This window comes from Adiantum capillus-veneris, chromosome 17, assembly GCF_014529385.1.
Source record: "Adiantum capillus-veneris isolate H3 chromosome 17, ASM1452938v2, whole genome shotgun sequence".
Classification (NCBI taxonomy): domain Eukaryota; kingdom Viridiplantae; phylum Streptophyta; class Polypodiopsida; order Polypodiales; family Pteridaceae; genus Adiantum; species Adiantum capillus-veneris.
Window position 1 is genome coordinate 125,263,730 of NC_140947.1, and position 72,089 is coordinate 125,335,818.

Consider the following 72,089-nt stretch of genomic DNA (forward strand, 5'->3'; position numbering starts at 1 on the left):
TATGACCACCTGAATACTTCTGACCTTCGTGTATGTGTAAACATACAAGTTTTTTTGGTCTATCAATTCTCTGATGCAGGGCTCCCCACATATGTAATAGAGTGTTTGTTCTCCATTATTGAACTTATGAAGCCCCACATATGTATTGTCTGTGTTAAGGTTCTCTGTCTCAATGGTGCGTCTGAGTATATCGTTTTGTTTCTCCATTTTGGGTGGTGCATCGACTAGCTCATTATCTACCTTGTCCTTGGTGCCGGTAATTCCCCATTTATCCACAATAAAAGGGTTATGAACCACCAAGTACATTACTCCCTCTGGGTTGGAATATCTATCCCCGTCATAATCAACATTTACAAGGTCTCTAAACTCGCTCGGCTTATTTTCCAACTTAACACAGTAGCGGTCCATTCCATCCTTATAGATTTTGGCCTTAAGCACATTTTCAAATTGAAAATTCAAATACAACAATTTTACATCAGATGCAGGCTGAGAAGGACCTGCACCCATTGAAGTTGTTCCCTTAGGGTTTGACTTGTTAGAATCTTCATTGATGAGGCTGTATGATCTCTCAAACGAATTGTCAAAGAAACTCTCCTCTAAAATGGGTTCCAAAGGCGACAACGGTCTTTGGTTCACACTTTATTTCGTCGAGTGGTTACTCCCTTGATCAAAGATGCTGGGGTTCCTATTCTAGTCAATCTTCTTGATCGCAAATTCATCAATACAAAATCCAAACCGAGTTACCTCATTAAATAGTTTGAATCTACCGTTTGATCTTGCTTGTTGGGTGGTATCTTCTAGTACCTTCAACTTGTCAAGAATTTGCTTGATAGCTGTGAGCTTACAACCGTTCTTGTTAGTTCTTTCTTTTATTCGAGAAAACTTAGCTGGGGTTTTTCAGTAGCACACAATTCACATCCTCAACAATTTGGGTCCAATTTCAATTTTGAAAGAAGCTCTTTGTATCGTAAGTTTCTCTCTTTGTTCTGACTCAGAGGTACATGGATCGCAATCCATGTTGAGAAGCCAATTGAACTTTTGTTGCTATCATCAGATTTAACATGATCAAGAGATCTTATGGTACCAAAACTTTTAGAAATGAACCCCTGGACTGGAGGCTAAGTTGATTTTGTCACTTTGCCTGAGCTTCTGTCAGTTCTGAGTTGTTGGGATAGTTTCTTGCACCCAAATTCAACTCTAGAAGGAAGACTCTCTGTGATGCCCTCTAGCTATGGTACTAGTCTGGTATTAAATCGTGTCAGGAGAACATGGATCAGGATCCATGTTCCTTTGTATCAAAATACACTGAATTTCGTCCCATAGCTAATCCTTGGCCTAGTGTTGCTGGCTATATGGTTTTTGATTGTTTTAAAGCTTTTTAGGATAGACAAAAGTCAGTTTTAGGGTTTATTTCAGTGGTTTCCGGCTTGATCTGATTTTTGCCCCCTTTTGCCCTTCTTTTTAAATTTTCTGATAAGGGTCCTTTGGGAGAAAGTGTTTCAACTCTTATCACTTTCCAGCTTGCCTATTATCAGCTCAAAATTCCAAAAAGATACATGGATCGCGATCCATGTTTGGCAAGATTTTGGACTGACACTTTGTGAGCTGATCACACAAGGTATGATGATGATATTCCCCAAGTCTTTCTGGATTTGATCAGTTTTTTCCAAGTGGAAAGTAGGATTTTGTGTCTGTTTTGCGGTTTTTTGCAAACTCCTTTTCTGGTATTTTGACCAGATTTTTTCACTTTTTGTCTATGGCTCCTTTTGGAAAAGTTGTTCAGGTACTAGTAATCAGGAGTACACTGATCAAATCTTACTGTTAGATGTCTACTTGGAACATGGATCGCGATCCATGTTGGGAAGCATCTGTACATGAAATTTGGCTCTATTGATTCCGTGCTTCTAGTTGATCCCAATTCTCATTCTTTTTTGAATTTGGACAAGTAAAAGTTCAAATTTTCCTTGTTTTTACCTTTTCTTAAGGTTTTGCTCTGCTCACTCCGATCTTTTGATTCTTTTAATATTTTAGCACTTTATTTCTGACCAAACTCAAGGTTCTGATGCCTGAGAACCTCTTCTAACCAAAGGAAATAGTTTAAGCATTTTGCCAAAAAGGTACATGGATCACGATCCATGTTGGACTAGCAATTTGAATGTTTTTAGCAGAGTCTTTTTCAGCAAGTGTTTTTATCCCCTTCTTGAAAGTTTTGCTGGGTTTAGTCCAGTTTTGAAGCTCTGACCATCACTTATTCAACTTTTTAGAGTTATGGTCTTCAACACCAAAATAAGGTTTTTGACAGTTGTTCCCTCGATCCTTTTGGCCCCAAATGATGGTGTAATTTGTTTCCTAACCTACTCCTATAAACTGAAATTAATTTGCAAACATAACTGAACTTAACAGTACGAAAATAACAACAAAGTGTGTGGTGGAATAGCCCTTTCCAAGCATGTGAAAAATCAAAGAACGAAATACTATCTTGTACTTCACTCACAACTTTCTTTGCTCTTAAGGAATAGCACTCACTAGTCACGGACTCCAGTCTCTACCAAGCACTAAACCTACGTCTAGCTGCTTCACTGTCAATGTGTAAGCGGAACGGGTATCGAAATCTTGAAGGAAGATTTTTGTTTTTTTGTACACTAAGTCGCTCACCACCTGAGGATCGGTTTCCTCGGTAGCGGCGCCAATGTTAGCGGGTCGCCGTGATGGATGTCTGTAGCATAGCTCTTTTGTACTAACATAATGTCAATATGCAAGGAAGCAAGTCGGGATGGGGCACAGAGACTTAATGAGAGTGTCAATCTCACCAAAGTGAACTCAGAGGCTACTCGTTCTACGACAAAAGCAAATCAACCACTTCCTAGTCAGACAATCAGTATGCGTCCAATATCACCACTCTAGGTCATCACGCCTTTTCGGCATCCAAACAAATTCAGAAGGCCATGAAACTTGAGGAGAGGTATCACAACACTTAAGGGATCAATCCTACCAAGTTATGTCCCCATCTGGTAAGGTACATAAATCACAATCCATCACAAAAAATGTGCAACACTTGGGTGAAGGTGGTCACATCCGCATGGTTTGGGGTGAAGTATCGTGGTGGTCTCTTTGATAAAAAGTGGAAGTGTTGATGGTATATATGAGATAGTTCTTCCAATTGCCTTTGGATGAGGTCCGCAAGAGTTGCATTAGCACTCTCCTTGGTGAATGTGCCTGTCGTCTTTCTATCTCGGGACCGCATTGTCATCCTTTCAGTCGGCAGCTTCAGTGCCTCAACAAAGGCTCTTTTGTGATCATTAATTCAAATTTATTCCCTTGTTGGTCGGTGATTTGGGCTGACCCATCTTCTTTGATTGTAGACAATAGTTTGTATGATTTTTGGAAATCTACCCCGCATGGTTCCTGGTCATAGAAGTCTCTGAGGACCAGCCTTCTGCTAGCTTCTTTTGTGTTTGGCTTGGCAGCTACATCATATATTTCCTTTGGTCGCATTTACAATTCCACTTGGTGTCCTTCTTTGCTCTTGAACCTGCCTATGAGAACTCTAGTGTTGTTTTCTTCAAGGTGTTCTCTTGATAAGTATGTTGCATTGGCCATCTTCACTAAACTTGGGTCTAACTGGTAGGGTGATAGCTCTTGCAATTTGTCCTTTTGGGACACCCTTTTCTTGGCCTTCTTGGAAGCTTTCATTGCTCTTGCTAGGGGAATACAGTGCCAAAGTTTGAAAATTTTGCAAATTCTGCTCTTAAATGCCCTTGAGTCTGAATTGCTGACAAGTTGGGTCCAATTTGATTCAAATCAATTTTGGAGCATGCATAGATGCATAAAAACATGTAAAGATCAAAATCATAGAGTTCAGGCAAAATTTTGCAACAAAAGTAAATAATCATGATTATTTACAACTGGGGATATTTTCCAACTTTTTGCATTTTTGACATCATAGGCTTGAAACATATAGCATTTAGGTGCTCTAAGTGAAATGTGGACTCAATTGAGTGCATTGGGTGGAAATGATGCTAGATTTAGGCTTTCAATCTCCAAAATTGTAGATATAAAGGGATTTTGAGTGTTTAAGATCCAAATTTGCTCAAATCACCATGGTTAGTGGACTTGGGACATCATGTGCTTTGGTCCCATAAGGTCAAAGTTGAAAATTTTCCCCATTTTGGCAAGAAAGTAAATAATCGCAATTATTAACTTTTTCATCAAAATGTTCATTTTTGTTGCAACTTGGTTCTAGGCATGATGTAGATTCTAAGTATGAGATATGGGGTGATTTGGATCAAAAAATGTGACAGATAACTCAAAAGTTGGATTGGAAAGACTTCTTGCGTTTTTTGACAATTTTCAAGTTTTCCTTGATCCTTTTGGTTTATACTTGAAATGTGGCATGTAATAAATGCGTACAAGTGATAGGTGAAGTGAAGGTATCATTTTAAAGCCAAAAAACCACAAAATAAATAATCGTGATTATTTATAGCAGTCAATTGTTTTTTCTAAACTTGACAATTTTTGATGTAGACATGTTCAATACATCTAAAACAAGTCCTAAAATTAATTTGGTAAAGTTTTGTTGTGTCGGCATCACTTCATGCTTTGTCGACTCTGAAATCACCAATTTTTGTGACTTGATGGCTTGTGGAGCTGGTCAGTTACTTTTGAGGCTATGGACTTGTGCACTACATAGTCCTGATGCTACCCATTCAGTTTTGGCCCATTTGGAGTCAATTTGACTTCGTATGTCAAATTTGACACTTTGTAGCCTTTCTGTTGTTGGAGACATTGCCTTGATTGTTTTCATGAAACCATCCATGTACAATGTGTATAGACCTTGTCATAATAATCAATATCTAATTCTCCTAAATTATTTTATCATGTTAGATTGATCATTTAATATGGGGAAGTGCCAGGGGAGAAAAAGCTATAATATTGGTTAAGCTAGCAGACCGGCCATAGTAGGGATCCAAAAGAGGGAAAATAGGGATCCAAAGGGGGGGGGGCATCTATAAAAGAGCCATGACCAACAATGAGCGCAAAAGACCCTAAGGTTCAGCCCATTAAGACTTCCAAAATGCTAAGGTTCCAAAATTCAAAGGTTGTGTCCAAACGTCAAACATTGGGGGAATTTGATGCTTTTTGTGTGTCCCAAAAGTCTTCAGCAATCCCTACATAGGAGGGGGTGAGCCTTGCAAGTAGGGGATGAGAGACATACTCACACACAAAAACACAATCTCCCTTTACACAAAGGGAATGAGGGACACATGTCAGCTCCCTAGCCCAGATGCCCACAAGGTGTACCCAATTCCTACTAGATCTTGGAGGTGGACCAATGAGAATTAGGCTATATTAAATCTAGTTTAATTAATTTAAAAACACTTAATAAAAGAACCAATAAGAATTAAGCTCTCTACAAGACTGTTGGACAGCCTCCCAAGGGGACCAATGAGCATTCAACAACCCAATGGCTTGCCTGATTCCTATTGGCCAGGAGGCAAAGGGGTCCAATGAGAGTTTAGTTGAAGAAAATAATTACCTAAAGCTCTCACAAAATGGGAAAAGGGAACACATGTCACAAGGCTATCACTTATGCTGCTTAATTACCATTGGCTAAGCCTTGGGAGGTCCAATAGGATGCTAGCAAGAGAAAACAGCAACAAGGGTCGAACAAGAGAGAGAGGGGGCTGGTTTTCTCAAGACATTTATCACCTACACACTCACACTAGCTCATGTGTGAAGAAAAGAAGACTCTCTCCTTCTCAAGCTTTAATGGAAAGCTTACCACCTACTCCAAGCTTGTGAGAAGGGAGTCCTACACCAACAACTCTTGGCTTTGTGATGCAAATCCAACCAAGAGGAAAGCTTCAATGCATGCTCATCTCCTCTACCATTCTAATTACCAAGCTAAGCTATGCTAATATGAGTGATTATGTGAGGAAATGTACATCTTTCTCGTAAGAATACTCCTTCTTCCTCTCAAGCTACTCTCATACCCCACTAGCTCTCACCATCTTTGAAGGTGTGTGAGGTCTTGGGTCTGAGACCGTGAGGGAATTTATGTTGTGTTTGATAAGTTTTTTTATTAGTGCATGAAGTTTATATCCTCATTGCACTAGCTAGTATTGAAGGAGCACAAGAAATTGTATTGTAAAATGTCTCTCCTGATGGGAGAAACCAGAATACAAAGCCTTTTGTAGGGGGGACCGGCTCCATGCAAATCTGGTCCTCAAATGTTGTCAATTGCTTAATTTTTCTCTCTTTTGAAGTATTGTTCATGCTATCTAGCTAGGTGTTCTGCTTTTTGTTGCTCTCTCTACCCAAGCACTCTTGTTAATCTCATTAGGAATCTATTCTGATGAAATGCTCACTATGTTCATGATACTTTCCCCTACACACAAGCTACTAGGCCATTAAATGTTACATAGGTATCAGAGCACAAGGTTTCTCTTTTCTTGCTCAAGAAGGGAGGTCCTCAAGCTAGCTATAAATGGTTGGTACTATTAATTGGATGTGAGTAAGTAGAATAGGGATTTTTCAGCCTTGCAGTGCGCCTGCCTTTGTGCAGTTAACGGGTCATCACCGTCGAGAGCTATGGTATTAATAGTGGATTCCTACAAGGCTTGCCTACGGCTTAACCACTATTGAGGTATTAGAAGCTTGACAGGAGCCGGTGCTGTTTTGGTGTTGAACGACCCTCTATTCTGTCCTTGCAATTAATGGTATTCGAGCTATGGGTACAGTAGCTTGAGTGCTTTTTCTAAAGGGGTAAAGAGGAGTAGCAACTAGGGCTTGAAGTGCTAAAGTGTCTTTTAAAAATATAGCCTTGCATTTTAGAGTCTATCATGATGAACAACTATACTCATCAAGTTGACCCTCGTAAGACAACGATTGACGCTTTGAAGAAATCGCCTTTATAAGCTCAAGAAAAAAATAAAGCGACCTTGTAGAAAATTTTAGGTGACTCTTCCACAATTTTTCTATAGATAATTGAAAGTTTCATGTGCAAAAAAATTGACTTTGGAGTATATAAAATAATGGAAAGTTCCATGTGTTTGATATGGTTATTTCAAGCATATCGTCGTATACATAGAAGAATATGTTTCTGATGTGTTTGTGAGTTTTAGAAAGTGATACATTGCTTGCCCTTTCCATTGAGCACTCAAGGTAGCAAGTAGAAGGGTTTTGCTATGCAACAATTATTGGATCATTTCAAATATTCAAAACTGCATAAGAGAAAACTTTCAAATTTTCATTCTTGAGACATAAGCATTCAAAACCTCAAATAATATCAAACTTTTCATGTAGATCAACTAAATGTATCAAAGTACGTGGTACATACACAATTGGGGTGCCTAAAACCTTGGTTTCAATGTTATTATGGAGAACTCAAGATTTTCAACAGTTTTTGCACGATAAAAAATTCAAGATAGAGTTCAAGCAATGAGATTTAATTGAGTTAGGGAGCCCAAAAAATATGTAGTTTCTTGGTTTAAACATATAAAGTCATTTGTAGTTGTCAAATTGCACTTGAATAGTACCAATTTCATGAGGGGACCTTTGGAAGACCCAAATTATGCTCTTATTCAGCACGTGCTCAAGTATGAAATTATGTCCATAGCTTGCATGTGGCTTGAAAAATTATCTTTGAAGTGCATTCCATTGTTTTGTAACACTAAGTGCTAACACTTGGCTTTCATAAACATAAAAAAGGCCATCTCTACAAAAAGATATAATATTTTTATGATTTTTTTGGCAAAATAGCTTGAATATTTACTAAAATTTATGATTTAGAACTTACCATAATTCTCTCCATACAGATTTTACTTTGATATGGAGAAAAATCGAGTGTTTTCTTCCCCTCATAACCAATCTATGGTAGAAGCAAGGTGTAAAAAAATTCTTTCTAGCTTGACAAATAAATTGCCAAAACTTCGTATAAAAACAGGACACTTTAGTGTCTCAGGACACTAAAGTGTCCAATTACAAAACTAGTGTTAACTATCTTGTTTCTAGGCTTCAACAAGACATGGGAAATCCATCCCTCCAAAGTGAAGTGCAACGGTAGCTTCGTGCTCACAGGATTCTCCAAGCTCCCCACCATGATGAGAGAACACCTAGGAAGCCTCCTTGTGAGACTTCCAAAAGAGGTCTCTCTCTGATTCGGGAAGAAGAAGAGGATCCCTATGAAGGGCTCAGAAATTTTCTCCTTGAGGACGCATCTCCTTCTCAAAGGACAACTCAAGAGCCTCCCCTGAAGGAACGAGAAAGAAGTGAGTCTCCTGCCACCTCGGTGGAGATGGCTCCATGAAGACGGCGGGCTAAATGCTCTCCGTCACCTCCAAAACGGAGAAGACCATCGCATACTTCTCCACACCATACTTTAAAGACGGATGACAAAAGGCAAGAGAAGAAAAAGGCGAGAAAGAGGACACCCTCTTCTCCATCTTCTTCATCCTCTTCCTCTTATGAAAGTGATGTTCAAGACACCGAAGATCAAGGCAAGAAAGAGGTCACCCTCTTCTCCATCTTCCTCAAATTCTTCATCTTCTGAAGAAAGTGATGGTGAAACCTTTGAAACATAAAAAAGAAGAGGCCATAGGAAATCCTATGCCACATTGAAGAGGTCATCCACGCTCAAGAAGTTCAAAGAGGGAGGGAAGAGCATCTCTTTCCTTACCTACGATGGCACTTTTGGTGCTAAAGACAAAGTCTTGGTCTTAATCCAACAATTCGATGTGGCGTTTGGAGATGAGGGCTTCACGGAGTCCTCTAAGCTACACCATGTAGCTATGCACTTTCAAAAGTCTGCCAAGCAATGGTGGTCTAGCCTATGGGCCAACGGTGAAGCTCCACGAACATGGAAAGCTTTAAGAGCTTCCATTATGAAGTAGTTTTTGACCACTGATTCCAAAGACAAAGTACTCACCGAATGGAGAAGCTTGAAGCTCTCTCCCTATGAATCCATCCACGAATATGTAGACAAATTTTGGGACGTACAATTCAAAGAAATTGTCTTTAAAAAGTTGGATTTTGGAGAGCAAAAGTAGAAATTTTGTGCGGGCTTTACCAAAGAAATGGTGGAGTATGTCAAATCTTAAAGGCCACGCACCATATCGGCGGTAATACATCATACTATGGTGCCCTCTCGAATCAATTCCCAAACAGGGGCTAAGAGGAATTCTAAGCCCCCTGAAAACAAGGGTTCCAATGAGCCTCAGGGGAAGGACAATGTCCAAAAGTCTCCTAAGCGCAACTCCAACAAAGCTAAAGAGAAGGGAGTTTATAAAGGCAAAAATAAACTCTCTCTTGAAGATCTTGAGCGTTATCGCAAGGATAACCGGTGTTTCAAGTGCGGCAAACAAGGGCATGCATTCCGCGCTTGTCCCCAAAAGAACAACCGCCATGATCCTCCTAGATCTACCTTGGTCTAAATCCAAGAGGAGGAAACTCACCACAAAGGAGCTCCTCTATGCCATGCTTGGGGAAAGGTAAGAGAAGATGATGCTTTTATTCTCTTTGACCCCGGTTCTACTCATAACTTTATATCTATAGAGTTGCCCACCAAGCTAGGCATACAAACCTACGAGATGGGAGATGTCCTACCCGCAGACGTTGCTTTCAAGGGGCAAGAAGATCCAGTCACTCCCTTAATTGGGAAATTGAGGCTGCATGTACAAAGCTTTGTGGACAAAGAGGACTTCTTTATCTCTCCTCTCAAGCATGAGGATGTAATCCTAGGGGCACCATGGTTTGATCGCATGGTTGCCAATCTTAAATTCCCTAAAAGGAGAATCTCCTTTAAGTCCAAGGAAAAAGATATGTATATAGATGCTAAGGAAATGGGTAACACTACACCCAGTGTACATACAAAAGCTTTCAACAAGTCAATAAAGAGCTCTATTTCTGTGTACATGATTTTTGTTAAAGATTCTCAAAATGAACCTAATGTTTTAGCAAAAGAAAATATACACAATCAAAAGGAATTAGAGTTATCCAATTTTCTCAAGGGGTTTCAAGATGTCTTTATTGATGACATCCCTTGTGAGCTACCTCCTAAACGAGGTAATGATGACCATGCAATTGAACTTCTTCCAGGAAGTTCACCGCCTAACAAACCTCCTTATAGAGTTTCTCAAGCTCAACAAAAGGAGATTATGCGGCAAGTGCATGAGTTAGTTGAGAAGGGCATGGTTAGGCCTAGCTCATCTCCATTTTGTTCTCCTGTGCTACTAGTGCAAAAGAAAGATGGCACATATCATATGTGTGTCGACTATAGGGCACTAAATAGGATCACTATCAAAAATAGGTCTCCCTTTCCAAGGGTAGAAGACCTATTTGATAAGCTACAAGGGTCCACCTACTTCAGTAGGATTGACCTAAAAAGTGGCTATCATCAAATAAGGATAGTTGATCAAGACCTTATAAAGACCGCATTTTGCACTACGTTTGGTCTTTACGAATACATTGTCATGCCTTTTGGCTTGACCAATGCACCAGCCACATTCAACCGCTTGATGGAGAAGCTATTCAAGCCTCACCAAACCTTTACTGGAGTGTTCTTTGATGATATCATCATCTACTCTAATTCATTAGACAAACACAAGCAACACCTCCAGGTAATATTTCAAGTTCTAAGAGAGAATAAACTTTATGTTAGTCGAAAGAAAAGTGAAATTTTCTTACAAGAGATTCAGTATTTAGGTCACATTATCTCTCAAGATGGCATCCAAATGGATCCATCAAAGTTAGAGGTAATAAAAGGATGGCCTAAACCAAGGAATCTTCATGAACTAAGAAGCTTTATAGGTATGTGCGCATAATATAGACGCTTCATAGAAAAGTTTTCACTAATAGCAGGACCATTACATGATCTAACAAAAAAAAATGTTAGCTACACATGGTCTGCCAAGGAGAACAATGCTTTTGAAAAGCTTAAAGAAAAGCTTATCTCTCAACCTGTGCTTACACTGCCGGATCTCTCAAAGCCATTTGAGGTCCAATGTGATGCTTGGAGCTGTTTTGCTTCAAGAAGGGCATGCCATAGGCTATGAAAGTTGAAGGCTCGACCCCGTTGAGCAAGCTCTAGGCCTATATGAAAAGGAATTCCTTGCAGTTCTACATTCCTTAGACTCATGGAAGCACTATTTATTGGGGACACCTTTCATTCTGCGAACGGATCACCAAAGTCTTAAGTACTTCATGACGCAGACCAAGCTCTCCAACAAATAAATGAGGTGGGCAAATTTCCTTTCGCAATTTCATTTTCATATTGCTCACATTACTGGCAAGCATAATCAAATAGCCGATGCACTCTCAAGACGGCCGAGAGTGAATGCGGTTTCCATAGCAACTCACAATGATCTATCTTCTATGATAGATGAGTATGCTAATGATCCGGATTTTAGAGATGTGATTTCAGCCCTTGCACTAGGGAAGAAAGAGGAACCATTTACTTTACAAGATGGTCATCTTCACTATGGCAATAGACTATGTGTTACTAGCTCACTACATGAGAAAGTAATGTATGAATCTCATGCTCCTTCTTATGCAGGGCAAAGAGGGATTCAGTCTACCCTAAAGGGGATTGAAACATATTTCTATTGGCCTACCATGAAAGAAAACATACAAGAGTATGTTTCTAAATGTGTGGTATGCAAAAAGACGAAGTTTGATAGAGGGAAGCAACTTGGATTGCTTCAACCTTTGCCAATCCCTAATACAGCATGGGAGAGCATATCCATGGATTTTATCTTTGGATTGCCTAAGTCTATCCATGGGAATATGGGAATATGGACGATAGTAGATAGGTTCAGTAGACAAGCTCATTTTATACCTGTCAAAAAAACTATCAAAACCCACCAAATGGCAACCCTCTTCATTTCACAAATCTTCAAGTACCATGGCTTGCCAATGTCCATAGTGTCCGATAGAGATCCTAGAATGACCAGTAATTTTTGGAAGGGTCTCTTTGAGAATTTAGGAACAAGGTTAAACTTATCTGCGGGCTATCACCTGCAAACAGATGGCCAAAGTGAAATAGCTAACATAACAATTCTCGATCTACTAAAATCCTATGTAACGGAAGTAGATCAAAGATCCCAACAGGAGAAGTACTTACCCTTAGTGGAGTATGCCTACAATAACAGTCTACATACTTCCACGGGAAAATCACCTTTTGAGGTAATTGAGGGAAGATAAAAAAGTCACTTGCTACTTAAGGTACACGAAAATATCTTCGTTGCAGATGACTATAGCCGAGACCTACAAGAATCTCTCTAAAATATTAAGGATGCTATCTCTATCTCACAACAACGGCAAAAGGCTTCTGACAAGCAGAGAATAGCCCCAGCGTTTTATGAAAATGATTGGGTCTTACTCAAATTTCCCAAGGCTCGATTAAGGCACCTGACGGGCAAGAATCCTACGGGACACCAAAAGTACTATGCTAAGTCAGCAAAAAGGTACTATGGTCCCTTCTAGATTCTTTGGCCAATCAATGAGATGGCCTATCAACTCAAGTTGCCCAACCATTGGCTCATAAACAATGCTTTCCATGTGAGCCTACTAAAGCCTTACAAAGGAGAGCCACCTAAAGAACCAACTATTGAAGACCCACCGGAGATCGAGGACCAAGAAGAGGTGTTGTAGCCCAAGTCCATTCTCCGACATGAAGACAAGGTACTAAGAGGCGGTAAGACTATCCGACGATATCTTATTTATAAGTTTAAGAATTATCCTTTTGAAGATGCTAGATGGATGCAAGGCATACAATTAAAGGATAACCTAAACCTTTTCACAATGCTTACAATGCTTCCCAAGAGTAAGCAAATGTACAAATGTTAAAAATGAACAAAATTTTTGTCTTACAAGACACTTTTTTTCTTTATTGTGCACCAACATGAAGTAATATGCATGCTTAGATCAAGTTTGCACAGACAACGTCTCCCGAACACCAAGTAGAGCTTGTCACTATACTATGGAAGATGATAGGACTAATGTGCAGACATGCTTGCAACAGCCTCAGGCTCTCAAGCGCCAAATGGACTAGTCATCCATTGTGGAATGATGTCGCAGGGTAACATAGGGATCCTCTACCCGTTAAGAAAAGGACTAATGAATATGATTTATCTTATCTAACTTATAGTTGAGGACGACTATGATTTCAAGAGAGAGAAGTAATGTCATAATAATCAATATTTAATTCTCCTAAATGATTTTCTCATGTTAAACTGATCATTTAATATGCGGAAGTGCCAGGGGAGAAAAAGCTAGAATATTGGTTAAGCTAGGAAACCGGCCACAGTACGAATCCAAAGTAGGTAAAATAGGGATCCAAAGGGGGGGCCACTGTAAAAGATCCATGTGCAACAATGGGCTTAAAAGACCCTAAGTTTCAGCCCATTAATACTTCCAAAATGCTAAGGCTCCAAAATTCAAAGCTTGTGTCCAAAGGTTAAATATTGGGGGAATTGGATGCTTTGTGTGTGCCGTGCAAGTAGGGATGAGAGAGAAACTCACACAAACACACAAGATCCCTTTACACAAAGGGAATGAGGGCACATGTCAGCTCCCTAGCGGGCCAGATGCCCACAAGGTGTACCCAATTCCTACTAGATCTTGGAGGTGGACCAATGAGAATTAGGCTAGAGTAAATCTAGTTTAATTAATTTAAAAACACTTAATAAAAGAACCAATAAGAATTAAGCTCTCTACAAGACTGTTGGACAGCCTCCCAAGGGGACCAATGAGCATTCAACAACCCAATGGCTTGCCTGATTCCTATTGGCCAGGAGGCAAAGGGGTCCAATGAGAGTTTAGTTGAAGAAAATAATTACCTAAAGCTCTCACAAAATGGGAAAAGGGAACACATGTCACAAGGCTATCACTTATGCTGCTTAATTACCATTGGCTAAGCCTTGGGAGGTCCAATAGGATGCTAGCAAGAGCAAACAACAACACGGGTCGACCAAGAGAGAGAGGGGGCTGATTTTTTCAAGACATTTATCACCTACACACTCACACTAGCTTATGTGTGAAGAGAAGAAGACTCTCTCCTTCTCAAGATTTAATGGAAAGCTTACCACCTACTCCAAGCTTGTGGGAAGGGAGTCCTACACCAACAACTCTTGGCTTTGTGATGCAAATCCAACCAAGAGGCAAGCTTCAATGCATGCTCATCTCCTCTACCATGCTAATTACTAAGCTAAGCTATGCTAATATGAGTGATTATGTGAGGAAATGTACATCTTTCTCGTAAGAATACTCCTTCTTCCTCTCAAGCTACTCTCATACCCCGCTAGCTCTCACCATTTTCGAAGGTGTGTGAGGTCTTGGGTCTCAGACCATGAGGGAATTGATGTTGTGTTTGATAAGTTTTTTGCTTAGTGCATGAAGTTTATATCTTCATTGCACTAGCTAGTATTGAAGGAACACAAGAAATTGTATTGTAAAATGTCTCTCCTGATGGGAGAAACCAGAATACAAAGCCTTTTGTAGGGGGGACCGGCTCCATGCAAATCTAGTCCTCAAATGTTGTCAATTGCTTAATTTTTCTCTCTTTTGAAGTATTGTTCATGCTATCTAAGTAGGTGTTATGCTTTTTGTTTCTCTCTCCACCCAAGGACTCTTGTAATCTGATTAGGAATCTATTCTAATGAAATGCTCACTATGTTCATGATATTTTCCGCTACATGCAAGTTACTAAGCCATTAAATGTTACAGACCTAGTCTATAAGTTGTCTATGGAGTCAGAGTCCAATTCTAGCATCTTGCAAAAACCTCAATTTTCTACTTGGGACCCCCCTCGACCCCTCCCAAATGGTCATATGTTGATATAAAAGTGTTTTATTACATTTGAGCATGCTAGAATTCAAGTCTCGTCCAATTTGGTTGAGCTGACATGCTGCTATGGTCAGTTTTAGGTCGTAGGACTTCGTACACTACTGGGTTTCTAGGGATTTTTCCTAAGCCTAGACTTGCTACCCGGCCATATAGAATTGATCGTTAGTAAGCTTAGAAAATACCCCACGTGTCTCATGTGAGATGGTGCTGTAAAAGGGTGACCGTGGACTCCAAAAATTGTGTGCGAAGAAGGTCAAGAGCTCTCTCTTCAAGGGCGACTAGTGGAAATGAGGTGATTTTGAACTACCTTGGATATCTATACTCGGACTTCCCAAACTATTTTTTCCCAAATTTCCCTTTTAGTCCTACAAGGCCGTGAAATCTATGCTAGACTAAAAAAAAATTTCAATCGCATTTCGATAGCTCATTCTACAAGAATTTGCGAAAGTAGGTCTTGGTAGCTTAATTTAGGCTTCCCGCTTCCATTTGTCGATTTGATTGAATATTTTTTGTGCTTGTCCACCTTGTCCTTTTGATCATCAATATATCTTCAGTTTTTGCATCTACGCTCATTTGCTATTTATTATTAATTTTTGACATGTTTATTAAAAAAATTAAAGAAAAAAACAAAATGCGCTAAAAAAGCAAGGTGAAAATCCAATAATTAAGAAAATCCATTGAAAAAAACAGCTTTATTTTTTTTTGGTGGATTTCTCCATTTTCAAGTCCCAATATGAAGAAAAATGATGAAAAATAACCAAAAAAGACCAATTTTTGATGACTTTCTGATAGTATATACACTATTTACACTCATCGGATATCAGCTAAATTTTCCCTGTTTGATAATTTTGTAAGGGCATTACTAGGTAATTTTTCAAAAAATTACACGTTAACATCAAACTTTTTCCTCCCTCTTCAAACATTTCCCTTAATTACTTAGTTCCCTTCCACCCCTCCTAGATGGCGTACTCCGGGATGATTGTGTGCATGGGTTAAACAATCTTGTCTATGAATAGCCTTGGTTGGGTCTATCATGCTTTGAAGATCAATGCATTTCAAACCATTATACTATGCAAGAGTTGGGACTTGAGTAATTAACACGAGGGTTTCTGATGTCAAGGTTCTCTTTTGCTGTCTCCCAAAGACAAACTCTTATAGCTTGTGTGCTCTTTGCTTGATGGTACCATTAGGATGATTTGGCATGCTAATTTCTTGAGCTGTCCGTTTCAATAATGATGGTTGTGAGCTTTTACCCACCATTGGTATCTTGGTTTGCTTTGGTCCGAATTTTGTGGTTGAGTCTTTTGAGACTTAACTCTCCATTTCTTTACTGGATTTACAGTTTGCAGAGAAAATAAGCACTCTTTTTTCTTCCAAATCCATTTTGCTTTAGGTTCCCTTCTTGAACATTCTCCTCTTGTGTTTTGAACCTTGGAACCGTTGATAGACCGCTTTTGGCGTGTACAAAGTAGCGCGTATATGCATGGTCATATGTTCAAAAAGATGTAAATACATGCATTTGGGAGATTTGCAAAGTGGTTTCAAGTTCTAAAAAAGATGCAACGTGTACACATTGTGAATAGTCAGGTTCGGGCACTAGCAGTCAGACACATGTACATATCCGTATAGGGTATCGAGGCCTTGGATATGGTTTTAGGTGGCTTATTTTAGTTCTATAGAATGTGTTTGAGATTTCTATAATGTGTTTGAGATTTCTAGAATTTAAATAATGCAAGTGAGAAGTGTGGGTACTCTCATCCTGCTCAAGAAGTTTGGGACATGCAGTAACTGTCTATTTACGGTGCCTGATCTGTGGTGATACGTGCATCGCCCTAGAAGTGGTCAAAAAAAGAATGTGGAGATGTGGAAAAGTGATTTCAGTATCGAGGATCAAGCGTGCAAAATTTGGTGAATATTGGAGTCCGTTTGGAGTTTTTCCTGTGAAAAATGCCCGTCGGGGGTCAAAATTGGCCAAAAATGGTCAAAAAAAGGTGTGAAATGGCTTCAAATTGCCACATCACTCATGGTTCCATGATGGTCCAGGATGAGGGAGGACTTTTGAAGTATAATATCAACACTTTCACCCCTGTGTGTGTGGGAGGAAGCAGGGTTCCTACAGGTGGTCTAGTGCAGTCCCGTTGCGTTCGCGTCCTGTTTTCGAGTGTGTGGAGGAGTGAATGAGAGCTTTCTCTCTTCAATTGTGCACTTGGGAGAGTCTATGGAAGTTCTGAGGTTTCCATGGATGTGTGTGTGCAAGGAATTGAGGGAAGAAGGTGCAGCTTTCTGCAAGACTATGTGACCCTGTATCGGTGCCATTAGGGTTGGTGCTACTCCAAAGAGTCTAACAGAGTGGAGTTTGGTGAAGCTTTTTCAATGGTTTGAGAGTGGCCTTTTGTGGCTGGAGTTTTTGGGTTTTTTATGGTTTTTCTTGTATATTTTGGTCACCATCAAGGGTGATTTCAAGTGTTGATCACCTCGACTCGCCTTGTAGTGCCTGCGGGCAAGCAAGGGCTTGTAGGTCGAGGCGTTTGGATTTTGAAATGAGCTTGTGGGTAGAGTTTTCAGGGAGCTTTTGAGTGGTAGTGAGTGAGGTGAGAAATTCAAGTAAATTCCTTGTATTGTGTTGAGTTTTCTGGGTGTGTGAGTGTGCGCACGACATCTTTTCCTCCATCATCCTTTGGCGATCCTGCTCGGGAGTGAAAATTACCGATTTTGCACCCAGAATTTGGATTTTGAGCAATGATGTACACAAATTTTGGATTTTGAATGCAGTTTCATGATGGTGGTTCCATTCCAACCATCAATTTACACACGTTCTGAGGATGCAGACGATTGGCTTGCATCATATGAGTTCGACTTGACATGTTTATGCCGTACAGTTCCAAGTGAGGCACAAAAGCTTGCAGGTATCAATCTGGTGGTCAGAGGTAATGCAAGATAATGGTTTGAGAGATTGTCATAGGATGACAAAGTGAATTGGGACAGCTTTAAGATATGCTTTTGAAGCGGTTTAAAAAGGGGATTCCTCACTAAGATGCATGGAAACAGGTCACTAGTTTGTTTATGCAAGAGCACGAGTCTATTGCATATTTTTGGTCAAGATTTGATGATGCTTGGAGAGTGTGGAAATATTCTCTTTTGCATGTGGAAGCCATGTCTAAAGAGGAATTCTATTTTGAATTTACAAATAGCCAAAGAATACAGGTATTCACAAGTCTATTGCGGCCGGTCCTTAAGATGAAATTGCAAGAGAAAGAGACCAGATCCATGCATGAATCATTGAAGTTATCGCTAAGAAAGGAGAGAAAGTTGTGTGTTGCTACAGGCATGAAGTGCCCTTTGTCAATACGTGGTATGGATAGTGCGGATGACCTTTATGTGCATAAAGTCGCAGTTGTTGTAGGTGCTCATGCTAGCAAGGATAATAGCTTGGATACAGGTGTGGATTCCCATATGCGCAAAGTTGATGCAAATGAAATATGTGAAGCAATTTTGGAGAGCATACACGTGCCAATGGTGCAAAATGGCAAGGACGCAGTAGACAAATGTGAACGTTTGAGCACTAGCATGGAAAGTGAAGATGATGAAACTAAAATTGACAAGGATGAGGCAACCTATGATGGTGACACATCTAATGTTTGTGAGAGTTGGTGCGATGATGTATGTGATGATGACATAGAGTCACTAGATCCATTGAAGGATATGGTAGCCTTGCACAAAGAGCAACGTATCTTTTGGGAAGCAGATTTGCAGCAACATGGCATGGATGCTTGCATTGATGATGAAATGATGGGCTATGGTCATGGGGTTTTTCCATTATGTGAAGATGACATAGGAGATAATGATGCTATGATGGTGGATGTGACCTTGGGTCCATGTGCATTACCAGAGCTAGGGGTTGGGCAACCCTATAGTGGTTGTGATGCAAAGACATTGGGTCATGAAGGTTATATGGATGAGTTCTATGTGTGCAAGGATTTGATGCTAGTGCCATCTCCAAGGGATGTCCGTGAGAATATGCGACCTACAGTTGTTAAGTATAAACTTCTTGAGGATGGGGTAGACAAGGAGGTTAAAGTGACCTTTTTCTTGCATGATGATTTGATGGATGCATTTCACAAACTTCAATGTATGTTTAGGACATATCCCTTTATCTGTGAGGATCCTAATTGGGAGTTAGCGAGTCTTGGGGCTAGTTGGCATGATGAAGAGTGGGTAATGATGTCTTATGTGGCCTTGTATGCATTTCTTTGTCTTTTCAAGTGGAAAATGGATTATCTGAAAGAAGAAGATGTTGGTGATAGTGTTTTTGAAGCGTGTTTTCAATTTTGGAATGGAGTTGTTAATGCTTGGAGTGATGGTCTCTTGGGCATGGGGAATGAAGAGTAATCAATGCATCAAGAAGATAATGTGGGATTTATGATTGTCAATCAAATGGGATCTAGTTATGAGTTGCATTTTGAGGTATTTGTGGGTTCTACTGATTGGAAAAAATTATGGTACAACATGGCATGTGCCAACCTTGAGGAAGATTCAGATTATTCATGGGATCCAGGTGGAGGATGGCATTCATGCAAGAAGATAAAAGCTTTCTTATTTGGTGTGAGTGGAAGTCTTGGGCACATAGGTGGTGCTATGAAGCTTGACGACTTTCCCTATGATCTTGGAGGAATTTTGGGGTCACTTTTGCAGTTTTTTGGTCACTGTTTGATGCAAGTGTTGAGCATAAATGCTCTACTTAGGAGTGGGCAATGATGATAGACCGCTTTTGGCGTGTACAAAGTAGTGCGTATATGCATGGTCATATGTTTAAAAAGATGTAAATACATCCATTTGGGAGATTTTCAAAGTGGTTCAAGTTCGAAAAAAGATGCAACGTGTACACATTGTGAATAGTCAGGTTTGCGCGCTAGGAGTCGGACACATGTACATGCCCGTATAGGGTATCGGGGCCTTGGATATGGTTTTAGGTGGCTTATTTTGGTTCTATAGAATGTGTTTGAGATTTCTAGAATGTAAATAATGCGAGCGAGAAGTGTGGGTACTCTCATCCCGCTCAAGAAGTTTGGGACATGAAGTAACTGTCTATTTACGGTGCCTGATCTGCGGTGATACGTGGATCACCCTAGAAGTGGTCAAAAATAGAACCTTGGGATGTGGAAAAGTGCTTTGGGTATCGAGGATCAAGCGTGCAAAATTTGGTGAATTTTGGAGTCTGTTTGGAGTTTTTCCTGTGAAAAATGCCTGTCATGGGTCAAAATTGGCCAAAACTGGGCCAAAAAAGGTCAAAAAATGATCAAAAAAGGTGTGAAATGGCTTCAAATTGCCACATCACTCACGATGCCGTGATGGTCCAGGATAAGTAAGGACTTTTGAAGTATAATATCAACACTTTCACCCCTCTATGTGTGGGAGGAAGCAGGGTTCCTACAGGTGGTCTAGTGGAGTCCCATCGTGTTCGCGTCCTATTTTCGAGTGTGTGGACGAGTGAATGAGAGCTTTCTCTCTTCAATTTTGCACTTGGGAGAGTCTATGGAAGTTCTAAGGTTTCCATGGATGTGTGTGTGCAAGGAATTGAGGGAAGAAGGTGCGGCTTTCTGCAAGACTATGTGACCCTGTATCGGTGCCATTAGGGTTGGGGCTACTCCAAAGAGTCCAACAGAGTGGAGTTTGATGAAGCTTTTTCAATGGTTTGAGAGTGGACTTTTGTGGCTGGTGTTTTTGGTTTTTTGATGGTTTATCTTGTATATTTTGGTCACCATCAAGCGTGATTTCAAGTGTTGATCACCTCGACTCACCTTGTAGTGTCTGTGGGCAGGCAAGGACTTGTAGGTCGAGGCGTTTGGAGTTTGAATTGAGCTTGTGGGTAGAGTTTTCAGGGAGATTTTGAGTGGTAGTGAGTGAGGTGAGGAATTCAAGTAAATTCCTTGTGTTTTGTTGAGTTGTCTGGGTGTGTGAGTGTGCGCACGACATCTTTTGCTCCATCACCGTCTTTGATACAATAGATGATGTTTTGGGCACCCAAATTTGAATCGGTTTGTCCTTAAGCTGTGTTCTTGGTACCCAAGTTTGTCTGAATCCTTGAATGCTACTTGTAGCATTTGCTAGTCTATAGGATGGAGAAGATTTAATGCTTTGTGATTTGCTCTGCTGGTAACCTCCTTTCCATTTCTCTTTTCTTGGTGCAATTGGAACAATGAGTTGTCCGTCTTTAGGTGATATCTTGAGTTGATTGGTATCCCATTCTGGAACTGCCTTGTACGTTCGCATCCATGATATTCCAAGAATCGTTATTTCATTTATGTGTGCATTTGGTAAGCATACAAATTGATGAGGCCATCGACATCCATGTACTATCACATTTAAGTTGACTACTCCCAGTGTCGGTGTTGGATTCTTGTGGCATCCTTTAATAGTCGATATTCTTATTGTCAAAGACTAACTTGTTGCTTTCCTGTACGTGGAATAATTGACTACATTTATGCAAGCTCCTGTATTGAACAATGTATTTGTGCTATGATTGTTCAGTTGTACTTTGATGCGAAGGTCCATTCCATCTAACCATTCATCATCCGTTGACACTGCATCCTTTTGTAATTCTCATAGTCATTCATCTTATTCCAGAGTGTTGATGGGAATAGGTATTTGTTGATTTTTGAGAGCACCTTTCCTTTTGAGTACTCAAAGTTGAGCTTCCTCTTGGGCTTCATCCATAACCTACAGACGTTTTATATTTCTTTGCTTTGAACAGCAAGTCATAAAAAAGTAGCAAGAGTCGTGAGTTGTCATTTGCAATGGTGCATCCAAAATTTCACAACAATATAAAAAAGAGCATTTTTTAAGCAGAAAAATGCATTACAGAAAAGAGTTTTCTTCTTTTAATAAAAAAGCTAGTTTCTCATATTACTATATTATAGCACTACTTGATGGATTCTTGATCTTAAAACAAATCTAATTATTTTAATACAAAGACAACAGACACAACCTACAATTCTCTAGTTTCTAAAATTGGCCATAAAAACAATTTTTTTAATCTTAATGTAGTCCTTAACCAACATTGTCACTCTATATATCAAATTTCATAGACATCGTGCTTTCATAACTACATAAGCAATAGATATACGAAGAACATTCAAGATAAATGTGAAGACATTGGGCTTGCATGCATGGATTTTCTCCAAGAAAGCTCAAAAAAGCTTTTTTCTTACAATGAAACTCCATCACATGCCATATAAACTTGAAAACATTGAGAATTTAAGCAAATAATAAAAAGCACAAAAAGTATCTTCACATCAAAATGTCAAGTTTTTGAACACAAATATAGTTCGATGAGTTTAAAGTCATAAAAAATATACTTGAATGGGAATATCTTCTTCCTCCTCATTCCTTGTCTCCTCTCCCTTTGAAGTTATTTGAAGACGAGTGTCACTAGCTTGCTCCTCAACCTCTACATTATCTGGTTCAAAATCCACAAAGATCAGCTATCTCCCCAACTTTCTCACTACCAATTGGAGGTTGTGGCTCTCCAGATGCATCAAAGAAGCGAGGATCACATGCCGTGCTTTTCATTTCCACCTCTTGGAACTCATCTGGTAACTCCTTAAGAGTTGTGACTTGTTGCTCAATAAATTTAACTTGAAGTGGATCACATTCCACAACAACCACATTTCGGCCTCGCTTCAATGCACTAACAGTTGTAGTGCTTGTCCCCTCAAAGAGGTCCATTACCCATTCTCCTCTCTTGAGAGTCAATCAATCAAATCCATCATCAAAAGTTGAGGCTTTTCATATGGATTTATGACTCCTTGTACATCTTCACCGGTATGTTTGAACTTTTTGTAAAATCCTTGTCGTTTAAAAACATTTGTGCAATTTGGTTTCACCGCAAAATTATATGATCCTTTACTTTGCACACCTAGTGATGAGTAAAATCCAATGGTAGCAAACTCACAAGCCCCAGAAAGGTGATCAAGCTTATATCCATGAATGTTTGACTTTATCTTGCAGCAAAATAGATTAGATGTAAGAAGAAAGTAAAAAATAACACCTTACTACTAGTATAAAACTTCAAAGGTTTCACTTACCGTGTTAGCATTTGACATGTCATGTTTGAGTCAGTGAAAGCTTTTTGTAGTGTAGTAATTGATCATGGGTGTTAGCGGGTCGCCACGATGGATGTCTGCAGTATAGCTTTCTGGCACTAACATAATGTCAATACTCAGGGAAAGTGACTCAGATGGGGCACAGAGACTCTATGAGACGTCAATCTCACGAAGTGAACCTTAACAAGCAAACACAACAACTCTACAAGCAAACCAACACTCAATGATCATGGAAATTTTCCTATGTCCTTTCTCACATTTCTAGGTCATCACGCCATTTCGACACTCAAACGGACTCAAAATGCAATAAAACTTTAGGAGGAGGTCTAGGACACCTAGGGGCGCTATGCTAGCAAGTCTGGTCGCAATCCGTCAAGGTACCAAAATCAAGATCCATCATGAAAAAGGTCCTAAAAACTGCAACAGACCTATCTAGAACTATTGTCCTATGGTCTAAGAACACTCTCCTACGGTCAAAATGACTAAAAATAGTGATTTAAGCACTCAAATCTGCAATTAAGGCTCACAAATGTGTAGTTGCAAACCTCAACAAAACTGACGATGCTTACACTTGAATTAAAGAGCAAAGAAAGAGGAACATATTGAGATGTAGAGAGAAAGAGAGAGAGACGAGACAAGAGACACACCATATACGCTCCCAAAGACTGATTCATATTGAGGACAAGATACAAATATATAGGTGAGACCAAGTTCAGTAGAGTGAGCCATATATAGCTCCAACAGCCCCACTCAAACAAAGGTCTCTAGATTTGGATGAAAAAACCCTTGGGGAGTTCAAGGGAAAAACCCAAGCCCCTATACAATGTGAAATATGAACCAGCGGTGATGATGTGAAAGTGAATTGTGCATCTATGTACAAATATTCAAGTGACTTAGATATCACAAGGTGCAAATGTGGAGTGTGCATAGTGCATGGTACCTAAAAGATTACAATGTCATATGTACAAATCTATTACAATAGAAAAGAAGCTAATCTAGAAAGAGTGAGGCCGAAGCAACTCCAAGCTCCGAGCGCAAGAGGATGAAACGTGACTCATTGAGGCCTTTGGTCAAAATGTCTGCAATCATCTGGTCACTTGGACAGTGTTCAACCATAATGGTTCCCTTGTGTACTCCATACCTGACATAATGATAATGGACAGCAATGTGCTTTGACTTATTATGTTGAACATAGTCTTTTGCAAGACTAATAGCACTTTGGTTGTCACACCGCAAGGGTGTGCTAGAAAGAGGAGAGTGACCAATATCAACCAGCATTTGTCGAAGCCAAATCAACTCACGAGCTGCAAGTGATGCCGCAACATATTCTGACTCAGTCGTAGAAACTGCAACACAATGTTGTTTCTTACTGGTCCAAGAAACAAGACAAACATTTATAAAGAAGCAATTTCCACTAGTAGATCGCATAGATAAATGTGAGCTTGCCCAGTCTGCATCTGTGTAACCCAAAAGAGAAAGAGATTGCATAGAATCCGATGTGAGTTGTCGTCGATAGACTAAACCAAAATCTGTAGTGCCTTTCAAGTATTTCAATACACGCTTTGCAGCAGACCAATGCTTAAGACAAGGACATGCAAGATGCTTTCCAAGATAGTTAGCAGCAAACAGAATATCAGGACGAGTGTTCATGCCAACAAACTGAAGACATCCAATCAAGTTAGCATAAGGTTGATTTGTGACAAGTTGACCGCCATTGTCAGAAGTATTCTTCGTAGAGCTCGCAAGACAAGGTGTGTTGGCTGAATGTGCAGATTCCATACCAAATTCTTGAATAGTATCTGCAATAAACTTTGACTGTCGAAGGAATAAAATACCTTTTGTACGGTTCCGTTGGATTTGAATGCCAAGACAAGAGTGAATCTCTCCAAGATCCACCATATCGAATGCAGAAGACAATAACTTTTTCACTTGCTAAAGAAATCCCAAATCATTGGAAACAAGGATGGTATCATCCACATAAAGAGAAAGAATCACAAAACTGCTACCTTGGCGTTCTATGTATAAGTTGGGGTCTGACGAGCAAGAGATGAATCCTTTAGAGGTGAGAAAAAGATCAAATTTTGTATACCAGGCTCGCGAAGCTTGTTTGAGACCATATAGTGCCTTATGGAGTTGAGCAACAAGGTCTTCTTTACCTGGAATAACAAACCCTTCTGGTTGTTCCATATAAATTTCCTCTTCCAAGTCACCATTAAGAAAAGCAGTGCGCACATCCATTTGATGAGCTTCTAAATCAAATTGAACAGCAAATGCCAATAAAACTCGAACACTTGTAATGCGAACAACTGGTGAAAAAGTCTCTTGATAATCAACACCAGCTACTTGGGAGTAACCTTTTGCAACTAAACGCGCCTTGAACTTGTCAAAAGATCCATTTGCTTTTACTTTTGTTTTATACACCCACTTACATTTAATAGATGTACGACAAGGAGGTAATTCAGTTAGTATCCATGTACCTTTAGAGATAAGAGAATCGTACTCTGCTTCCATAGCCTCTTGCCATTGATCCTTTTGTGGTGAAGAGATAGCTTCATCATAAGTAACAGGATCTTCAGAAGTAGAAAAAGCATTATCAGCAATATCGTCATCATAAACATGACATGAGCCATGTTCAAAATCAATAGGCAGATCAACAAAAATATCAATATCATCATTGGCAACATTTGGAATGGATGGTTGTGAGGAGGAAAGTTGCTCTATAGGAAGAGTTTCATCTTCTGAAAGAAATGGAAAAGCCTGAAGCAATGATTTAGTATCATCAAAATCATCCATGGACCATGAGCCTCCCATAAGCTGTTCATTAAAAGTAGCATCACGATTCACAATTACTTTCTTGGAGGAAGGGTCATAGAATTTGTAGCCTTTGGAAGTGTCAGAATATCCAATAAAAATAACTTTAAGACCAGGAGCATCAAGCTTTGTTCGTGTTTCTTTGGGAACATGAATATAAGCAATACATCCAAAGGTTCGAAAATGAGATACAGAAGGAATGTCACCTGTCCATGCTGTGATGGGTATCTTACCAGAGGGTGCAGTAGTAGGAAGATGATTCTGAATAAATGTTGCTGTCAAAGTAGCTTCAGCCCAGAAAACACAAGATAAGCCAGAATGAATCAGCATACATCTTTCAGCATTGAGAATAGTGCGATTCTTTCGTTCAGCAACACCATTCTGTTGAGGCGAATATGGAATAGTGTGTTCATGATGAATTCCACTGTCAGCACAGTAACTCACAAACTCTCGAGAAACATATTCGCCTCCATTGTCACTACGAAGCTTCTTAAGGCGACGACTAGTTTGAAGTTCCGCAGCCTTGTGGAATTGTTTGAAAACAGATAAGGCTTCAGATTTTTGTCTTAGTAGAAATACAGTCGTATACCTTGAGAAATCATCAATGAAAGTAATGAAGTAGCGATATTGTGATCTCGAAGAAGGTAGAGGTCCACATATATCAGTATGAACAAGATCCAATATGTCATGAGAATGAGTTGTATTTGAAAGAGGAAAGGGTTTACGATTGTGTTTCCCAAGAGAAAAAAATTCACAAATTCCCATATGGGGATGGGCTTTAAGATCCATGCCATGAACAAGATCACGACGTTGAAGATCAAGGAGTTTTGAGAAATCAGCATGAACAAAACGGTGATGCCATACTTTGCAATCATGATCACCTGGAGCAGTGACAATATTTGCTACAGCATCGTTGAGAGAGAGTTCAATTAAATTACTGTTTCGAGGAGCAGTGGCTATAGTCTGTCCATCTTTCTCAATTCGGCATTTGGTATAATCAAATCCAACAAACAGACCAAGATCAACAAGTCTAGCAACTGAAAGAAGATTACGTTGAAGATCTGGTACATGTAATACTCCTCGCAAAATTCGAGTGGAAGAAGATAAGGTACCAAGATATAAGTCTCCAATACCCTTTACTTGACAAGTAGTATCATCAGCAAGATAAACAACACGTTGAACTGGCAGTGGATGATAGTTATGGAGCCACTTAGACTGATATGCCATATTTCCTGTAGCACCAGAATCGACAATAAAAAGTGATCCATCACGTACATGAAGTATTCTATCTGGAGCAACTGAACATAGGACGCAGCTTGTTTCTGGTACAATGCTGTTTCGATGTTCAGTAGCATATGCTCTATTCCGATCTGTGTCGAATCGACGCTTATAGCACATATGAGTGGGATGATCAGATCATCCACAATATTCACAAGAAGAAGAAGAAGAGTCTCTAGATAAACGTGGTTGTTTTGTGGTAATATTGTGTTCTTCATCATATTGACGTGCCCAACAATCATCTTCAGTATGGCCATTTCTGTTGCAGTAAGAACATTGCTTATTAGGAAATTTGAGACGAGAGAAAATATTACCACGACGGCCACCTCTGCGGTTTCCTCGTTGAAATGGACGCCTTCGAGCATAAAAAGCACGTTCCATCTGTTGTGACTCAGTCTCCTCTTGTGAAATCATAGCTGTATCGTGACCAGCATTCCGACGTTCTTGACGTTGAGAGAATTCAATTAAAGACATGCAAGCTTGGTCGAAATCAAGACCATCTTTATTAGAGAGAATAGTAACAATGTTATCATAAGAAGAGTCCTTCACCGTATCAAGGAGAAGTGTAATCAGTTGCTTTTGTGGAACAGGATCACCGGCAGCAGCAAGTTGATTAATAATAGATTTGAAAGACTCAATATGTCCCGTCATGGCAGTACCAACTTCATATTGTAACTTGTTAAGTAACCCTCTCAAATAAAGTATTTCTGTAACAGATTTCTTCTGAAAGTTTGCAATAAGGTACTTCCATACGTCATGGGAAGTAGGCAGTTCATACATATCAAGCAAAAGGGAATCAGTAAGAGCAGAAATAATATACCGACGAGCTGCTTTATCACGTCGTTGCCAATCCATATAGGCAACATTCCAATCGTCAAATATAGGTCCTTCAGTGATAAGCACGTTATCATTATCCATATCAACAGGCTGAGGCGGACAAACACGATTTCCAAGAACAACATCGGAGAGTTCATCGCCTTCAAGAATTAACAACATCTTTGCTTTCCAGCCTGGAAATCCTTGACCTTGGAAAGGAGGAACAGAATGCTGGCCAGAAGGAAAGCCGTTGACGAGAATATTCATAGCCATATCTTGTTGCGAGAAGACGTATAAGATAAGATTGCAGGATCTGCAAACCATATATGGTGAAGGCCGCAATTGAGAATGAGAGAGATATGAGTACTGCGTTCTATCAACGATAAACGTAAGAAGGATGATCAAGGAACGTCCAAAGATGTGAGAGACGCCACCCAAAAAAGACAGGGTAAAGGAGACATTAATAATAAACGAGTCCTCAAAATAGAGTGGCGTGAGACGCAAGATTGACGGCCACAATACGAATAGCAAAAAGCTAAATCTTCTGGAAAAAGTTAACGCCAAAATAAGAAAAACGATTGCGGACGCTTCACGAAGAAGTAGGACGAAGAAAGCTGCGTCAAGCTCTATTGCAGTAAAAACAGCATAACTTTCTGCTGCAAACTCCGATTGACGCAAACCTAGAACTCAAATCGAAGAGCTCGAGGAGACGAACAAGTTTTGGATGAAAAGTGCCATTACGCTACACTCCATTGCGCTTTTCCCATTTCTCCAAATTTTGAGCAGAACAGCAAGAAAAATTGAGATGAAGTTCAGGGTGTCATTAACAAGAAAACGTAATCAACGATTAGATTGATTATAAATAAACGCCACATAAAACACTAATCATATTCTTCTTAACACAAAACAACCACAATTAACAAGAATCAACGCTCAAAAATAATATTCGTAACAATTTTGAATCTTACATGCGAATCGCATACACATACTGTTGTCACCATGAATTGAATCGGCGCGTGATCGTTACCGCTCTGATACCATGTTGAGATGTAGAGAGAAAGAGAGAGAGACGAGACAAGAGACACACCATATACGCTCCCAAAGACTGATTCATATTGAGGACAAGATACAAATATATAGGTGAGACCAAGTTCAATAGAGTGAGCCATATATAGCTCCAACAGAACACAATGCAAGTTTTGGAAATGAAATCTGATTACCCATTCACTAGTAAAGTCGAGTACAAGGTTGGAGAAGCTGGTATCTTGAGCGTACATTTTTGAGCTCCCTTCTTCTCTAAAGATAAGCCTCCTCTCACATTACAATTATTGACCTTTATACCTAGGGCTTTCTAAATGGCCAGTGGTGGCCGGTTCACATGTACCTTAACAATTGTCATTTACAGAATTACAACTAAGGTAATTGACTACTACTCTGGAATCACGATTTACAGAGAGTATTACTACACTAGCTTGGAAAAATTAATTACTATAAATGTGGTGTCCGGCTACGTGTCGGACCAGCTGGGCACCCGTTTGATCTGTCCTCAAACATTCTCCCCTTCCTAATTCGTGTCGTCCCTTGACACGTCAGGTTGGGAAGTGATTTGTCTTTAAGATTGGACTTCAGGTTGGGAAGTTCTTTGTCGTTGATGACGCTCCCCCCTTCCTTGAGTGATTCATATCTATCCTCTTCTTTTTGATACGTGTGTTGGACTAAAATTGTCGAGGGAGTTTTGCATTTGTTGCTCATTCTTCTTGTTGGTGTCTTTTTGGTCGTGAAGATTTCTCTTGATGTGTTTGCCTTTGTGGTTGACTTGAGATACTTCATTAGCTGCAACATTGTTGATCTCCTTATGGTTCGTTGTGGAGAGATCGCTTGCTGATGTCATCATTGATTGGCATTGTATGCCATTTGATAACTTGCCATTTTTTGATGGAGATTTGTTGTCAACCTTGGAGATAAAATATTCTCTTGATAAGCATAAGGAGACCTACAATTTTTGCTCCAAGTCATTGTCGATTGATTTGGGTAGCCATTTCCTTATTGTTGATGTAGAAGGAATATATACAAGAAGTCAATGATCAGGGCTTCTAGATTAGGGTCTTAAAACCTGGATGACCAAAGGGAAAAAACCCGGTGGGGAAAAAATGCCTTTGGTATACGCTCTTATTGGAGTCGAGCAAATCCACTTGAAGTACATGTCATGCAAGGTGAGTGCTTGGGAGAAACAAAGAAAGAGTGTCTAATGCAAGTCCCAATTATGGGACACTCTATATGCATATGAAAATTTGTCGCGAACAAAAGCAGGCATCGAGGAACAAATGTAGCACATGTGACATAAAAGGACGTCTCAATAGCTTCCATGTTTCCAAGAACGGATTTCGATGTAGAAGCTTCTCCACTCATACCTCACTGTGCTGAGTGCATGAGTGTCTTTTTGACTTCCTCCTTCACTTACCACTATACTACAATGACTTCAACTCTTATGCTCACCTATACCAGCACGAGCGATACAACGTAATTATGCTCAACTCTTCCATCTTGAGCAGTACCTAGAATAACTAAGATGCTTAGACCACAGAGAATATTACATGAAGGTTTGGGACTAACACCTTGTCATTTAGTGGCTTAGTTGCTCGACTCTGACGTTTATGCCATGTATTTTCAATGGCGACTTCGACTTAGCTGTTCAAGGCCAGAAACCCAATTCCATAAGTACTAGAAATTTAGGCCTCTTCCATTGTATTGGTCTTTGGATGCCACCATTTTGTCGAGTAGGTTGGCATATTTTGGCTCCTCTTGACTTGCTTGTCGTATGTTCACACTGCTTTGTGGAGCAAGTTCTTCAGCTCTAATAGGGCTTGATGTAGCCTTTGCGTTATCTTGCATGAGAAGCGGTTGTCGAGATGTGTGGGTTTTTTATGATTGAGTTTCTACTGGCAATTTTGGAACCCACCTTATGTTTGGTCCTTGTGTGACCGTCTTTGGCATTTTCTTCTTTTTCTCGATAACTTGATGGACACTAGTCTTTGGTAGCCAGATTTGATGATTTCCATTGTAGAAGCCTTGATTTTGGAGTTGATGACGAGGTATCGATCTAGAGATTGTAGTAGCCTTGGTTTCATTTGGCTTATGTTGTGGATGTTGGTGATCATTGCTTGCCTTGGGGTAGAAGCTTGTTCTGCATGATTTTTCTTAGTTGTTCTAGATTGAGCTACACTTTTTGGTAACCATATTTGGGTGTTACCTGCATAGAATCCTTGTGCTTCAAGTAGCTTGACTGGAATTAGCCGTTGCTTCACTTGTTTGTGTTGGGAAGCTAATTCGTTCAAGTCTAATTTTGGTACCCATACTTGTCACGTTGCCCACTTGGAAGGTCTTTTGTCTGCCCTTTGTTGTTGTTCTTGTGCTTGCCTGAGTTTTTTGTATTCCGTTGATATCCTGGCTCCTTGTAGAGCTTCTTTCTTGAGGTGAGTATATCTAGGCTGTTAGTTTAGGCTTTTTGGCCCAACATTAATGTTTCCTTTGAAGTAGCCTTGAGCAGTGATTGACTCGTTCGATGCTACCCACCTTGTCACCTTTTGTTGTTCAGACTGAACTTATGCTTCATGTATCCAAACTGGGTCTTTGATTTTGATGTGCTCTTTGGATACCAACAACTGGGTGACATTCTTTGGCTTATTTTGAATGATTTTTTGTGATGGAAACCTTAGTTGCTAGACTTTTTTCTTTGGTTTCCATTGCATTGTTGATGATGTGGCTCTTGACATAGAGGCTTCGCAGGAAATTTGATGGAATCTCATTGAACAAAAAGTCATCTCGCGAGGTTGATATAATTCAGTGTTTACCTTTGATTTACCTTTTTTTGTGATGGTTGGTTGCTCCTTTTTTGCATTGAATTGAGGTGCTTTTGGGGCTTTTGATGGTGTTGTTGTTGCAGCTTTTGATTGTTGTCGAAAGAAGACGTTCCTCCAGCTTTCTGTCAAGACTAGACTCTCCTTGATGTGATGGGAGTAGATTATGTGGAAAGTATCCTTATACTCTCCGGTACTCAACTTGAGTACAGCTTCTGCCATGCCAAAGCTAGGAGTTGGTATTTTTGAACTTGTGTATACTATCTCCTTTAGCTCAGTGATTGGCGGCTTTCCAATCATGATCCACGTTCCATAAGTCATTATATTTTTTGTCGCTTTTGGGTCTATCATAGCTGAACATGTGATTTTGAGTCTTGTTTCTCTGCGTATGCTGAATTTGATCGTCGTAGGAGATAGTTGATCTTCTTCTTTGTCCCTGTTCTTCTTTTGATCTTGCATTTTCTCAACATTTAATGTTGAGCTTGGAAATTTTCTTCCTTCTTCTGCTTTCATTTGCTCTTTTTAAGGAGTTGACTTCCTTGAAACAACTTTTATCGATTCTTCAGGTATGTCAATGATGACATGTTCTCGTGGTTGCTTTGCTTCCTTCGTTTGCACTTTGGCATCATGGTCCATGATTTAGCTATCTGTCTCACATTTTCTGGTTTCATACTCACAAACCTCATTAGCTTCCTTCAACACCTTTATTGTAAATAAGGGAGTTATATCATATCCATCTTCATCGCAAAATTTAGTCAGGGTCACCTCATTCACGCAGACATCAAGAGTGGCCAATATTTGATCCCATCCAAAGGGTTCAAATAACTCCTTTGGAAATGGTTCTGAGACATATGACTCATCTTCTATTGAACGCTCTAGGATGCAATCTTGCTTTCTAAGACTTCCAGTCTCAGGAGCTTCGTACATCCAAAATGCACTTTGCTTTCCAAATCAGTTGTGGAGTTTAAGTCCTCCCTCGGGGTTCGCACTACATCTCTATAACTATGATCTTTGACACTGATTTTTGTTATGACCTCTTTGTGTCTCAAGTAGATATTGTCATATCCCCAGTCTTGTACCATTTTGAGCTAGCGCATGAATGGTCTGCCCAATATGATATCAAAGTTGCTGCTCTTGTCAAAATTCATTATGGCAAAGGTGTGCTCATACTCAATGCCACACGAGGATACAATGATTTGTTCTAATATTCCAATTGGTTTCTCCGTGTATCCGTCTGCTAATTGCAGTTTCATTCGAATTTTCCTAAGAGCAGGCTTTCCCCATTTTTTCCATATTTCTTTGATTGCAGTGGAAATTCCTGCCCCACTATCTAATATAGAAACCATCTTTACGCCTTTGTACTCAAGTGGTAAGGTGGTGTTTCCTTCTTCACCTTCAGAGTAGTCAACCACCCTATTTACTGGTACTAGCTTTTTATGTGGTTTTGTAGGCATGGTGTCATCCCTGTTTTTGTCTGCAAGTTGGTCATGTGAAGGGACTTTCAACCCCATCTTTTCTAGTTTTTGCCCATTTGGCCCCATAAATGCGGTCTAATTTTTAGTAGTTCTGAGAGATAAAGTGTGCATTGTAGACATCAATTCATGCAAGCTCTTGGTATCCATCATTTTTGGTGTGGCTTTCCACTAAGAAGGTACCATTTTAACCTTCGATTTTGTTTCGATTTCTCCTATGAAAGATGGCAAAGTCTTTAGAGAGCGTGGTTTACTCTCTTCAGATGTGACAGACCCGACATACTCATATAGAGATCGTATATCCCCTGGGAAAAATTCATGATCCATGTTTATCTCAGAGATATGTACTGACTGTAAAGTAGAACTATCACTTTTTTTTTATTGATCGATTCTCACAAGGATTGTGGCCACGATTCTTCTACCTTCGAAATAGGCATCACTGTTGTGAGCCGACTCCATCTGTGGTATTGGCTACTTCCCTTGTATCTAAATGTGTCTAAACTCCCGGCTCTTCCAAGTCTCTGTTTACAATACCCTGGCTCTCCAATTCTTGGACTTTATCGTGGATTAGCACCTCCATTTTTGGAGCATTTGGAACATGTGGTTCCATAAGAGCTTGGGCCTTCTGGATGAGCTCGTTGTAGATTTGCAACCTCTCTTTTTCATACCTTGGATGAGGGTACGTTAGCCATATATCCTCTTGGGTTTGGTTGGGTTTAGCCTAGATTCATAAGCTTTCAAGATCGCATCCAAAGGTTCAAACACTTTGTCGACCAAGATTGAACCTCCCGAGTTAGTCTTTGACTCTTTAGGTCCCTTTGTGTTTTTTTTCCTTTCTTGCTCTTGTCTAAGTTGCTCTCTTGTTTGATTCAGTTCAGTTTCCAAAGCTGCTTTCTCCTTCATCCTCTTCAAGTTTGTTTTGTCTTGTCTGCCTTTCCATGATCTTCTTCCAAAGGTTCTCATCGATTTGTTCTCAAATTCTGTTTGAACATGCAATGTGGATTTTTCAGCTGGTTTGTTTTTGGCAGCTTCTTGAGCTTGAGATTGAGTCATCACGTTTAAAGGAATGGCGGGTTCTACCTTGGATCCGCTTGAAGAAGGAATCATGCCTACAACATTCATTGTTTCTTTCCCTCTGTAGTTTGGATTTTTAGCACAGTGTTGGCTTAGATGGTCTATCCCCCAATGGTCACAGAAATACAAATAATTCTATTTGTGGACCCCTGTTTGGACAACTTTGTGCCCAATGATCACCTCCACACTCATAGCATGGACCTTCTTGTTTTACACATGGTGATCCAGCTAATGGTTGTTCTTGCCTTGTGAGGATGTTCTTTGAACCATACTCCTGTGAATGATTGGCTATGAACATGAGCGTATTCACATCCATGGAGTACTGGTTTCTCATGGGTTGTGGCATATGCATTGGTTGAGCATAGTTGACTATCACTTTGCCATCATTGAGAAGATGCGGTTGTTTCCCTGGCACACGTTGTGGCTTCGGTTGAGTGCTACACCATGGAGTGGGATGATCCCCTCCACAAGTATTATATATCCTCAATTGAGGCTATCGTACAATCGGGTTCTGTATGTAGCCTTGGTTTATTCTTCTAATCACCCCCTCAACCACTTGATCAATGATTGGTTCCCAAGGAGTTTGAACATCTTGCTTTGTGGTGGGTTCACTCTTTGGAGAAGAGGCACTACTAGTCGTGTTGTCTGTATCTTCAATCACCTCTCCGTAGGCCTTGCAATTGTCAACTAGATATAGAGCTTCTCTAGTGACTTGCTCAAACGTCATGCATCCTTCTAAATGCAGGTCCTTTTTGAGAGTTTTGTTCCTCAAGCCCTCTATGAAGAGAACTGAGAATCTCTCATCTTGTGTTAACTCTCTCATAGGACATCTATCTATGTATTGTTTGAAGCAAAGCAAAGCTTCCTTCACCCTTTCGTTCTTTTTCTGTTTGAAAGCATAGATTTGGGACAATGTATTATGTTTGATTCCCCTTTTCAAGAATTCCTCTACAAACTCTTGTAAAAGTTGTGCTATGTTGGGAAAATCATCTCTATTTAGTGGCTCGAACCAACTCAAAGTTGTTCCTTCCAATGTCAACCCAAAACCTTCATATTGAGTATGGAAATCTGCAATCTGTTCAACTATCAACAATTGTTTGAAGAGTGAGACATGAGAAAATGGATCCCCTGACCCACTGTACTTTGTCTTGACACATTGAGACACTTGATATGGTCTTAATAGTTGTGGTTCAGTCACCAGTCTAACCAATTCGTGGTCTCTTGGAAAGATGTCTCTCGCTCTCTCCTCTCGTCTTGGAGAGAATCCCGATGGAATCCTCTCAGATATGTGCTCCGGTATCATTTTTGGCTGAAATTAAGTAGAGATCTGAGTACCCTTGTACGTGTATTGTTCTAAGTAAATTGGATTGACAAGCTTGTACTCACGACCATACGAATCTACCATCAAAACTTGCACTCCATGGGAATTTGTATATGTGAAGGCATAGAGGTTCTTATGAATGGTCAACTCTATAGCATAGGGCTCTACACACTTGTAGAAGATATATGGATCTCCATTTGTGAATCTATATAAGCTGTCATGAGCGTAATCCATAAGCACTCTCATGGATTCATTGGCTTTGATGAATCTCACGTTCGGTTTGTTGATCAGAGGATGTCTTTCCTCTATGTATTCTCCCAATCCTATTGTTGTTGGTATTGTAGCGTTTTTCATGTCTCTGAGTGGAGTAGAGAACCCTGATGGCGAATGATTTGTCATGGTTAAGGCTCACTCAAAACTCTCAAGATAGTCTCTTACAAGTCCACTTTGGCTTAGTGCAACCTATCCCCTTTTGCCCTTGATGAGGCCTCTCAGAATTTAGGGGTTTTGTACTTTTTGGTCTCTGGAATCTGGTTTTGGGGTACCCTAAAAGTTTGGATTTAGGAAACCTAGTAAAATTCAGCTCTAAAACCAAAACTATATAATAAAATAGGCCAAGCGTTGGAATGGGGGACGACACCTGGCACTACCAGAAGTGCCTCTCTATAGCCCAAGGTCAACACAACACCCCAATCCACTCAAAGACACCTTCAAAACGACAATTTGCACACAATCCGCTTCACTTGCACAGTTCCCAAGCGCACACACGCTTTCCAAGACCGCAAAATGAGCCCACACCTCATTGCACATGCTCTACCTCCCTCTGCACACACAATTACTCTCTCTCTCTCTCTCTCTCTCTCTCTCTCTCTCTCTCTCTCTCTCTCTCTCTCTCTCTCTTTTTGCAAAGCACCAACGATCTGGGCGTACACACGCCTCAATGGCGCCTCGGCTGGCAAGACGAGACGACAAAGAGAAAAGGGGAAGGGGGGAGCGACATGGCACAATTGGCCAAGAGGGTTGTTCATTAAAAGCTTCAAAACTCCATTACAATGCTCCTATGAGCTTCTCACTCTCTCTCTCACTTGCTCTCTTACAGCTACCGCGCAAAAAAACCAAGAGCTTCCTTGTTACAAAAGGTTTTGCCTCTTTATTGGGCTCGTTTTTGAGTTATTAGGCATTTTTCATGGTCAGCCGATATGTGGCACTCTTCTTGGGAGAATTGACCTTGCTTTGACCAATTTAAACACAACCCGAGGCCTCACTTGCACACTTACATGTGAGAGCCCTTAAGGGAGCAATGACGCCGCCGTCGTTGCTCCTAAGGGCAAGTTTGCCTTCAAAAAACTTTGGGCGGGGGGACCTCGAGGTCCGCACGGTGGGAAACGGCCCCGACCCTGCAAGGTGCCACGTCATCACCTCCAACTCGCCGCCCGCACCGGCATGCGCCTCCTAGCTGGCCAAAATCCACCACCGGCCGCCTTCGCAGTGCCAACGGTGCCCGTGCCATGGCCATGAGCTCCAAGCTCTCCAACTCCCTTCGATGCTCACTGTGGGCGCTCCCTTGCGGACTCATACCCTGCTCTACTGCTCGCGGGCATTGCATATGGGGCCAGTCTATCCGCCACGGGGCAGCTAGCCCTTGAACTGCCTTCGATGACCCTTTTTGAGTACTCAAGGAACTCCCCCATAGTGCCTTTTTGGGCCCACTTCCCCATGCTCCCATGTACTGACTGGAGGTCGGAATCACAAGCCGCTGAGTCGGGCCAGATTTTCACTGTATCGGGGTAATTCCATGCAAACCTCACCGCCCCTTGACTTTTTTCTAAGTTCCTCATCCGAGGCCGCCAAAACACGAGAAATTTACTTGTTGCAAGCTTTTTACTGCCCAAGGCTCCCGACCTCGTTTCGCTGTATCTGACCGACTAAATATCCGTTTGACGAACCGTCAATTTGTGCTGACTCCACATGACTCACCCTTCTCCCGAAAACTTTGGCGAGGCTCAAAAGACGCTAGATGGCACATTTCCCAATGCAACCAAGTGGGCTCCGACCCGGCCCCCGAAGAATCTTCAACCGACCTTAACTTGCTATCAAGAGCTCTGATTTGCGATCCAAAAAGACAAGCATGCTCCATAACTCGAGCACTACACACATATGCAATGACATCAGCCCGGGCCACCTGTCCCCAGCTGCCCTGTCCTTCGGGGACCTGCTATATACCCTTTCTTTAAACTGCAATATCTAGAGCACCGGGGCTCCGTTTGACGAGCTGTTTGAACCGGCCTGAAGAGCACACTAAGGAACACACTTTGGCACATGATGGCCGCCTTCTGAGCACCTTCGACTTCCAACTTTACCTTTCCCGTTTGGAGCCTTCTTGGGCTAAAAAACCGCATTGGGCATACATTTCCGCATTCCTTTCGCTGCAATGGCTTTTGACACATGCCATGGCACCATCATGTGCACCTGCATGCATACACACCCTTGCATGAGCCCCTATCTGGCGTCCACATGTTTTGGGTGCACCATCATTGCCCAACCCTCTTGTTGAGAATTCATGCTCAACTAAAAGCACACTTTTGAACCTGAAAACTGCAACACTTGACAAGCATTGAAGCATATGAAAAAAGACACAACCATATGTATAGTATGTGCAATATGTACAACATTGTATATCTGCTCCTTTCAAATCTCCTCAGGTGGGTTTCCCAACCCTCTCGGCTACAATCTGGTTCACATCAGGCACCAAACCTCTGTCAAAGTACAGCTTGAGCCGTACACCATTTACCCTATGCCTCAAATGCCTGCCATTGGCTCTCACCAGTTGATAGGTCCCATTCGAAAAGGCTTTATGCTCTTTATACAGACCTGCCCACTTCTTCTAGAAGGTAAAGTCCAAGTAGCTCTCATACTTCATCACCAGATCTCCCTCTTGAACCTCCTTGTTTGGCAAGCTCTTGTTGAACTTCGCCACTCGCTTATCTCTCTACTTCACATAAAAGTCTTCCGCAGCCTCACTATCCATCTGTAAAGCCTCCAAATTAGTGATCTGATCCTGCAACACGTCTTGTTGAGTGGCACTGACACGCCACATACCCTTCAATGCACCTAGTTGTGCATGCACTGGCAAAACTGCCTCTTTACCATAAACCAGATCAAATGGAGTAAAGTTTGTGGCCACCTTGTAGGATGTGCGGTAGGCCCACAAACACTTTTCCAAGCTCACCTCCCACTTTTTCACCTACTTATAAAAATACTTGGTCAACATCTTCACAATCTGCCCATTGGCACTCTCTACCAGACCATTGCACTGCGGGTGATATGGCGAAGAGCAGCAGTGTTGGATACCGAGCTTTTCCACTAAAGCCCGCACCAATTTGCTTCGAAATCCTTGGCCTCTGTCAGAGATCAGCACCCATGGAACACCAAAACGGCAACAAATGCTGTCAAAAACATGAACTGAGCCACCACATTTTCATTTACCTCTTTGACAGCCTTGGCCTCGACCCACCTGGTAAGGAAGTCTATAGCTACCACAATGTACTTGACGACTTTGGGAGTGGACCGATGGCATCCAAGCCCCACTTTTCAAAATCATTCTGTGTTATGATAGCCCCCTGTGGTTCCGCTATCAATCTCCTTTCACCTATAGCTTGGCACTCATTGCAGGTCTTGCATCAATAGTGTATATCCTGAACTATGGACGGCCACCAAAAACCTGCTCTCAACATTGGAAACAACACTTGATCCTTGCCTTTATGTCCACTCTCCTCATGGCACTGATCTAAAACCATGCCAATCTCTTCTTTGTAAAGAACTCTCCTTAGTACACCATCTCGACCATAGGTCATCAGATCCTCACCAACTAAAGTGAACCTGCGAGCCTTTTGAATAATCCTCTGCTTCTGCAACTTGGACACTTCAGGTAAGCACTAGCCTGTGCTAAAAAATTCATTGACATCCTTCAAATTTTCTGTACCTGCATATGTAGCTGGGGCTACATACAATCCCTCAACATGCATCTGTATCCTTCCACTAGCCACCTCGTCTACCATTTGATTATGTTCTCTCTTAATGTGCTTGAATTGTATGGACTCAAAAAACTTTAGCAGCTTCTTGATGGCAAAAAACCAATGCTTCAAGGAATCTCTTTTCACCCGCCATTGCCCTAACAGTTGCTTTATGACTAGCAACGCATCACCCTTGACAACGAGCTTGGATATACCAAACTCCACACTCTGTTTCAGCCCTAAATGTAGAGCGAGATTCATTGTTGGTGTGGACATCTTCAAGATCATAGGCTTTAGAGAAGATGATTTTACCTTGCGGGTCCTGGATCACCACACCTCCTCCTGCTTTTTGCATCACTCTCCTATAAGCTCCATCAAACCACATAGTGAAAGCCTGTTCTAGGTCAGGCTCTCCTCCAGCATCATCTCGAACCACTCTTGGATAGACCGGTAAATCAACATTCTTGTTGAGGACGAGAATATCTGCCAGGTGAGATCGACTTGTATGGTCAACTTTGAATTCAAACTCAAAATTCTTGTAGCTCTATCACCCATTTCATTTCCCTGGTTTCAAGTGTAACACTACTTCTGGCAATAAATTATTGGCCGTTAGCACAAAAAACTTTCGCACGATGAGATACACCTTGAACTTCCTGCAAGCAAAAACTAAGGCCATCACCCACTATTCGGCTTCAGTGTAGGTTGCCTCCCCACGACTTATCACCCTGATTTCAAAATAAATAGGTTTATAGCTCCTTCCCACCTTTTGCAATAGTACTGCCCCAATGGCTACAGTGCCTACCGTCATGGCAACATAAAAATCATCTTCATGATTGGGAGGATACACCGTAGGCAGTTGACACAATATTTATTTCACCCTATCAAAAGCTACTTAAGACTCTTCATCCCATTTAAAACCATGCACCAGTTGTGCCCTTTTTTGAAGGGGGTATACATACTAGGACAACATCCAAATTCAGCCTGTGCACGAACGATGCCAAAGCCTGTGCACTGGGAGGAGGCTCCATCAAGACTAGAGCCTTGACCTTTTTTGGATCTGCTTCAATCTCATTTTGTGACACCACATGGCCCAACAATGATGCTCAAGGCTGTGCTAATTTTCACTTCTTGGGGTTCAATTGACCTCCCTCTTAATCCAGCCTCTGAAAACACAATCGCAGCTTTGACAAATGATCTGCCCTTGAGCTATAACATCCAATGTCGTCCATGAAAACCCTAATGAACTTACCCAAATAGGGACCAAACACCTTGTTCATCTAATCTTGAAACGTGGAATAGGCATTCACCAACCCAAAAGGCATCCTGCGATAGGCAAAGCAACCCCATGGAGATATGAATGTCATCTTCAGTTGGTCTTCAAGAGCAATCCCTATTTGAAAGTAACCTGAAAACCCATCCATAATGGAATACCTCTCGTGGCCAGCCACCTGGCTCAAAATCTCATCCTGAAACGGCAATGGTTAGTGATTCCTCTTGGTCGCAGCATTCAATGGCTTATAGTCGACACACACCCGCCATCTCCCATTCTTTTTAGGAGTGATAACCACTAGGGAAACCCACTCTGATTCCTTTATGGGATATATAATACCTGCATCCAATAATTGATTAATCTCATGCCAAAGGGCTTCCTTTTGAATTTCACCCAATCTCCTTAGCTTCTGCGCCTTAGGTTTATATCCTTCCTTGAGGGCTATTTTGTGCTCAACACCCTTGGCTCCTCGCAAATCTTTATACTCCTTTGCAAATAAGTTCGGAAAAGATGCACACAACTAGACATAGCTTTCTTTCTCCTTCTTGGTCAAGTCTCCACTTAGCATACTGACCACCTCTTCAGTACCCATGGCATGCACCTGTGCTTGCACCTCCTCTTTCACACAAGGTTCTTCCACAGTGACCCCAAACATGTCAGCATCAATCTTGAGCATGTCATCCTCACTTTCTTCTTCCTCCGTACCTGTATAGCCCTCATCATAGGCCATTTCAGTCTCATACTGGTGGTGGTGTCCTCTTCGTCTCTAGCCGCTATTGGATGAAAATGGCTTTCCTTGGTCTTCAGGTCTAGAACCACTTGTCTTCCTTTCTCTTTATTAGGTAGGGTAAACACTTTACCGTTTCCCAATCCTTTTTGGCACCTATTGCCAACAGCCACGGTCTACCCATGATTATAGGGTACGCATTATCCCCAGCTTTCATCACAAAGAAGCCGATCAGGCACTCTATGCCCATCAATTTCACTCTCACATCCTGGGACACTCCCAAACACCTAGCTTTAGCATGGTTAGCCATCCTCATACGCACATTCAACTTGGATACCGCCTTGACCCTTGTTTCCTTCATCGCAGCTTTTGTCATGACGCAAACTTGTGCTCCGCCATCTATATAGGCTTGAACCTGCATCCTTTTCTCGATGACAGCATCCACCAAAGGAAGAATATCCGTCGGGCTACCTACCCTGAGTGCCATATTTTGCACCGCTTGCACATTGCCTTTACCCCTTGGTAGCCTAGTGCTAACACTAGTCACCACTGTCGCCTCAACGTTGGGTTCAATGCCAACAACTGCCCAAAAGTAATATTAGCTTTTTGACTTTGGACATCACTCACCCAATCATACTCTGGATGGCCGCGCCCAAGATGGAAATCTATTTGTTTAATCGTGTGACGCCTTCTTTTCTTGCTAGTTTCAGGCTTCTCTTTCCCCTCATATACCTTCTCTTTGCCTTTACGAGCTCTAGTCTCCCGCTCGGTTTCTGTCTCCCTTTTAGCTCTAGCTCTTTTGTTAGGCAACACTTTGACATCCTGTTTATCCACCCCAATGATGTTCACCCTAGGGACTTCATCGCCATCCGTTTGGGCTTGCTGCACTGGATTCTCGACTACCTGCTCCCTTGGGCCATTAAACTATGCTTGGCCTCTCCCTCTGCCAAACAATGGGTAGATACAAGCTCTTTCCCTCACCGGATGGGGACATTCGGGTGCATAATTCCCTTCTTTGCAGCAATTATAGAAACTTCCTTTTAGAGGCCTTGCCCTGCCCCTTGCTCCTCTCGGCTGTCCCCTGTCCATTACACTCAATCAAAGCTCTTGCATCTGCTCTGATAGATCCTGAACCGTACGTATCCACTGCTGTGGAATAGCAACCGTAGCCCTATTCCCTTGATTATCCTCTTGAGTTGACTCTCGAGGGCTTTGTGGTTGAACAGGTGCCATTGCTTCATAACCTGCTACGCCCTGCTCTATCTTTTTTTTAATTTTTCTACTTTTCGACCTTGCAATTGCTAGTGCCCCATTGTAGTTCTCTGGGCTTTCAAAGTCCACTTTCTCTCTCACCTTCGGATGTAAGCATACCATAAACTTATCCACTTTGAAGTACTCACCATTGGCTAGCTGCATAGCTGCTACTAACTCGGCCCAACATGCTTCAAAACCATCCCAGAAACAAGATGAATTCCTCACCTACATCCTGCTTTAGAGCCTTTAGCCTCGCATCCATCTCAACTGGAGAAGCTTCTTTATGAAAATCATGCAAAAATCTTGCCCATAGAGCCGGCCATGCCTGTCTTGGCTCAATCTCCAAAGCTTCGAACTAGAGTTTGTCCTTTCCGCGCATCACCAAAGGGAAGGTTTGCATCTTGCTATCCTCATTAGGCATTCGCAAAGACAACATGTACAATTCAAAATATGCAAGCCATTCGTCTGGATTCTCTTCACCTATAAAAATCGGACCGTAACTTTGAGACGCCATCCTTACCTATAGGGAAACCTGTATTTTCCTTCACTGACAGGAGCAATCAGCGTGCTCCTCACTAGGGGCACCAGAAGATGGAGAGGGCGAATGGGGGATGACACCCGCCGGCACAACCAGAAGTGCCTCTCTATAGACTAGGGTCAACACAACACCCCAATCCGCTCAAAGACACCTTCAAAACGTTAATTTTCACACAATCTGCTTCACTTGCACAGTTCCCAAGCGCACACACGCTTTCCAAGACCACAAAATGAGCCCACACCTCACTGCACACGCTCTACCTCCCTCTGCACACACACTTACTCTCTCTCTCTCTCTCTCTCTCTCTCTCTCTCTCTCTCTCTCTCTCTCTCTCTCTCTCTCTCTCTCTCTCTCTCTCTCTCTCTCTCTCTCTCTCTCTCTCTCTTTTTGCAAAGCACCAACGATCCGGGCGTACACACGCTTCAATGAGACCGCGGCTGGCAACAGACGAGACGACAAAGAGAAAAGGGTAAGGGGGGAGCGACACGGCACAATTGGCCAAGAGGGTTGTTCATAAATAGCTTCAAAACTCCATTACAATGCTCCTCTGAGATTCTCACTCTCTCTCTCTCACTTGCTCTCTTACAGCTACCGTGCAAAAAAACCAAGAGCTTCCTTGTTACAAAAGGTTTTGCCCCTTTATTGGGCTCGTTTTTGAGTTTTTAGGCATTTTTCATGGTCAGCCAGCATGTGGCACTCTTCTTGGGAGGATTGACCTTGCTTTGACCAATTTAAACACAGCCCGAGGCCTCACTTGCACACTTACATGTGAGAGCCCTTTAGGGAGCAATGACGGCGTGGTAGTTGCTCATAAGGGCAAGTTTTCCTTCAAAAAACTTTGGGCAGGGGGGCCTCGAGGTCCGCACGGTGGGAAACGGCCCTGACCCTGCGGGGTGCCACGTCATCACCTCCAACTCGCCGCGCGCACAGGCGCGTGCCTCCTCGCTGGCCAAAATCCGCCACTGGCCGCCTTCGCGGCGCTAGCGGCGCCCACGCCATGGCCATGGCCATGAGCTCCAAGCTCTCCAACTCCCTTCGATGCTCACTGTGGGCGCCCCCTTGCGGACTCATACCCTGCTCTACTACTCGCGGGCAGTGCATGTGGGGCCACTCTATCCGCCACGTGGCAGCTAGCCCTTGAACTGCCTTCGATGACCCTTTTTGAGTACTCAAGGAACTCCCCCATAGTGCCCTTTTGGGCCCACTTCCCCCATGCTCCCATGTACTGACTAGAGGTCGGAATCACAAGCCGCTGAGTCGGGCCAGATTTTCACTGTATCAGGGTAATGCCATGCAAACCTCACCGCCCCTTGACTTTTTTCTAAGTTCGTCGTCCAAGGCTGCCAAAACACGAGAAATTTACGTGCAAGCTTTTTACTCCCCCAAGCTCCTGACCTCGTTTCGCTGTATTTGACCGAACGAATATCTGTTTGACGAACCCTTGATTCGTGCTAGCTCCACATGACTTACCCTTCTCCCGAAAACTTTGGCGAGGCTCAAAAGATGCTAGATGGCACATTCCCCAATGCAACCAAGTGGGCACAGACCCGGCCCCCGAAGAATCTTCAACCGACCTTAACTTGCTATCCAGAGCTCTGATTTGCGATCCGAAAATATAGGCATGCTCCATACCTCAAGCACTACACACATATGCATTGACATCAGCCCGGGCCACCTGTCCCCAGCTGCCCTGTCCGTCGGGGACCTGCTACATACCCTTTCTTTAAACTGCAATATCTAGAGCACCGGGGCTCCGTTTGGCGAGCCATTTGAACCGGCCTGGAGAGCACACTGAGGACCACACTTTGGCACATGATGGCCGCCTTTTGAGCACCTTCGACTTACAACTTTACCTGTCCCGTCTGGAGCCTTCTTGGCCTAAAAAACCGCATTGGGCCAGAACACAGGAACTTTGGCTTGTATCTTGGCCTCCTGAAGGTATTTTTAGCTCAAGCTTGAGATTTGGGATATACTCAAGTATGTTTACAAGATCATCAAGTCAGATACTCCCACTATGCTGAGAGGTACATGGATCACGATTCACCATCCATGTTCTTAGCAAATTTTCCCAAATTTTGACTATGTGTAGACAAGGTCATATGCAAGCTATATACCAATTTTCAGCAAATTCTGAGGTTGAGGTACATGGATCGCGATCCATGTTCAACCACATTTGGACTTGATCTCTTGGCAGATTATTGCACTCTATGTCCACATTTGGACTTGTTTTGACATGCCAGATGGTCAATACAAGGTCTGCATTGCGGTTTTCAATCTGTCACCAGTTTTGCTCCATTTTGACAGAAACTTGCTCAATTTTTTCCGAAATTGGACTTGGGGATATGTTTTGTTGTGTAAGCACTACTAGTCTGGAAAGTTTCAGGTCAGGATCTCACTATGGGTACATGGATCGCGATCCATGTTTGGAGCCCAAATTGACTTCTCTTGGTACCATTAAAATCAACATGACTAGTAGGTCCTATGGTATCAAAATTTTTAAAAATGGACCTCTGGATTGAAAGTTAGGTTAGTTTTGGCACTTGCACAGAGTACTTGGCAGTTTTGGATTTCACTATGGGTACATGGATCGCGATCCATGTTTGGAGCCCAAATTGACTTCTCTTGGTACCATTAAAATTAGCATGACTAGTAGGTCCTATGGTATCAAAATTTTTAAAAATGGACCTCTGGATTGAAAGTTAGGTTAGTTTTGGCACTTGCACAGAGTACTTCGCAGTTTTGGACTTTTGGTATCCAAATTCACTTTTAAAAAGACCACTAGACTCCTCATGATGTCCTCTAGCTATGGTGCAAGTTTGGTATCAGTTTGTGACAAAGGAACATGGATCATGATTCATGTACCTATGTGTGAGATTGCACTGAAACTTGGCACACAGCTTTGCCTTGGTCTCTTGATCCCTGCTATATGGTTTTTATGCGATTCGGACTTTTCTTGGGCAGGCAAAAGTCAATTTACAGGTCTGTTTTAGGGTTTTCACTTGAACAGTTTTTGGCTCTTTTCACCCACTTTTTGAACTTTTTTGACAAGATTTCTTTGGAGACTTTTGTTCACAATGGTCTCTGCTCTACAGGCTGAAAAAGTTCCGGTCCAAAAATTTCTCAGAGGTACATGGAACGCAATCCATGTTCCACCACTTTTGGATCTGAAAGTTTGGTGTGCTAATAGCTTGTGATGTTTGTAGCTTGCTCCACAAAAATTTATGGATTTGGATCAGTTTTGCCCAACCAAAAGTAACTTCTACAGTCTATTGTGGCAGTTTTGACAATGCTATGTTTTTGGCTCTTTTAACCACTTTTTTGCATTTGGTTCCTTTGGGAAAATTGTTTGTCTATGTGTCAGCTATTCACTGCTCAAATCTCAGCCAAAAAAAAGTTCAAAATTTTTTCATGAGGTACATGGATCGTGATCCATGTTTGACCACATTTTGACATGAAACTTGGTCAGCTTGTAGTCCATGTTATGGTGATACTCTTCCCCAAATCTTTTTGAATTTGGCCAACTTTTTTTCTAATCAAAAGTGAGTTTTTTTGTCTGCCCTGCGGTTTTTGACTAATTTTTGTATTTGGCTATTTTGATAAACTTTTTTAAATTTTTTGACATGGTCCCTTTTGGAAAAGTTGTTCCAAATGATATCAGGAATGTACTTGTCAAATATTAGCCCCAAATGCCAAAAAGGTACATGGATCGCGATCCATGTTTGGCAACATTTTTTCATGAATTTTGTTCTGCTAGTTCTCTATCCCCTAGAGATACCAAATCTCACCCCATCTTAGATTTGGATCCCAAAATCTCAAGATTTTCTCAATTTTGTATTTGCAATGTCTGTTTTGCTATTTTTTCCCTAACAGCCAATTCTGATGTGATTTTTGAGTTTTTCTTTCAAGCAAACTTGATCAGAGCAGTTTCCTACTGATGCTTACTGTAACTGGTCACTTTTCACCAAAAATGGTTTTTTGGGGTACATGGATCGCGATCCATGTTCCTCCACAGATTCTTGCCAAACTTTCCAGATTGACTCTAGAGAGTATGTTGATGCCCTTGATCCACAAATTTTTGAATTTGGATCACTTTGAGGTCTCTACCATCAAATTTTCATAATTTCAGAGTTATGGTGGTCATTTTGGCCAAAATAAGGTTTTCACCCTTTTTACCCTCAATCTTTTATCCCAAATTTCATGGTGGTGGTTTCCACCTACCCTACTCCTAAGTACTGAAATGAAACATAAAACAGAAACAATTAAAATGGTACAAAATAAAGTCAAAATGGAAAATGGTACAACACTCAGAAAACATAGAGAAAATCGAAGAATGAAATGCTTTTGATACTTTGCATTATCATTGACAGAGTTTGGGGCACTAAAACCATAAGGAGCATCTGCAATGGATAGTGTGTAAGACCGTGGGTTAACAAATGTGCTCATTTCTTCAACCCCTGCCTTCATGAACACACCAATGAGATGGAGACTCATCTACATTATCCAGAATATAAAGTGAGAGACCAGGAGTGATTTCAAAGCTTTGGGGTTGTTGTCTCCTTCGCCTCTCAAGACGACACCATGACAAGAACTGTTCAAACTCGAGAGGGATCTGCTTGATGGCAACCCGTGGATCTTTATTCTAGTATACACAGCAAAGATATAAGAGAAAAGGAAAATACTTAATTAAAAAAAGATAAATTTGAAGTCTAGCTAGAGTTGATTTTATAATTTCTAAGTGGATTCTTGAATCCTCAAAGAATAAGCTTTAAAAGCCATGAAATAAATCACAAGTTAAATAATCCATGGGATTCTAGAATCCAGCCACATGCAAAATAAAAAGACTTGAACTTTGGATTTCTGAATCCAAATGGTTTTCTTGGGATTCTAGAATCCAAACCCAAAACCAGCAAATGGGACATTGATTTAAGATTTTAAAAAGTAAAGGGTGAACTTTAGTTTCTGGAATCCAAAGCCACATAAATGTAATGTAAGAAGGCTATCACAAGATTCCAAAATAAGCAAAACCAATACTAGAAGATATTCAAAGTCATTTTTTGCCAAATACCAAGGTATTCTAGACATAGTCTAAATAACAAGAAATTATAACCAAGGGAAACAACTCACTGTGTTAGAAAATAGCAACACGTACTTCTCCAACCCATGGGGTTTGCTTGAGTCTGGATGGTACTGCACCACATGGTCCCAATTAGAGAAATTCAATTTTTCAATCATTATTCTTTTCATGTGCAACATGATCTTTTGCTTGATGATAGGCAAAGAGAAATATTATTCATGATAGAAATAAAAATATCAATGAATATCTCAAATCATTATAATTATAAAGCTTTCAAATTATTCTCCCATTTTCTCTAGAGAGATGCTTCCACCCTTCACACATGAAATTACACCAATAATCAATGATTTATCACGAATTCCTTGCAATTGTATCCATGGTGTTATTTTCATATCTTTCGGGATGGGCTTTGGTGAATCCTCTTTTGAGACACCTTTTCCTTTGAAAGATGCATGGGACTTGCTTAGGTTTTGACCCTTTAGCTTTCCCTACTCATGTAAGCTTGAAGATCTCCTCTTGTTAATTCCAAACTTCTCCATCTCAAAAGGCAAGTTGAAAATAGTTGTCATATTGTTTAGTATTATGATTTTGACTTGATCCACGACCACCTTTGTTTTTCACTTCAAGGCCACACTTTTCACAAAGTGCTACTCAAAAATTGTCATCGACTTTTCCACCATGCTTCATGGTATCAGCTCACTCATTATGAAACAATCTTATCTTTTGAATGAAAGACATCTCCAAATGAAAGCCCGAGTCAATGTTATGGTCAAGGGCAAGAACCTTTGCCTCCTCATCTGTTTAGCCAGCATACACCCAACACATGGTTATTTTGTATGTGTCCATGTGCTCATACTCTACAGCAAGATCTTGCTTCACAATCAATGACTAAGTGCCCCCAAGAACCCAATATGTATAGGACTCAGCATTGTCCTTTACCCAAGAATTTTTTGTAGGACATTGTTGTCTATCCACCAAAACAAGGAAAGGTAACACAATGGCATTTGGTTTGTTTTTCATTTTGAACTTTATGTTATGAACATGCTACTCAATAGCTGCACGAACCTCTAAGGTTTGTTTTCATGTGTAAGGATCCACAGATGGACGTTCAATTACATGTATGGGCAAAAATATGGGCAAAGGATCTACCATGTTATTTTTTGTTGAACCTTTCTCTCATAACATTTAAAGAGCTTGAATCTCTTGTATCAGGTAAAGGGGCACCATGACTAGATGAAACAATCTTTGATTCAGGAAGAAACATAGACTCTTTCGGTTTACCAGACTTTTTGCTTTGTTTCTTGCTTGTAGCAGGGGTTTGCATCACTCTTGAGGGGGGCATGTCCCTTTGAACCTCTGCATCACTAGAAGAACTTGAATCTTCCTCCTCCTCTCCTTCTTCTTCCATGTAGTCGCTTGAAGATGTCTTCTCTGAGCCAAAAAAGCTCTCCATCACTTCAGTATAGGCTCTCCCAAATGTCTACAACCATAAACAGTGAAGTTCCTTGAATATTTCAAGCTAAAACACAAAAGATAAAAAAGGAACAATAAAAATTGAATTCTTACCAAGCCTCGTGTTTGCATGGCATCAATCATCAAGTCTCTTGTGCTTACATGATTCACTTCAGTGATCTCAAAGTCTTTCAATAGAACAAGAACAGCAAGGAGACTTGAGTCATTACGTTGAACAAGAAAATATATCCTATTTTTTCCTTTGTGCTCTTTTACTTTATCGATGTGCCCAACAAGAGTAAAATTATTGACATCACTTGAAGGTACTTTATGTTTTGTAACATTAAAAAAGGAGTTGTTGAATCAATCAATTTCTTTTGATCCCCAAGACGCCCAATGCAAAACTCCCAAGCATGCTCATATTTGGGTTTTGCAGGAACATTACCCCAAATATTTGTTTCTTTTGAGCTTTGAAGGGTTTCTTGTAGGTGTCGGTTATATACTCTTGTCCTTTGGCTCCTTCTAGTGATGCTCTCTAGTGAGCTCAGTCGACGGCTCATGAGGAAGTTGTTCTACAGCAAGAAGCTGTCGACGAGAAGAATGAGGAGGACTTCTGAAAAGCTGTGTTTCTTGAAGGCATGGGCGTCACGGTGCAGGAAATTGCTGAGAAGACATTAGTGTACCTAAGTGCCCCCCTGAGATTGAACCTAGTTGAGGTTGACTAGAAGTTTGCCGCTTTGAAATCACTTTAAGTCTTTTACTTGCTTGAAATTGTTGCAAGTGAAATGTATTTAGAATCCATGAGATGCAACAAGATAAGAGTTTAGGATTGTAGAATCTCCCTATACAGGAAAGTGTTGTGTGCTATCTAGAACTTAGTAGAAAGTAAAAAAAAATGATGATGTGGAACTTTAGAGTATCTATGGTAAGGATAAAGAAACAAATATTTTTACAAACACGTCTAGAGTCAAGTGGGTTTTAGAATCCATTTGGAATACCAAAGAAGCAGGAAGGGGACATAACAATGGAGCATATTGTTCAATGTTAGAAGAGAAAAAACCACAACATGACGATGGCGAGTGTATGTTGTATCAATTTTTTTTTCAGAACAAACATGCACATGTCAAATCCAGCATGCCATCAAAACACTATCGGACTCAACACACTCCACAGCAGCAAAGCCACGATGCAGGGTTTTGATGGCATGATGGATCTGACATGTGCATATTCATTTTGGGAAAAAAATTTGAGATAGCATGCACTCGCCGTCGTCCTGTTGTCGTTTTTTCCATCTGCGCACCACGAAAGCGCTCTCTTTTTCATCGTCTGCATGGATTTTACTGAAAAAAACCAATTGCATACCTTTTTTCTTGTTTGTGGCTCTAGACGCTACTGCTTCTCTTGTCTTGTCACGTTTGCTAGAGGGGTGTGTCTGTGTGCGTTCTTTTCCTTAAACATTGTAGTTTTTGGATTCCAGAATCCAAGTTTTTTTTGAAAATCGGATTCTAGAATCCACAGTCTATGTAAAAACAGATTCTGAAATCCACAATTTCTGTAAAAACGAATTTTGGAGACCAAAGTCTAGTAAAAACGGATTCTGGAATCCACAATCTACATAAAAACGGATTCTAGAATCCATAATCTCCGTAAAAACGGATTCTAGAATCCAGTTTTACAAAAAAATTGGATTCCAGAATCCACTTCATTCATAAAACCGGATTCTGGAATCCACTTTTGCAAAAATTTGGATTCCAGAATCCTCTTAGTTGGATTCCAAAATCCAGTTTTTCATGACATTGGCTTTCGAAATCCACCTTTTTTTAAAACTGGAATCTAAAATCCACGTTTCTAACATTTTGCAATCATAACACCAAAGATTGCGCAAAGTTGGATTTTAGAATCCACTTTGATCAAGCTGCATTTCACATGCAATATTGGCCTTAAAAGGTGGATTCTAGAATCCAACTTTATCATAGGCTTCAATTTTAGAAGAAGTTATACTACTCTTGTCTTTCTAAAACAAATTGAACCAATAAGACATGTCTTTTTGTACAATTTAGTGATGTTAACTGAAAATATTCTAGAAGTTTGTTATTTTATGAAAATAAACAATAGGATTCTGGAATCCAAGTTTTTGTTCCACTTTAGATTTTAGTCATTATATTGTGCTTCAATTTTTGAAAAAAATACTTATTAAAAAACACAGCTTGTTTTAGCACTAAAATTTTTCAAGTGACCTAGTTGTTTTTCAGATTTTCTACAATTTAACCTATAAAAGTCAATATATAAAATTCAAGAATTTTAAAAACTTAAAAATACTAAAACCTTTGAATTAATGCTCTAAATATTAATTAATCCAAAAATTATTGCTTACCTTGAAAAAGGAATTGTTAAAAAGAAGCACAATTGGAAGCGAGTGCCATGAGTGCTCTAGAGCTTGGAATACAACTTTTGCATGTGAAAAATGAGACCTTTGTCTCCTTTTAAAGCCTCTTATTTTTAATATAATATATTTTTATTATTTTTAAAAATAAATTTTATTAAAAACCCCCTATTAACACTCGGTTGGTAATGGGACACTTTTATGTCCTGTTAAGTGACCATTTTCCTTGAATTATGTCAAGAGTTTCAAAATGGATTTTGAGATGCTATCTATCTAGAAAGTTGTCTTATGAGCTGAAAAAAACTCGACATTTTTTTGGAATATCAATTCCATCTTTAACCTTGTCCTTGCACAACATTTCACAACCTAAACTGTGTGAAAAAATGGGTCCTATTTTTGGCTTTTTTCAACTTTTTGCAACTATACCACTCTAGAATTCATGTTTGTGAGGTCTATAATGCTAGAGAACTATCTTTAGTAGTCCTCAACATGTCATGATGCTTCTAGGGAGAAATAAATTTTAAAGTTGTAAGTTATGACCAAATTACAAAAATTGTCAAATCCTGTTTTTTAGCCAATTTTAGCTCTTCTATGATTTTTTTGGTGGCTTTCATGATATCCAAATGTAGTTTTGATTTTCTTTGTCGCATATTGTAGCATAAAGATAATATTCCTTGAGTTTTGCATAGTAGACAACCATGGTTGATTTTTTCAATTATAGAAGAAAACAAAACATTCTAGTATATCAAATATAGCTTTTTCAATATTTTTAGTTTCTTGTGAAAACTACATGCATTTTGTAGGTAGTAACCATATCTAGTCATAAGGATCAAATTTGGCTAGATATTGAATAGTTTCTATGGGATTCTACAACTCATAATGTTGAACCTAGTTTTTTCATGTTTGTTGTATTTAGCACTTCATCTTTGTCCCCAAGATTCCCCTTGGTAAGAGATGTATTATTCTTTTGACATGCTCCATGGCTTGTTATGAACCTAAAGGACAATACATAACTAAGAAAACATACATATATTATTTGTATTGAGCGTGGCTATAGAAACTTTGATGATAGCTTTGCAGAATGGTAAAAGTTCAACTTTTTTGTACCTATTTCTTTTGGCAAAACAAAAAATACTGAGTGAGAAGCAATCATATGTTCTGATCACCAACCCATTGAAGTTAAGTAGGGAATTTATCTCAAGCCCTACAAAAATCCCTAATCTTATTTTTATGCAACAAAACGTAAGAAATGACTGTTTTGATGAAAAGGTACTAGTCCATCAACTTTGGAGGCTTGGTGTGACCAAAAGATGAGAAATTTTACAAGTTTATTATTTTTTCCATGTGTAGTAGGCCTTGAACTATAACCTCATGACAGGATTTCACAAAATGAGTGGATCTACTATGGTTTTGGAGGTTTTTTTCAAAACCTTGAAAGGACACTTTTATGTCCTGTTAGGTTACCAACCTAGTGTTAAGTCTCCCTTTAGAGCTATAATCATGCAAGTTGCTTCATTTTGTTTGTCACACTCTACCAAATGGAGCTTCTAAGTAGTCCTAATAAGTAGAACCTTTTTATCCTTCTATGTCACTAACACCTTCCATAAACACAACTTCTTTTCTAGTGAGGGAACTCCAATTTCTAAACGGTGCTCAAGAGGAGTTTCTTTTGATGTGGTGGAAGAAGAACTACAGAATCTTCATGGGAATGAAGCAGTTAACAACACATACCATGGGCAAAGAGGAACTCAAGGGGTAAGAGGTCAGAGAAAACAACGACTTCTTTCAAGGCGAGAAGTTCGAGCAACATCTAGAGAGTTTTGTTGTGCCAAAAATTATTTGAGAAGCTTAGGGTTTTAGAAAATCCAACAAGAGTGTAGCAATTTTTTCAACTTAAAGAGGGGTCCACAGAATGTATTCAGAGGTCATGTATACGTTGCTCCACCTCCTCAACAAAATATGTGGTATCAAATGTTGTTTGGAGAGCGAGTTTCCTAAAGGTATTTAGCATAAGCAATTTAAGAATTCAAAAGAATCATATCGAGTGTGAGCCAAGAAAGTGTTCTTTAGCATTTAGCACACATCAAACCCCCCAATACTATTACCTCAAAAAATGGTTGGGAAATTTCATCACCTTTAATGGAGAAGTGCTACCTAACTCAAAATTCACACATCTACCCAAGAACTTTACTAAGCGAGAGGTATACAATCTATATGTGGAGTCACAAAAAGATAGTCTAAAGTCCACTCTTTCGTTACCATATTTCTTGCGAATTTAGAGACAAGAATTTCATCATGTTAAAATTCCCAAGAAGAGCAGGTGGGTATTTTCCATATATGTGCAGAGTTAAAAGCAAAGTGAGACACAACAAAGACTACGAAGGATAAATGTAAGTTACTTTTGGTTGGGTTAGTTAAATTAAATTACTTCTCTGAAAATTTTCAAAAATCTAACACTCTTCAAACTCTTTTACAGTGCCCATTCTACAAGCATTGAAAATTCACAGGGAGAAACAAAGTAAAGAGCGCCAAAAGCTAGCAAAGCACAGGAAAAATTGTTTAGAAAAGAAAAAAATTTATCTAGGCCTAGTCATCGATGGCATGGATCAGAAGAAAACAATGTTGCCACATTTTATGCGTCCTCCAAAGAATCTCAAAGAGGAAAACTTCATCGAGCTCCTTGTTGTTGGAGCCTTAGTTTTCAATGGTGTCATGTCATCAAGGATCTTTATTAATTTTCCAAATATTCATAATGATCCTAATTTGACAATAAGCATCATTCAGAACATCATTGAATAATGGCAAGGTGAACTACCACTTATCCTCTACTTACAACTTGATAAGACTAGTAGAGAAAATAAAAACCAAGTTCTCCTTGCATACTTGAATATGATGGTGCAAAGGAAGATATTCAAAAAAGTGAAGCTTGGGTTTTTACTAGTGGAACACACACATATGACCAAATTGACCAAATGTTTAGAAGGTTCTCGGTCAAGTTGGCAAAGAAAAGCGCATTTGACCTTCCACAAATTTGTGTCTTGCTGGAAGATGCCTATGTTCCCAAGACCTCCATTAAAATTGTGGAAAAAAGATATGATTTTAGGTCTTTTTCGATTGGTGCCTCCACTAACATGCCATCATTTTCACATCTCAATGATCGTAGTTTTCAACATCAATTTAGAATCAAGCAGGTAGAGGAAGAGACTCTCATGTGGTGTAAAAAATACCCAAACTCTGAAGATTGGTTGCCAGCGGAGGGCTTGAAGTTCTTATTGTTTGTTGTGATTGTGAATTCAATGAGCAAAGTACATGTTGCTCTTTAAAATTGTTCCTGATTGTGAATTCAATTAGCAAAGTACATGTTGTTCATTCAAAATTGTACAAACATTTCCATACAATTTGCACAATTTTGAATGAAACTTGATAAGTCCATAGAGCAGCATGGAGATTCATTTCCCAATCTATCCGTCCCGAACTAACCACTCTAGTCAATACCAAGCTACGAATTCTATTCGTATGCTCAGCTTGTCTATTTTCTTGTGGGTGATAGGGAGAAAATTTGTTATGGATGACCATAAATTCATTGAGCAGATCTCAATTACCTCATTGAGGATATGAGTTCCTCTATCACTGACAATTTCTATTGGCAGTCCATATCTTGTGACAACATTCTCATACAAGAATGTAGGTGTGGTTTTGGCATATTTTTTTTGAGTTGCTCTAGCCTCGGCCCACTTGCTCAAATAGTCTGTAGCTCCAATGATATATTGAGCTTGGGTTCTATAAGCAGGTGGCTGTATTGGCCCAACAAAGCCCCCATCATTGGTCTTAAGGGCATGCTATCTACACGGGTTGGCATTTTTGCTTGTTGACATGCATCACACCTTTGAACATATTCTTTGGCATCTGCAAAAAGTGTTGTCCACCATATGTATGCCACTAAGATTGCTCTTGTGGTGGTCTCACTCGAAAAGTGACCTCCAGCTAATCCAACATGTGCTTGTTCTATAATAGGAATATATTCGTCTTCATTTGCACAAAGACACAAATGTTGATCCTTTCCTCTCTGATACAATTGGTTTCCAATAAGAGCATAGTCTCTTGCTTCAATTTCAATTGCTCTTTGGCGGCGTTTACTCATATCCTCAATAAATGCTCGGCTTGACAAGTAAGTAACTAGATAGTTACTCCAATTAGGAATGAGTGATATTTGGAACAATGTCACATGAGGTATGGGTGCTTGGTTTTGACATTGAGGACATCGTTTTACAAAAGAATGAACATCCCTCCTCATAGTTGGCCAAAATACTCCAAGTCTCAAGATCCGTTGCATAGTTTGGTCTTCTGCAAAGTGAAGTACTACTATGGTAATATGTGCTTGACATAGGTATTGGGTTTTCTCCTCAGGATTAATGCACAAAAGAGATATTCCATCTCAATTTATTTTGTACAGCATTCTAGCTAGTAATTGATACATAGTTGATTGCTCAATTAATCTAGTTGTAATAGGAAGTGATAATTGAAAATCCACTTGAGCTATGGTCATCAAGGATACCATGTTTTTCCACCATCGAGGTATCATTTCCACGGAGAACAGATATGCATTTGGTAGATCATTGTCTACTCCCTTTGGTGGTTCTCCTGATATAATCCTTGAGAAATGATTTGCTCTTTGATGAGTGGTGTCCTTTTTCACAACTACAGTGAAATCAAATTCTAGAATGATGAACCATCTCACTATTCCTCCTGTGTTGCACGGCTTGTTCACCAAGTAGAATAAGGCTTGGTAGTCCACAAAGAACACAAATTTGTTAGCTAATAGGTAATGTCTATATTCTTTTACGGTATATATCATTCCTAATCCTTCCCTTGTGGTTGTGTAGTTTTTCTCTGCCATATTCAACTGTCTGCTAGCATAAGAAATAGAAAAATCAATTTTCTCGTCTCCTCATTGAGTTAGTATACATCCAATGAAAAATTTGGAAGCATCTACATGTATGTGGAATATCTTATTCCAATATGGTGCTTTCAATATTGGAGCTGAAGTGAGAGCATGCTTAAGCTTCATGAAGGATTTTTCACACTCATCAGTCCATTCAAAGAGTGTAATCAAGCTATACATGAGTTTTACAATTATAGCGTACATGTAAATGAATCGTCTGTAATATCCACAATGTCCCATGAAATCTTGAATCTCTTTGAGTGTTCTTGGTGTAGACGAATCAACAATAACATGAATTTTATCCTTATCATTAGCTATACCATTTTGAGACATTATATGTCCAAGAAGTTTTCCTTGTCTACCCATAAATGTGCACTTTTCATCCATATATACTTCCAAGAAATTTCGAAGGTATTCTTTAAAAGCATGGCTCATTAATATTTGAAAGGCGGCAGGAGTATTAGTTAACCCAAAAGGCATTACCCAATAGGAAAAAATACCCCATTCAGTTGCAAAGGTAGTTTTATGTTGATCTTTGGGGTCAACCAAAAGTTGATTGTATCCTGAAAAGCCATCTAGAAAGCTATAAGCTTCTTTTCCTATAACTCGTTCTAAAACATGCTCAGTGATTGGAAGAGGAAAGTTGTCTCTAATGGTAGCTGCATTCACTTTCTTGAGATTGATACACACTCTTAGTTTTCCATTTTTCTTGGGTACCACCAAAATTGGAGACACCCAATCTCTGTGTTCAATTTCATAAATAAATTTGGCCTCCTTTAGCTTTTCAATATCTTGACAGGTTGTTCGACTATGATTTTTTTGGTCTTGGAGAGTATATTTCTTGTAATGAGATGGAACACTTATTACATCTTTACCTTCCTCCTGAGTGGTTTCCATTTTAATTGTATATATCTCCTTTAGAGCCTTTTTCAACTCTTGACATTTCTTTCTTCGTTCAACTCGTGTCATGGTTGAATCCTTGTCTTGGTATTTAGGTTTTGCTTGAGTTTCCTTTCTCGTTTTTCTCGATGTTTTTTATATTTCCCACTTTTTGTTTAAAGAATATCTACCCGTTATTTTTTCTTTGACATAATCATGTGCATCTATCTAGATCAGAAACTGTGTTCTGCTAGAGACTGATGGCATAGGTCTAGCTTTCAAGTTTCTCGTGTCTCTTTTTCTTCTATACATTTTTTTCTTCTTAGTTTCTGGTTTGGAAAGTCAAAAAACTTTTTCTCCCCTCCTTTTATGAGTAGTTTAGCTCTCACATGTTCTTTTTCCAACCCCCAATCATCTGAGGTACCTGAATGTTCTTCTAACTCATCTGTTGAATCATAATAGAGGTCTAAAAAGACTTGTTGAGCCTTCATCAAGTCATTGGATTCTTGAATTATATCTTCAATGTGAAGGGTTGAGATCATTTGTATGGGAATTATGTCATAGCCATTCTCATTGCAAATTTTAGAAGGCATAGACGTATTTACACATACATCCATTGTTGATAAATTTTGAGTCCACTCAAAATGGCTCAAACAAATGTTCTGGAAAGGGTTTAGGTACATAGGCTTCATTTGTGCAATCCCTTTCTAAGATACATTCTCTTGTTTTAAGCTCCCTTTTTTTGAGGCTCCGCACATCCAAATAGGTGTGTCTTTGTTCAACCATGATGGAAGCTTGGTTCCAGCCGAAGAAACTGAGTCAAATTCTTGAATGGCCGTTTTCATGACATCTCTGTAAGTGTGATCTTTTAGATTAACCCTTGTTATTGATCCCACTTGCTTCAAGTACAGATAATTGTTTCCCCAATCCTGAATGAGTTGTACTTATCGCATGAAAGATCTTCACAATATGATTTCATAATTGAGTTTCTTTCCAAAGTCCACTATTGCAAAGGTATGTTGATAATCAATCCAAATTCCACTATTGCAAAGGTATATTGATAATCAATCCCACAAGAATTAACTATCACATTTTGAAGCAGTCCTAAGGGTTTCTCAATATGTCTATCAGCGAATTGCAATTTCATTCGAGTTTGTCTAATGGCTGGTTGCCCCCATGAATCCCATACCGCTTCTGCGGCTATGTCTATGCTTGCCCCACTATCCAATATTGCCATGGTTTCTATATCATTATATCTCACTGGAAGGGTTGTATTTCATTCTTCCCCTTCGTAGTATTCTCCGACTTTGTTCGTTGGAACATATCAAATCTCTTTGTTATCCAATTCGTGGTGCAACTTTCCCAAATGTTTTGCGATTAACCCTGTTATTTCCACCTTCTCTACAGATTTTTGTTGATCATTCCATAAATATGGTCTGATTTTTAATAGTTCTCCTAAAGTAAGAGTGCATTGAATGGGTGTAGACATGATTGAATGGATGTTGTCTATCTCTAGGGTTTGTTCCGCTTTTTCTATTTGAGTGGTTTTACACACTAGGGATTCATCTTCGTTATCTCCCAAGTAAGAGGGTAGTGTTTTCAAAGCCATTGGTTTAGAAATTCCTAAAGCTTCATAGTTGCAATCCCCATATAAGGATTGTACATCCATGTCCACATCAGAAGGTAGATTGTCTAACCAAGCTTCCTCTATAGGAGCTGATTTAAGAGTTAGGCTCCCATCATTAATCTCTCTAACATTTTTCCATAAGTGTCCTGGACAGTCTTCTTCTATGAATGGAAGGCATCTTCACTGTGAGGCACTATGGGTTCTGGCTCTTTTGTTTCAAGGTGGGGTTCTACCACCACTTCTGATTTCTCTTTACTAGTTCCTACCACAAGCTCCTCAAGTTTTGCCATACTCTCGAGCTTGGATTTTTGTTTTTCCAACATCTCTTGAGTAATTCTTACCAAATTTTGGTAAGCTTCAAGGTTAGATGCTTCCATATCTAGAAAAGGATAGTTTTCCATTTCTTTTCCATGTTTTGGCCTGCTTTAAGTCCCGCTTGGTAAGCTTCCAAGGATACATTAATTGGCTCAAAAATATTGTCTACCAAAATTGATCCTTCAGATTTCATGGTGGTTTCCTTGATTTTGCTTCCAATTTCTTTCACTTTTTTTTTGGAATAATTTCCTTTATTTCTTCTCAATTTGAGCCCTTTGTTTTGTTTTTCATCTCATACCTTTTGCTTTTGCTTCTTTTGGTCTTTTAAGAGGAAATTTTAGTATTCTCCGAATCATCAAAGGAGTTATGTTTCTTTTTCTTAGCCTAGGCTCTGGTGGTTACCTTGATTGGAACAATTGGTTCACTCTCATATGAGCTACTAGGAATCACTTGGATTACTCTCATCACTGTTTTACCCTTGTTTAAAGTATTTTTTTGATAATCTTCAGGGAAATGTCCTCCCTTTTTGCAACATTGCATACAATAATCTTCAACTGGCTTAATGTTCTTGTCAGGCTCTGGGCATTCATTTTTCCAATGATCATTTGTACCACAATTACGACAGTTTCCAGTTCTTGGCCTAATCACGGGTCTTACCATTGGAGGTCTAACACCTTGACTAGATACATAGTACATCGGTGCAAGATCTAGTCTAGTATAAGTCACAGGTTCTTCCATTGGTGATGGATGTGAATTATATCAATCTCCTTCTACCATTATCGTAGACGGACTAGGCTCAGCATAGGGTGTAATAGGCACTAGTGCTTGTTCATCTATGACTCCCTCTAAACGCATGTACTTTACATGCACTGCATTATGTCCAGGATATGGAAGTTGTTGACCCAACACAGGTTGAGGTTTTTCATACCCATTGGTGGTCTTTGAGCTGGGTCCATATAAGGCTGATACATGTACATGGGATGTCCTTGTGGCCTCATAGGCATGTATTGAACATTCCCATCATACTTTGGTCAGTAATAGCACTCATTGGTCTCATGATTGGTCCATCTACCCTTGATTTCACACCATTTATATGGCCTAATTGGTTGTCCCTATTGAGGGATCCCTTGTCATGGTCCCCTCATAGATGCTTTTTGCATTTTATTATCATGTCATTCATCCTTTTGGGCATGTATTCTATGGCTCTAAGCGGTGCTACAACGTCCATTCCCACTTGTGCTGGTTTGGTGGATGTTGTTTTCTTGCTTAGATTATCCTTAGGGACATCTTCTTCATTGAAAATATCACAATTGTCTCCTAAGTCAATAGCATCTGACACACTCCTCTACGGTCATATACTTGTAACTATACAATATAGCATAAAGTTCTTTGTTTAGCAATCCCTCTAGAAACAATGAAACTAATCATTCTTCTGCAGGTATTTCTAGTTCTGGAATCTTGCAATATATTGGTTCATTCTAGCTGCACAATCCCTAATAGACTCACCTTGTTTCTCTTTGAAGCTATAGATTTGAGCTACCGTATTATGTTTGATCCCTGTTTTGGAACATACAGCTACAAATCCTTGAGATAATGTATTTAAGTCTATGATTGATCTTGGTGGAATGTTTCGGAACCATGTCAGTTCTTTTCCTTCGATGTCATTATGAACCCCTCGAATTGAGTTTGAAATCAAATATGCGTTCTGCTCTTAGCACTTGTTTAAAGCTTGGTAAGTGGTCATATGGATCCCTAGATCCACTGTATTTTTTGACCCATTTTTAAAAACCAGCTGGTCTTACACGCCTATTTTGTTCAACTCTCAGTCTCCTGGTAGTTGTGATCCTGTTCCAAGTCCTTCAAACCAGTCTGTCAGAAATACTGACTCATGTAGCTCTGGATTGGATTTAGTGTCACCCGATTTTCTTTGTGATGAGGTAGTTTTTGGTGTTTTAACATTTCTCTCAAAAGATCTCTCGTGGAGTTCATCTCTTGGAATAGTTTCTGGTCCTTGGCCCAATATCCAATCTCTTATAGAGTACCCTTGGTATTTGGCTTGTTCCACCTATTCAAGGCTCATCATAACAAAATTATTGTTATAACAATCCCTAAATAGGTAGGTTGGTAGATTTGTTGATCCCTTGTCTTTGATTCTGAAGATATAGATGATCTTCATGGGCGTTAATTGTCTTGATTTGGCATGAGAATTCCATAGAAGATCTTTGACGTTTCTATCATCCCAATAATAGACTCCGATCCTAGGATTATCCGTGCTAAGCTCTTTCAGAGGCGTCAAATCAACTTGATCATGTCTCTCAAATTCTAAAGTCGGTGGTCCTTCTTTTGCTTCCATATCTGGAATTATGGTATTTACTTCTAGCCCCCATTTGTCTATCACGTTAGGGTTTTCAACTTGTAAATACTGAGTTCCGTTTTTATCCATGTACATTTTTCCTTATTTGTTTGCCCTGATTTCCTCTTCAACTCTATGTCAAGGTCATCAATGCGAATGGCATACTCTTCATTAGGATCCAGGTAAACCTGCACTCCATGGTAATTACTCTTATAAGAAGAGATTATGTATTTATATTGCATTGTCGTTCCCTTTTTTGAATGAGTCCAATAGGAAGACATTTGAGATGTTGATTTTTCAGAGACTTCTTCAAAGATAGTGTCCAAGTGATTGCCTTGATTCACACTCTCTTCGGTGGATACCCTACTACTGGTCTCTCCAAATAAGCCTCAATTTGCTAGTATACGACCAGATCTAAGGTTCATATAGACTTGTGAAGCCCTGAATAGAGTACTTACCATTGGATTGACTTGTTATCAATTTCTTCCACTTGACTTGATTGCAACTTCTGTCAAGATTTTGATTCCTTATCTGCAACCTGATTCCTATATCAGTTTTAATCAAGCTAGCTATTCTTTCACAAAGACTGTACAATTCTTGCTAACTATTGTGACTGGTCTATGTGTATCACTTTAATTTGAGCTAAGTTAGTCAGCAATTGAGACTTTTAGATTCTACTTTGGAAAAAGCCAAAGACTAATCTACAACTTAGAAACTGAGTGAAAATGTACTAATTTGGATTCGATTGAACCCAAAATTGCTCGATGGACTTGTATTATGTTTGTTTAACACTGTACAAGTTCAAAAGTCAAAAAGTCAGTCTCTGTGTATCAGTATCAAATAATTACGATTATTTACTTTTCTCAATTTTTAGACTTTTTGGCTTGATCTTCCAAGTATGCAACTTGCTAAGGTTTATGGACAAGTTTCACTAAGTTTGAACAAAACTTGTTCAAGCTATCAACGATTTCATGTCCGCGGACTCGGTTTTTAAGAATCTGGCTTAAGTCTCACTTTTGTGATCCAAATTTCACCAAATTTGATTTGTGTGGTCTACTTGATATGCTTGACCTTGTTGTATACTCAAATATGCAAAAATGTCTAGTTTTATAGCAGATGTAAATTATCGTAATTATTTACTAATGATATTTTTATGAAAGTTTTTTTCACAATCTTGATACAAATTTGTGCATCAGCTTAACTTAAGATCCCTAGCCAAGTTTCATCAAGTTTGGATAATTCTTGTTCAAATGGTCAACAGTTTTGTGTCCGTAGACTGACTTTACAAATTTGGCCACAATTTTCACTTCAATGATCCAAATCTTGTCAAATTTGATTTGTGGGCTTAATATAACATGGTAAAACTAGTGGTATGCTGGGATGGTCAAAAAAGTTTGAACATGGGACATGAGTAAATAATTGTAATTATTTACTTCTTGAAAATTTTTCTATCTTTTTGATCAACTGAACATGTATACTTATTTGTCACATCAATATAAGCCTATGAGTCAAGTTTCACTGAGTTTGGACAAAATTTTCTCAATTTACACTCAAGTTCTCGAGAGTCGGTACATAATTCAATTTTCACATGTTTTTGATCAATTTAGTGATCCAGATTCTATGGGCCTTTACAAAAGATGTTTGTACACATGCATAGAGTCTCTGGTATCAACCTTGGTCACTTGTGAGCTGAAAGTAAATAATCACGATTATTTACTTTAGGCCTAAAATGACCACTTTTTTGAACTTTTTCACTAGACAGTCTTTTCATGAGCTATTTTAAGCCTCTGAGTCAAGTCAAAACTTAATTTGGCCTAAAATGTCAAGAAAAAGTAAATAATTTGAGTTTTTGCAAACTCTTAAAATGTTTACCTCAATGCGTCCTTAAGCTTACCCACTGGTTCATACAACTTTTAATAGTCTCCAATCGGATTCAATGGTTGACAGTCTTCTGGTGCTATTTCTAGCCGTAGACCTAAAATTCTGCAATTTCACATAAACAACTCACAATTATTTTGGAGAGAGCAATGTTTAGAAATCCCACATCGGATTCTACTTACCCAACTCCTAGATTCTACTGCAATGGGGTTGTGAAAAGTGTCCACAAACACTCGTTTTCTTGTTTTTAATTTTTTTTAGAGCCTTGATCTCAAGACTTGTCTCGTCCATCAATCATTCTCAAAATCCTAACTTAATCCTACAATTCTGAAAGGTACTTAGCAAGTACAACCTACTTCCAAGATACCTCTACACAGCAAAAGACGACAATCTTAAGCTATGCGGCTTTAAAAAGAAAGTTCTGACTCTAGGAGATCCTAGAGGAAATTAAAGGATAACTTCACAAGACGCTCATGTTTTTCCCTAGTTTAGGTCTCTTTGATCCCCAACAATGGTGCCAAATGTAAGATGCGTGTCTAAGCTCACCGCTATCTTCTTGTAGACGTAGCGAGAACCATGAATATAATTTTCAATCCACGGGACGAAGCCGACTCGGCTAGTGTATAGAGGCTACGAGAGGTTGTTAACACTAGTTTGGTACCAAAAAAGGACACTTTAAGTGTCCTTTTATAACAAATTTAAACTAAATTCTACTTGCATTAGACGGTTTATTTAAGAAAACCCGCTTGATATGCTTAAATATGTTATCTAAAGGGTCTTTTAAAAATATAACGTTGCATTTTAGAATCTATCATGATCAAGAACTATACTCATCAAGTTGACCCTCGTCAGACTACGATTGACGCTTTGAAGAAATCGCCTTTATAGGCTCAAGAAAAATAAAGCGACCTTGTAGAAAATTTTAGGTGACTCTTCCACAATTTTTCTATCGATAGTTAAAAGTTTCATGTGCAAAAAAAATAACTTTGGAGTATGTAAAATAATGGAAAGTTACATGTGTTTGATATGGTCATTTTAAGCATATCGTTTCATACAAAGAAAAATATTTTTTTGATGTATTTGTGAGTTTTAAAAGGTGATACATTGCTTGCCCTTTCCATTGAGCACTCAAGGTGGCAACTAGAAGGGCTTTGGTATGCAACAATTATTGGATCATTTTAAATATTCAAAACTGCATAAGAGAAAACTTTAATATTTTTATTCTTGAGACATAAGCATTCAAAACCTCAAATACTATCAAACTTTCCATGTAGATCAGCTAAATGTATCAAATTACGTGGTACATAGACAATTGGGGTGCCTAAAACCTTGGTTTCAATGTTATTATGGAGAACTCAATATTTTCAAGAGTTTTTGCACGTTTAAAAAATGAAAAATAGAGTTCAAGCAACGAGATTTAATTGAGTTTGGGAGCCCAAAAAATACATAGTTTCTTGGTTTAACACTAGAATGGTAACCTAACAGGACATAAAAGTGTCCTTTCAGGGTTTTGGGAAAATTTTCCAAAACCATAGTAGATCCACTCATTTTGAAAAATCCTTTCATGAGCTTATAGTTCAATAACTACTACATATGGAAAAAATGAGAAACTTGTAATTTTTCTCATCCCTTGGTCACTACAAGCCTCCAAAGTTGATGGACCAATGCATTTTGCCCAAAATAACAATTTCTTACGGTTGATTGCATATAAATAACAGTGGGGATTTTTGTAGGGCATGAGATAAAATGCCTTGTTAACTTCAATGGGTTGGTGACGAAAACATATGGTTGCTTTTACCTCACTAATTTTTTTTGGCAAAAAAATAGGTACAAAAAAGTTGCATTTTTGCCATTCCGCGGACCTATCATCAAAGTTTCTATAGTCACGCTCAATACAGATACTATATACATGTTTTCTTAGTTCCCTTTGGGCCTTTGGATTAAAAATAAGCCATGGAGCATATCAAAAGGATAATGGATCTCTTACAATTGTAACCTTAGGGGAAATGATAAAGTGCTAAATACAGCAAACTTGAAAAAACTGAGTTTAGCATTATGACCTCTAGAAACCTATAGAGACTACTCAATATCTAGCCAAGTTTGTATTCTATGATTAGATATGGTTACTACCTACAAAATACACACAATTGGCCTAAGAAACTAGCAATATTGAGAAAGTTATACTTGCTACTCTAAAATGTATCGTACTCTTCAGCAATCAAAAAACTCAACCATCATCATATACTATGCTATATACCATATTAGGTCCCCCAAAACTCAAGGAAGATTAGATTTATGTTATGCATTACAATTACACAATCAAAATTGAATTTGGATATCAAGAAAGCCACCAAAAAAATCATAAAAGTGCTCATTTTGGCAAAAAACTAGGATTATGCAATTCTTGTAAATTGGTCATAACTTTCAATTTTAACACTTAGCTCTCCCTACAAGCATCAAAACATGTTGAGAACTATGAAGGACTAACCTCTAGCTATCTAAACCTCACATACATAAAGTTTAGAGTGGTATAGTTGCCAAAAAATGAAAAAAAGCCAAAAACAGGACCCGTTTTTTCACACAGTTTAGGTTCAAAAATGTTGTGCAAGAGTAAGGTTAATGGTGAGATCGATACTCCAAAAAAAATGCTAAGTTTTTTTCAGCTCATAAGGCAACTTTGTGGATATATAGCACCTAGAAATTAATTTTCATACTCTTCAAATAATTCAAGCAAAATGGTCACTTAACAGGACACAAAAGTGTCCAAGGACATAAAAGTGTCCAAGGACATAAAAGTGTCCTATTACCATTCTAGTGTTAAAAATATAAAGTGATTTGTAGTTGTCAAATTGCACTAGATTAGTACCAATTTCATGAGGGGACCTTTGAAAGACCAAAATTATGCTCTTATTCAACAGCACGTTCTCAAGGAGTTTTACCAAACACCGAGCAAGCTTGTCTGAGCAAACAAAAAACCGAGCGATTATGACATAAATTAAATGCAAAAAGAGAAACATAAAATTGCACACCAAAAATGCATAGAAACATAAAAAAGGAATATAACTGAATATTGATAATATAGAGGACCATGAGGCACAACATTGACGTGCTGTGAAGACGCTATCTACACATGAGGTGAGAAGGTCTCTCCTATACAACCACCCAAAAAACGGCACTATTGTGGGCTACTTTGAGGATATATATTGTTAAATAACATGCAGTAGATATTCAAAACATGCATGTGAACTATGCTCTATAGATGCAAGGATAGATATAGAGGTAGAGCTAATAGGTGGTGAATATGCTTCCTTAAGAGATGCAACAAAAACATCCTTTGATGTAGACTTGTGTACCTTTTGACATTGATCAATATTAAATCAGTGACTATGAACAAAATATTTGAGTGTGAGTGGGATACATCAATGCTTCTTAAATAGAGGTCATCTAGCCATAATCTCATGCAATTTCTTTCATTGCATACTTGTGCGGTAAAGTTGCCCTACCTTATTTGATACACTATAATCAAGTATGTAGTACATAGTTTAGAAAATACAGATTAGTTAAAATCTTTTGAAGATAGCCAATAGGAGATACGTTCGAGCAAAGGTGCGGAGGGACCTCCCTCTCTCCCTCTCTCTCTCTCCCTCTCTCCCCGTCTCTCTCTACGGCTAGCATTCTTCCTCAACCATCCTTTCATTTTTAGAACTCTCTCTCTCTCTCTCTCTGTCTGTCTCTCTCTCTCTCTCTCTCTCTCTCTCTCTCTCTCTCTCTCTCTCTCTCTCTTTCTCTCTCTCTCTCTCTCCACGAAGATTCATCTCCCTAAATTTTCAAGAGAACTTTTTCTCTCAATAGGATTTCTTTAGGTCTTGCAGCTAGCACCCATCTCTCTCTCCTTACGTCTCCATCAACTAGCTTCCATCTCTCTCTCTCTATCTCTCTCTCTCTCTCTCTCTCTCTCTCTCTCTCTCTCTCTCTCTCTCTCTCTCTCTCTCTCTCTAGAGCCATGACTGAGGTCCCAATCCCTCTAATCTCAGAATAGAGGGTATCCCCTTTTCGGTCCTTCACTATGTTCACCTCATCCATGATCCTTCCCAGTAGCTCTATTTTCAATAGCTAATTTATGTTCTCTACTACATAACCATGGCTTTGCCTAGGGGAGATGCATGCAATGTTAAGATGTATTGAGCTCTCTCTCTCTCTCTCTCTCTCTCTCTCTCTCTCTCTCTATATATATATATATATATATATATATATATATATATATATATATATATATATATATTATATATATTAACACTAGGTTGGTAACCTAACAGGACATAAAAGTGTCATTTCAGGGTTTTGAAAAAAACCTCCAAAACCATAGTAGATCCACTCATTTTGTAAAATCCTTTCATGAGGTTATAGTTCAAGGCCTACTACACATGGAAAAAATAAGAAACTTGTAAAAATTTCTCATCTTTTGGCCACACCAATCCTGCAAAGTTGATGGACCCGTACATTGTCATCAAAACAGTCATTTCTTACGTTTTGTTGCATAAAAATAAGATTAGGGATTTTGTAGGGCTTGAGATAAATTCCCTAGTTAACTTCAATGGGTTGGTGATCAGATCATATGATTGCTTCTCACTCACTATTTTTTGTTTTGCCAAAAGAAATAGGTACAAAAAAGTTGAATTTTTACCATTCTGCAGACCTATCATCAAAGTTTCTATAGCCATGCTCAATACCAATAATATATGCATGTTTTCTTAGTTACATATTGTCATTTAGGTTCATAAGGAGCCATGGAGCATTTCAAAGAATAATACATCTCTTACCAAGGGGAATCTTGGAGACAAAGATGAAGTGCTAAATACAGCAAACATGAAAAAAATGGGTTCAACATTATGAGTTGTAGAATCCCATAGAAAGTATTTAGTATCTAGCCAAATTTGATCCTTATGACTAGATATGGTTACTACCTACAAAATGCATGTAGTTGTCACAAGAAACTAACAATATTGAAAAAGCTATACTTGATATACTAGAATGTTTCGTTTTCTTCTATAATTGGAAAAATCAACCATCGTTGTCTACTATGCAAAATAGGGTATTAGGTGCCCCAAAACTCAAGGAATATTAGCTTTATGTTACAATATGTGACATAGAAAATCAAAACTGCATTTGGATATCATGAAAGCCACCGAAAAAATCATAGAAGAGCTAAAATTGGCTAAAAAACAGGATTTGACAATTTTTGTAATTTGGTCATAACTTACAACTTTAACATTTATTTGTCCCTAGAAGCATCAGGACATGTTGAGGACTACTAAAGATAGTTCTCTAGCATTATAGACCTCACAAACATGAATTCTAGAGTGGTATAGTTGCAAAAAGTTGAAAAAGCCAAAAATAGGACCCGTTTTTTCACACAGTTTAGGTTGTGAAATGTTGTGCAAGGACAAGGTAAAGATGGAATTGATATTCCAAAAAAATGTCGAGTTTTTTTCATCTCATGAGACAAATTTCTAGACAAATAGCACCTCAAAATCCATTTTGAAACTCTTGACATAATTCAAGGAAAATGGTCACTTAACAGGACATAAAAGTGTCCCATTACCAACCTAGTGTTAACGAAGAGAGAGCACATCTTTTACCGACGATAATGAGTTCACAATTGATTTGAAGTATCTACATAGTTGCAAAGGTGAAGCTACTCCAAAAGAAAACCATGTCAAAGACTTTGATGTCTCCATGAAATCCACATTACGAAGATCCACATTTCCATGCCAATAATGAACACTTCATATAATCTAGTGAGCGAAGTAATTGACAACTACAATATCCTACTCTAGGAATTCCAGACTTTACATTGACCATTCTGTGAGTGACCGGTGACGTCCTAAATTGGAAACCCTCATTTGCAAGATGGCTTGGTTTTGTTTGTCAATGGCTAGAAAAATAGGCTACCAAGATAGTGGCAGGCAATGCTACCCATGCCGCAAATATGGCAACTTTGGACACTAGAGTCTGCGCCATTGCTACAAAGAGATTTCCTAATGCTGGAAAAGAGCCAAGCCAATGGAGAACCCTCTCTCTCTCTCCTCTCTCTCTCTCTCTCTCTCTCTCTCTCTCTCTCTCTCAATTTTCATAAAATAGTGATTTAAAAGTCCCTCAAAACAGCACGCGGCGCCGCGTGCTGATTTTGGGGGGGTTCGTGTTTCCTTCAGGCTATGCGATCAGCCTAGGAGGACTTTGTGGTGGCGGCAATAGGCCTCCAAATCCCTCAACTAGAAGAGAAGAGTTGGGAGCCTACCATGCTCTGCATGCGTCTCGACGCCGCCTTCTTGCCTCACAGTCCTTTTTCGTCTCCATTGCATGTTGCATCATTAAAGAGGGGAGAATTAGTTTTAATCTCTCTCTCTCTCTCTCTCTCTCTCTCTCTCTCTCTCTCTCTCTCTCTCTCTCTCTCTCTCTCCCCCCCCCCCCCGCCCCCCCCGCTTTGCTAGGTCTATCCCTCGTCACACAATCCATCCCAATCAAGTCATACTGCCCACAATCCTCAAGCCACACCCCAATATTTTGGCTACCTTCACCAATCCAAACAAAAGATTAGTTTTAAATTTCAATGACATTATATTTGGCACAATATATCCATGGCATGCGTGCCCGCATGTTGATATCTGTTGTGGATGGATTAGCTAGTAGCACATCCAACATGGAACCTAGCTGCTATCAAGCCTACAATTTTATAGCGTAAGAAGGGTCACTATGCAAGGTGTATTGGCTTTGCGGCCCCTGTCTATCTTGCCGCAGTTTTATAGTACCTAGTTGTTGTCAAGGTACTTGAGCTTGCTAGTAATGCGGCACAGGATAACAAGAAGAATAGGATTATTCCTCATCACATACAAATCACCATCGGGAATCATGATGAAGAGCTTGGGAAAATTCTGACCGGAGTTACCATAGCCAATGGTGATACCTCTCAATAGCCCATGGTGGTACCTCTCAATATTCACATAATCCTTTTACCTAAGAAATCTGTAGAAAAACTTGACAAAAGGATAAGTCTTCAAAAGCTTCAATGTCCCCATCAAAAGAGTAGGTTATGACAATATTTAGATTAAGATATAGGCCACAATTAGCTTTTAAGATTTTATTTTGTACAAATTTTAAAATGAAACACACAATTACTATAAAAAAAAGAGAGAGGGACAGAGAAAGGGAAAATTTTGAATGGATGCTATGGTGATGATCGAGCTAACTATTGATGAACCCTGCACTTCTTCAAAGTTTTTGCATAGAAACATGCATACGGATGAAATTGACACTACCTCAGGAGACGAAGATTGTCACTACAAGCATGAAGACCATGACTGGCCGGAGAGGATGCGGATGAATCCACAACAACTAGTCCTGCACTTGAGTGTTTTGAAGACACCCTCACTAAAGAGGATCAAGAGCATGAGGTCTTGTCACAAGAAAACTCCACCAAGGTTGAAGGAAATACTTTATATTTGTCTCACTAAATTTTCTTCATTCCAACATATTTTCTTCATGAGAGAGAGAGAGAGAGAGAGAGAGAGAGAGAGAGAATATATATCTCTTTCTATGTGAGAAATGCTTATAGCTATTACCATGTACCCACATGATCCTCAACTTCTTGGAACTTGGTATTATTGTGAATAATAATTTTTGAGTTCAAGACTCATAGGATAGATATTTTAGAGCTCTCTCTCTCTCTCCAACAAACAAACAAACAGCAAACAACAAACAAAGAATTGGACTAGTTCTATATAGTTCTAGATTAACACTAGTCCTCATGTGTTA

General features: G+C 39.6%; 1 protein-coding gene and 1 pseudogene across 1 annotated transcript; both read right to left on the reverse strand.

Annotated features, from left to right (window-relative positions):
* Positions 1 to 22,302: 22,302 nt before the first annotated feature.
* LOC147438017 (uncharacterized) lies at positions 22,303 to 48,606 on the reverse strand. The gene is made up of 4 exons (XM_086486681.1): positions 48,499 to 48,606; positions 47,940 to 48,013; positions 47,723 to 47,830; positions 22,303 to 22,579 (listed from the first exon to the last, which is right to left on the reverse strand). Exons 1-4 carry the CDS (start codon positions 48,604 to 48,606, stop codon positions 22,303 to 22,305), a joined length of 567 nt encoding a protein of 188 aa, XP_086342807.1.
* A 120-nt stretch (positions 48,607 to 48,726) lies between these two features.
* Positions 48,727 to 50,920, reverse strand: LOC147438018 (uncharacterized; annotated as a pseudogene).
* Positions 50,921 to 72,089: the final 21,169 nt, after the last annotated feature.

Bases quoted from the DNA above. Each gene is read 5' to 3' on its own strand.
- LOC147438017 (XM_086486681.1), bottom strand. From the start codon at position 48,606: ATGATTGAAAAATTGAATTTCTCTAATTGGGACCATGTGGTGCAGTAC. The intron at 48,014-48,498 runs GTGAGTTGTTTC...TGTGTATACTAG, and splicing joins TGTTGCTATTTTCTAACACA to AATAAAGATCCACGGGTTGC. The intron at 47,831-47,939 runs GAGGCGAAGGAG...GTTCATGAAGGC, and splicing joins TTGTCATGGTGTCGTCTTGA to AGGGGTTGAAGAAATGAGCA.